This window comes from Erpetoichthys calabaricus, chromosome 1 (genome assembly GCF_900747795.2).
Source record: "Erpetoichthys calabaricus chromosome 1, fErpCal1.3, whole genome shotgun sequence".
Taxonomy (NCBI): domain Eukaryota; kingdom Metazoa; phylum Chordata; class Cladistia; order Polypteriformes; family Polypteridae; genus Erpetoichthys; species Erpetoichthys calabaricus.
The window spans coordinates 336728135-336793159 of NC_041394.2; the positions used below are offsets into that span (position 1 = coordinate 336728135).

General features: G+C 40.7%; 1 protein-coding gene and 1 pseudogene across 1 annotated transcript; both read left to right on the forward strand.

Annotated features, from left to right (window-relative positions):
- Positions 1 to 18344: 18344 nt before the first annotated feature.
- LOC114667032 (zinc finger protein 208-like) lies at positions 18345 to 46080 on the forward strand (annotated as a pseudogene).
- Positions 46081 to 48820: 2740 nt separating this feature from the next.
- LOC127527279 (gastrula zinc finger protein XlCGF26.1-like) lies at positions 48821 to 60188 on the forward strand. Its single transcript, XM_051925426.1, has 3 exons — positions 48821 to 49127; positions 52198 to 52725; positions 57067 to 60188. The coding sequence occupies exons 2-3, from the start codon at positions 52212 to 52214 to the stop codon at positions 58557 to 58559; spliced, it is 2007 nt and encodes a 668-aa protein (XP_051781386.1). The 5' UTR covers positions 48821 to 49127; positions 52198 to 52211; the 3' UTR covers positions 58560 to 60188.
- Positions 60189 to 65025: the final 4837 nt, after the last annotated feature.

Genomic DNA, 65025 nt, shown 5'->3' on the forward strand with positions numbered 1-65025 from the left:
CTATGTGCTATTAAAAAACCTTGTTCTTTAATAGCACTTTACGTGGTTCCTAAGTGGTTGGTATGATTCCAAAGCACTGAAGTGTTCTTTGAAAAACTTCAAAATATGTGGAAAAAAACCCCTGAAATCTTTCATGTATAGTACGTAGGCTACCTAGCAGATCACTAACAAATTACAGAAACCTGGACTTAGTCTGTGTTATTGTATACAGCGAGAATCATTTAAAATCAGGACTTATTCATATTTCACACATATATTACCATTTGTTCATGGTTATTTGCTGTATGTAGCCTATTATGGATCTAAATAAATAATATTTCTTTTTGGAACTTTCATGTGGTTGGGCCTTTTGGGAACCAAAAATGGTTTCCCTTCATTGCTCTGAAGAACCACTCTGGCACCTTAATTTTTAAGTATGCTGTCCTGGATAAAGCGGGTTTATAGGATGGATGGAAAAATTCGCCCTGCCCAAGGCAACTTTTACTTGAACGTCGCCAAACAGATAGAGAAATACTATTTAATTACAGGTATGCCCAAAACTGTCTCTTTCATGAGGCAAATTTATAACAGAGAATCCTATAACTTTGAAATCAACTTTCGCAACCAAAGTTATGCTATACATTTTCTAAATTCTTACAGTGATTATTTTGCCATAATTTAAATAGTATATAAACAAACTAAAATACAAAGCTGTCATTAAAATAATGGTATTTGTGTTCTTTTTCGCGATGATGACTGACTTATAAGCCGATTTAGGGGTCCTAGAGTTGTGTGCTGAACTGGAGCCAGACCCGGTTCTGTTACAGATTTAGAACAACTGGGTTTAGAAAATGGATGGATGAATGGACAAAGATCAGAATGTGACTGATACGTCATTAAAACGTGTATTGAAATGAGATTTTATGTCCGTTACATTGGACTGTCGCCTGGAACCGCTAAAAATGCCAACTCCAAAAAGTCTTCATAGGATTTAGAGATGGTCGAAACTTTATAGCTCTAAGCCAATTTCCACGCCTAGTTTGTGTTGTATAAATCCCGACTTCTGTCTATGAATTGATTACGCACGTTGCCGAGCGTAAGCAAGTTTTATACACGCAGCACCTGTGTACAGCGGGAAGAGAAAATGAGACAGGCTTGTCCCTTGTGGTGTTTGAGAGACAGCTTCCGGTGCAGATGCAACCTCTTTAATGTTAAATGCAGTTACAATCTTAATTCAGTATATATTTGCAATGTTGTGTAATTCACATTATTCATAATTGATCGTTGATATCACCTGCTATTGTCCTCCGCGAAGCGCTCTGACTGCTGTCTTGCGCTGTCCCACCCTGCAAATGCGAAATCGAATCTACACCGGGCACGCGCACGCTCTTCCACGCATGCGTAGACCACCTTCCAGTTTAGTACGTTGCTGTTACTCACGGATGTCAACAATGTGCCGGAATAACGAAAGGGGTGGTGGACAGTGCTACGCTGGTTAGCTCCTGAGGCCTGGTTAGAGAATGAGATTGCCGAAGATAAAAGGTACGTGCCTACGTAACATATGAATGAAAGAAAGACAGTGGGTAAAATGAATGACAACGTAACAGCACGTTCCGGAAATTATTATTGTTACGTTGTAGCCGGCGAGTGCTGCGCGTCTCACAGTTATACCCTGGCTTGCTCACATGTCAGTGAAGTGATCCCTATTTATGCTTTAAAGAGCTTGGATACCTATGTGTCCCCCTTTTCGCTCCGTGTATATTGCTTTAGTTTCCGTCGGCTGATCGTGGGCTTTGAGTTCGGTATCTGCACAATGTTGTGTATTCAGCCAGTACAAACAGCACGTTTTCTCGCATCGGGTAGATCGACATGATTAGCGGCAAGCATGTAATTCTCAAAAATGCGTAGCCAAGCAGTGAAAGTAACTGTAGGCTCATCCGGCTGTTGCAGTGATAGTAAAGACATCCTCGCCGCCAATATGTTGTGTATTCAGCCAGTACAAACAGCACGTAGTCTCATTTCGTTAAATCCTTTTTTAATTACCAAACTCCAACTCTCCTCCTCTCCTCCTCCATCACTACTGCCCTCTACTGAACACAGCAGGAACACCACACACAAAGGTTGTAAATACACAAAGCCCATTGATTTCTTAGTTTATTTCTCATTTGAAAGCAAACGGGTTGGTCCAGCTACCCATTTAAGGGCTCAAAGTAGTGTGAGACACGGTGGTCGCTCTTTTTGAGAGTAAACCATCAGCAGCTGTAAGCCGATCCATTTTGTCTGTCGTCTCCCGATTGTCCGCTAAGCATCTCGGTGGGTCATCACGTGCGCCCCGCTTCGTGGTCACCAAGTCTCCGCAGTGTTTCGTGTTTGCAGTGGAGTCCTACTTGAATGGAGATACACGCGGTACTTGATTAAACTTGAATTCCTGTTTTTTAGTGGCCGCAGAGATCCGTGCATGCGAGTATGTTTTACTGTCTTGAATTGTGGGCTCCGCTTAAGGCAAAGCTGCGCCTGCGCGATGGAAGTTTCAAAATCGAACACATTCGGTTCACTTTGACCGTATGAATTACAGCGAATGTTTTAATTCGAAAACTGAGGTTTATTTTTCCAGGTACACACACGCGTACGTGCGAATGTGGTACACCAGTCTTCACCCTGTCAAGTAAGGGGAACAGCCGCCGTGGCATGTGTATATATATATATATATATATATATATATATATGTGTGTGTGTGTGTGTTTTTAATTGTTAGAGAAAAATATAATTAAAAAATAAACACAACTTTAAAAATAAATGAACAAACAATGAAGACTCACTGATGTGCTTGTCTTGCGGTCTTGTGTGTTATCATCCAGTTGACGCTCGGAACCGGCCAACTCTATTTCACTTCAAAAGCAACAGGGGAGCGGTGGTATTCAGATATAAAGAATGATGGCAGTCACTTCTAGTTCGCCCTCTGGTGGTCATTCCGAGTGTCAACTGGATGATAACATGAATGCAAGAGCGCAAGATCACCCCCCCACCATACCCAGAAGGGGGTGGGTTACGGTTGATTTCATCATTTTCACCAATGAGAAACAAGTGTACCAAGTTTCATGCAAATCGCTCCAGCCGTTCGGACGTGATGCTGGAACATACATACATACACACATTGACTTGTGTGTGTGTATATATATATATATATATATATATATATATATATATATATATATATATATATATATACCTGCCTAAATATTGCTTTTGGGACTGAATTGTTGAATACGCCATTCCTGACAGTTCCTCATTAATGAATGCCATTTACATCTGGAGTTTTATCAATTAATGAAAATTTAATGATTCTTTCTATTGAACTTTTCCGTATTTCTAATTCTAATTTTAATAACAAATATGAAATTGATGAATAATTATAATATTAATGTTATAATATCGATCTATGTAACTACTATATGTGTATATGTACATTATATATATTTAGTGTGTGTGTATGTGTATATAATATATACTACGAAAATGAAGCAAAGGAGAAACTATCGAGCCCAAACCCACCCCCCACCCCATTATTTCTTTCTCATTTCTTACTTGTGTCATCTGATTATTGTAAGTATTTAAGGGGGTTTTAAAACATGAAGATGCATTACTTATAAATACAGCAAATCATTCATAAAAGGGTGACTGGTTTTGTTTATTGGACAAGACCAAATGCTACTTGTCACTTTTAGTGCTCACTTGAAAATCCTGATTCTTTAGTGGCACTTTATAGCTCTTTACTTCCTTCTGTGCTTCCTCGTAGAGCCATTGCTTTACAAAGCACCATTTCATTCTAGGAAGCGTTCTCTTTATATGAAGTTGGCTGTCTGTACTTTGAAAAACTTCATAATATGTTGAAAAAACTGAAATTTTAATGTATGATAGGCTACCGAGAGGGTGCTAACAGATAATCAGTATTTATAGAAGAATAAAACAAAGGCATCTCTCGGCCCCTGTTTATCCCTTTTTTAATCTTTGGATGAACAAAGTAAACAGGCTCTCTAAGATGTGTGTCCAAATCAGACGCTGATATTCAAGTGGGGTCATCTCCATTTTATAGTGGTCCCACTGGAAGGGGTGTGGTCAGTTGCCTTCAGGACGAGTCTTTTAAATTTTGAGGAAGAAGAACAAAGAGATAAAACTGTTAGTGGCAGCACCCCATAACACCTCAGTGGAGTGTTACAAGGTGTCCCTCTGATGCACATGCTTGACAAAGTGCATTCAGAATTTACATTACACTTAAACAGCCTCATGGCTGCATTGTCGGCAGATCATAATGATTCTCGATTTGTCTGACACTATCATTTAGGCCCCACAATTTCTTGCTGTCCATCACAGGCCAATGCAGCTAACAATTTTAACTTGAAACTTGAGACAACTCAATGGGCAACTAACAACAGGACAACAATCAAAGCCATTTGGACATCTCCTGATTTGAAGGCTGCTGTCTAAGAAAGCTACTGAGCCCCCACAGGCCTGTTTGTGGTCAGTTCTCATTTACAGGACATTGTAAAGTGCCATTAGAAAACATGCAGTCTAATAACACACATAATTACACGTTATTATCAGTGTTACAAAATGTGACAACGAACTCCTGGATGAAGTATTAGAAAATGCTCCTTCTTTTGAAACAGCAGTGAAGAAGGGGACTGAGTTGCCTCAAAAGCTTGCATAGTGTAATATTTTAAGTAAAACTTTACAAATGGTGTTATTTATTTAGTCTGGTTGCCTTTATGTTGTATTACATAATTATCTAAAACTCTGAAGCAATTCATTCTGAGAAATATACAAAAATAGTGGATTTCAGGAAAGGGGCAAATAACTTTTTCACTACAATGTTTAATTCCCATATGATGTGGATGCAATTCCCACAGGTTGAATTTTAAACTGTAAATCACACGCTTCAGAATGAGTTTGCCATATTAACCTCCACACTGTAAGAAGTCCAGATAAGTTGGTGGACTGTACTTCCAAGGTGGTGAGCAATGCGGTTTTAATGAGCCACTGACAGAGTTGACCCTAATATGTTCAGTGTTTTTACATTAAGTTCTGAATTCTGCTCTTCCTACAGATTAAAAAAAAAAAAAGCTGCCATCTCCTGTTAGAGAAAATGGAGGAGCCCATCCACGAATCAGTGATGATGGAATTTAAACGTGAAGGTGGGGTTCCAGAAGAAGAGTGTTGTGAGGAGGGAAAGAACCCATCCAAACTGCATAGGGGCCTTCTTTCCATGGACGCTAATGAGAAAAGAAGTGTGGACATTAAAAAAGAGGATTGTGAGTGGGAATCTGCATACCTTATGGAGGAGAAGGAGGAGTGTGAAAAGGTCACAGTAGTCATTAAAGATGACCCTGAACCAGTGTGTGACAGTACAAACATGCAGAAACAAGAATCTGTAAAGAGTATAAAGGAAGAAGACCTTAAAAGAGAGTCTGACTGGTGGTCGTTTCGTCAGGATGAAGAGGCTCCTGGATTAGGCTTCACACCCAGTAGTCCCAGCTCCCTGGTACATCATTCTGTCCATGTGAAATCTGAATCTTATGAATCTGACCTGAAAGGGCCTGTAAAAGCACCAGGTTCAAGTCATACTGGAGAAGGTAGGTGCTAAAATAAAAATGGGGTCGGGTTCTATACATTCTGTGATTTTACCTGATGGCCGCTTCCATTCATTTGAAATGAATGCAGAAATGAAGGCTTATTTGGACCTATGGATTTTGTGGTGAAAAGTGTAACACTTAATTGCAAGTTCTGAATTGAACATGACATTCATCCTTCTGTAATTCATCCCTTTAAAATGTTAGGATTTGAGTGCATTTTGCAGCATGATGGCCAAGTAAAAAGGCCAACATGTGTGTGGATGCATGAAGATAGTGGAAGAATGTTTGACCAAAAGTAGATGTTGTGGAAAGACATATCATTGCACATCTGATCCATAATCCTAGTGGGGTGACGGACACTTTAGCGCCTGAGAGTGATTTACGTAAACAGTCGGTGGGGGTCTGGATAACACCTATCATAATATTACCCTACAGAGTGTCCTTCAACCCACTCCTTACCTCTTTTAGACAGTCAGGAACCCATCTTTTGTAAAGACATGGTGATGTACAGCTTCTCCAGTTAACACTACAGGCGATCAGGCTCACAAACTCCTCAGTTTCATATGAATCTCTGCTCGGTGGAGGAATATCATATATTCATATGAAATGCTCAAAATAAAGACTACTTTCACATACAATTTACTCAAAAGATTTTATTCTCTCTCTGTCTACTGTTTTCAAAGAATAGACACTAAAGGATAGTCACCACAGGATCATCTCAGATGGGTTTACCATATCAAGACTTGGTTCTGCTGCAGTGTGTTTTCCCTTGGGAGGAAAATTCATAAAAGATTCTTAGGGATCCACCATGGATTCCCCATTTAATTCCCAACATAGAAACAGAGAAATCTCTCTATTATAAAAAAAAAAAATCCTGGGACAAGACAAGATTTTTTCAGAGAGATACTTTCACGTCCCGCGAGACGAGACTATGTGTCAAGAGATTTAACCACACCCGGGGGGCCAGAAATAAAAGACAAAGAGTAGATGACAAAGTAGAAGGTCTTAAAAAATTTCAAAAATGTTGACGCGGTACACATGCAGAGCAAGTTAGAGATAATGGAAGTACGAAAATTCGTAAGTCTCAAACAAAATGATTGTTCGCGCTAATGCGATCTTTACTAATGGAAATTATTACTCAGTGAAATAATGGAACAGAGAAAAGAGACTGAATATATTGTTCGGATTTAAACTTTAAGTCGGAGACTTGTAGATCATCTAATTCATGTTGCCATCAGGGAAAAGTAGCATTTCTTCCCAATGATGAGGCGTATCTGTGAGAATTAAAAGATTTGTTGTTTGGTGAAAGTGAAATCCACATACGCGAGTGGCAGAAATGCGAGCAGGGGATGAAGCCCCCTAATGAAAAATTAAAATAAATGAAGAGTTTAGCACCTACAATCATAACTCAATAGTCCAAAATATAAATTCCATATGTCATAATATACACTGTTATGTGTTTGTCCACCATTGATCAATTCCTGTTGTTTATTATTAAGCAGAAAGTTACTTATTTTTAGTTCACACCTTTCCCCATGTCTGTGTGGGGTTTCCTCCTGGTGCTCCAGTTTCCTCCCACAGTCCAAAGACATGCAGGTTAGGTGCATTGGTGATCCTAAATTGTCCCTAATGTGTGCTTGGTGTGTGGGTGTGCCCTGCGGTGGGCTGGCACCCTGCCCGGGATTTGTTCCTGCCTTGCGCCCTGTGCTGGCTGGGATTGTCTCCAGCAGAACCCCGTGACCCTGTGTTGGGATATAGCGAGTTGGAAAATGTCTGACTGACTGACCTTATTTTCTTTAATCATGTGACTGCTATGGTCAGGGCTTGTTACGTCTAAACTCGTTTTCCTTGATAAAACATTGTCGTCATTTCTCTTAGCAGTACTTAGTAGTTTCCCTCAAGTAGGCCCTAGCAGTAGGATTGTTCTTTCTGGGTCTTGACTTGGTTGTGACTTTGACTCTTGAGCCCCTTTATTCCTGGTTACCTGCTTTAGTTTGATCTCACGGTTTTGACCTTTGCCTATCTCAGACCAAGTCTTGTTTTGTGATGATCATGTCTTGGTGTTGCAGTGCTCTCCATAATTCTTGAGCACTCCAGCATGTCCTTAACACCATAATGGACTGGGTGCTGCATTTATGGACATGTATGTATGTTGGAGAGTGGACGGTGCAAGTTGGTGGTGGGATTTGTGGAAGAATAATTTTAGGGTAATATAACTTTCATCTTAAAGAAATTGCATAAAGGGTTAATAAATGTCAGAAACATGTGGAGGAAACCAGATAAAGGTCAAGCGAACAACAAAATGTACTGAAAGATGTCTAAGAAATCAGCAGATGTCCCGTGAAATAGCCAGAATGATCAGTTGTTATTTGCACAGTAATTTCAAGGGTGGTGGCTAAACTCAAGGGTATAAAGAAGAACCAGAATCTATATATATAATTCACTAAGCAGGACGACAAGTAGCCAACCATGGAAAGCACGCCGGAAGGGGTGTGGATTCACTAAGCCGCCAACAAGTAAGACACCCATGGCGCACGCAGGAAGGAGTCACGTCCACCAACTCTAAGACCATTGGATACGACGACAACTCGCAGAGCCACGCCCACCAACTCGGACGCGACGCCTCGGAAAACATGCCGTCATTTCTGTTTGTCTGTGCCACAGTCCACATGCAGCTCTGAGCCACGTTGACTTTTCATTAGTCAACCTCAGTGGAACCTTGGTTCACACACAGGCAGCGCAAGAGAGAGACAGAGGCACACACAGGCAGCCCGAGAGAGAGAGCCGCGCAATCCTTTAAAACTGAGGTTAAAACACAATGAAGGAAGCAGTCTTTAAAAACCAATAAGCTCCGTGCCTCTTTTTCATTAGCGTCTCACCTGCTTCACCACCCTGCAACAGTCGAGACGCTTTCTCAGCAGCTGACCTTCTCTGTGCCTGACTCCACTACTGTCAGTCGCCTGATTAAAAATGGTGAACTCCTGCAATGTTACTATCTTGGTTGGCTTTTACATAAAGTTCGGATTTGTTCAAATGTTCCTTTTTTTCCCCCTGTGCTTAAAACTCATTTTTAAAAAAAGTGTTTACAGTAATCCCTCCTCCATCGCGGGGGTTGCGTTCCAGAGCCACCCGCGAAATAAGAAAATCCACGAAGTAGAAACCAAATGCTTATATGGTTATTTTTAGATTGTCATGCTTGGGTCACAGATTTGCGCAGAAACACAGGAGGTTGTAGAGAGACAGGAACATTATTCAAACACTGCAAACAAACATTTGTCTCTTTTTCAAAAGTTTAAACTGTGCTCCATGACAAGACAGAGATGACAGTTCTGTCTCACAATTAAAAGAATGCAAACATATCTTCCTCTTCAAAGGAAACAGAGAGGAAAGCAAACAAATCAATAGGGCTGTTTGGCTTAAGTATGCGAGGCACCGCCGGTACAAAGCTGTTGAAGGCGGCAGCTCACACCCCCTCCGTCAGGAGCAGAGAGAGAGAGAGAGAGTTTGTTTTTCAGTCAAAAATCAATACGTGCCCTTCGAGCTTTTAAGTATGCGAAGCACCGTGCAGCATGTCGCTTCACGAAGCAGCTGCACACAGAAGGTAGCAACGTGAAGATAATCTTTCAGCATTTTTAGACGAGCGTCCATATCGTCTAGGTGTGCGAACAGCCCCCCTGCTCACACCCCCTACGTCAGGATCACAGATAGTCAGCGCAAGAGAGAGAGAGAAAGTAAGCTGGGTAGCTTCTCAGCCATCTGCCAATAGCGTCCCTTGTATGAAATCAACTGGGCAAACCAACTGAGGAAGCATGTACCAGAAATTAAAAGACCCATTGTCCTCAGAAATCCGTGAACCAGCAAAAAATCCGCGATATATATTTAAATATGCTTACATATAAAATCCGCGATAGAGTGAAGCCGCGAAAGGCGAAGCGCGATATAGCGAGGGATCACTGTATACAACTGCTGCAATGTTACAGAGAGAGAGGGCTCGCGTGCTTCTGAGAGACAGAGGGGGTGGGAGCTCGCGTGCTGCTGAGAGAGAGCCTGCCCGTGCATCTGAGCAAAGACAATTTCCTGTTAGATTTGCCTTTGCGATGACAATTGATAAGGCACAGGGCCAAACTTTCAAAAAGATGTGAATGTATCTGCCAAAACCAGTTTTCAGTCACGGACAGTTGTATGTTGCTCTCTCCAGAGTTCCATCTTTTCGTTCACTTACTGGTATGCCTGCAGGAACACATGCAGCGAGCGAGAGAGAGCGAGCGACACACACACACACACACACACGCACGCATACAGGCGCGCGAGAGAGAGAGCGCTGGACGCATAAGAATAATAATAATTCATTACATTGATATACCGGTGTTTTCAGTATTCAAAGCGCTATCCACACAGGGAGAAACCGGGAAGCGAACCCAAAATCTTCCACAGTCTCCTTACTGCAAAACAGCAGCACTACCATTGCGCTACAAGGCAGTTAAAGAATGCACTGGGCTCGATTTTGTTTTCACTTCTGTTTACAGCGATCGGATCGTAGCGTGCATTGTTGCAATGTTACTTTTCTTGGTGGCTTATTACATTACGGATGTTTCACATGTTAATTTTTTTCCCTGTGCTTAAAAGACATTAAAAAAGTGTTTCTCAACTGTGACTCCGGAACAACTCAGTACGCAAGCTATATGAAGCGTCAACAACGAAGACTCGCTACACCTTAATGAACAAGTGCTGAAACTTATCCCTATCGATGAAGTAACTTTCACCAGCGTGGCCTCCATCGTCACAGACGATCCCGCTTTCAGTCACGGACAATTGTATGTTGCTCTCTCCAGAGGTCCATCTTTTCATTCACTCACAGTGGTATCCACAAACCCACCCCATTTGGACAACTGTGTCGTTCAGCAAGTGTTCACCCATCAATACATAATTATGCGGCGTATGTTACGCTGCGGGTTGGCTAGTATAATATAATATAATATAGACTTTTATTTTATACAAGTCATTTGGTGTAAACCAACGAACCAACCAGAGTCAAATGTATGCATTGATTGACACTGTATGTAAATTCAGTAGTTTATAAACTGACCGTCTATTCTTTGTTTCCCTGACCAGGCTGTAATGGACCGCTTTTGAAGAATTAACCCTCTAAGGCATTTGGCCGAGGAGTAATTAAAAGATACCACGAAGAGATTTTCTCCTGTCTGATCACTGATTTGTCCCATTAGAGGATGTTTCTTTAATTAAGATGTTCAATTTCTACCGCAAATTTAGGAGTCATTTTTCTTGTCATCACCTTCGGGGCTGAAGTGAAAAAGAGCAGACCATGTTAGCGACCTAGCCCTCTGACAATGTGCCGTGTGTCTGCCTACGACCAGCTAGCTCTATAGGAGCAGTGGATCAAGTCTCACACGTGCTAATACTAAATGCCAGTCTACACTGGCATGGATAAATATGAAAAAACATTTGTTTTTAAGCTTGTTTTGAATGTCCATCAACCAGAAAATAGTCCTTTTAAAGACTAGGGGGCTCCACCCCCTGCTCGCTTTGCTTGCCTGCCCCCGGGTTTGGTTTACCTGATATCTCTCTATATATAAAAGAAAATCCTGGAATGGAAAAGCAAGTCTACGATATGTGATCTTCTCGGATGACATTTTAAAGCCTCGCGAGACCAAAGACACGCCCTACTTACAATCTATCAAATAGGACAATAGGCACCAAAACATTCAGTCTTGTGAAGGATTTGAGCACACACTGATCCAGGGCTCTCAGCGCATAGAAAGTGTATAAGGTACATTATAAATTAAATGTCGACATCTAAGCAAAGAAGAAAGCAGCGCGGAGAAAAGAGACTCAAATGCGTTGGACAGAAAAAAGAGCAAAAAAGAATAATCAAGGTGCAAATCCAGAAAATAAGGAAAGTAATTATCAGCCCGGAACAAGTGGAATTGGAAAAAAAAGCACGTCCAATCCGGCTCGGAATTAAATGACAGTGAGTAAAAGACAAAGTAGAACTTCATAAAGACGTTTACAAACGTTGGCGCTAAACACATGCAGAGCAGGTTAGAGACTATGAAACCAGGGAAATTACAAAGGCTCAAAAAACAAAAAAAAACACGTTGACACTATACACATGTGGAGAAAGTTAAAGGATATGAAAGTAGGAATATTAGAAAATATAAAAAAGAACGTAAAGATCGCAGTAGCGCAAACAAACAAACTGCCTCATTTAACTATGCCCCAGTCTAACTTTGGTTTTGCACAATAATTACTACACTATTGCACCTTAACACTTAATTCTACTTTATTCACATAATTTTACTTATTTATTATGTTCTACTATACTGTTATCTTTCAATCTATGACTTTTTGTTAATTTAACTGATAATCTTCTAACTTTGCATAGTTTTTGATAAGCGGATCAGGATGCATTTCACTGCGTGTTGTCCTGTATAACTATGCATGTGACAAATAAAGAATCTTGAGAATTTCAAAAACTGAGTTTACCACACATGCATTTATTGGTTAGTTTGTTAGTGTATATATATTTATCTGTCTGCTTATTTAAAAAGCTACATTTACGCCAGAAGTCGAAAATGTTCTGTCTAGCCCTTGTACAAAAACCTAGACAAAAACTGGGGTATCACCTTGGTAACCCCATGTACTTTTGGAACTGTGAGAGGAAAATAACACGACTTTACAGACAGGAGTCCAATGCAGAACTCTACTTACTTTTTTACTTTGTAAAAAAAAAAATAATTATCTGCTGATGATATAGATCGTTTGGTCTGTGCTGAAATTCCAAACAGAGAAACCTGTCCTGACCTCATTAAAAAGATTCAGCATATTGGAACTCGCAAGATTACAAATATTGTTTTTACAGAAGTTCTGAAATAAAAGTGAAACTAATGAAAATAGCAACAATTCAAAGAATAAAAAATCTTAAAAGTGTGTATCCGGAAAAACAAAAACGAGCGAAGCCCCCTAGTACAATTAAAAGAGATTGTTATTTTCATGGGAATTGTTACATATGCATTATTTTCACTTTTACTTTAAAACGTTTACAATACTTGTCCTTTATTTCTGGCCCCGAGCGTAGTTACATGTCTTCTTTGCAAGACGTATAACGCCGCTCTCGTAGTGGGGGGGTGCGTTTGAACGCATGCTAAGGAAGCGGTCGGATCATTTGCTGGCTTTCTGCTGCTGGTGAGCTGAATGTTTAGCTTGTCGTTGTTTTAAGAGCTGGGAGCACATGAAGCGTGTCTGCCAACAGCAATCCAACAACTGCTAGGTTAGATGTCCGTGGACTTGTTTTAAATGATGTCTCACTGCCTTGTCTCGCGTGACGTTGTAAAAACAATACTTGTCCTTTATTTCCGGCCCCGGGCTTGGTTAAATCTCTTTCTCGCAGGACATATAACGCTGCTCACATTGTGAAGTGGGGTCAGCTGAACGCATGCTAAGAAGATGTGGTCGGATCATCTGCTGTCTTTCTGCTGCTGCTGTTGCGCTGCGCTTCGATCATTTTAAAGCCTGTACAGCAGCTGTCCTTTTGCCACTTTGTGTCTCTGCTGTTTGCGTTGCGAAGGGTTGGAGGGTGGGGGCAGGGTGCTGAACACGTGATAAGGAGAGGCAGTCGGATCATCTGCTGGCTTTCTGCTGCTGGTGAGCTGCATGTTTTGCTTGTCGTTTTTAAGAGCTAGTAGCAAGTTAAAGTGTCTGTCGTGGGACTTCAAATTGTCTTCCGAGAAGGTCACGTCTCGTCTTCCTCCCAAAGATTTTTTTTTATAATAGATTAGTATAGAAAGTGTATACATGCATGGTAGTGTGGGTGAGCTTTTCGAAAACTCTGACATCTGACTGAAACGCTATCAGGCAGTGGCTTCAGCTTTGTCCCCTATGACATTATCTTTAAAGTATTTGAATATTTATTTATAAAATTTATTCAAAAAAAGGCAAAACAAGATCAAAAGCATAAAGAGCTTTCAGAAATGTATGGCCCAATGAGGCAAAACAAAGATGCAAATTCAAATTGTTATCCAAAAGACAAACTAAAAACTTGAGAACCAGGAAAACCGAACAGAGTGAGTATTTCCAATGGTCAGAAAATCACAAAGAAGTTAATCCCCAGCAGTTTGTACTCGGTGTGTTGTATTATTACTGCCATCTTCTGTACTGGTGTAGGTGGTACCCTTTTATACAGTCCGAGTCCATTTTGGAAGTTGTAGTGCTTTGTCATATATTTCTTTACTCGTGATACTCAAGGTATTGTTTTTAAATTTGGTGCCTTCATGCCTAAAGTTCTTAGCAGTATTCACCATTTCATAGTTTGTACACCGCTGTGAACCACAAGATGCCTGTCCTAAGAGATCCCATCTGTTATTTTCCCAGGTTTCCTTATAATGACAATGTTCTTGGTATGTTTCCCTGTTAAAATGTTCTCATGAGCTTTATTCTGAATTTGTAATGTATGCTTCCAAAAAATGATGTGGTAGCCCTTTATTTTTTTATGTGTTTTTTCTTTTCCCTATTCTGTCATTGTATGTAAAACACGATACCTCAGGCAGAGGGTCTTCTGTTCTGTTTGCCAGGTTCCAGACATCCATATTCTTTATTCCTTGTTTCTGCCTTGTATGCATTAAACTTCTGGAGGAGCATTCATTGGTTCTCCACTCTCATGCACACAAAAGGCAAAATTAAACCTGTTTGAAACAGAATTTTTTTAGCTATTCCTAAGAAAATTCTCTGTTATAGTCAAACTGCTTAGAAATATATATTCCGATACTTATGTCAATAGAGAAATAGAAGTCAATATGCATTTTTTTAATATAGTTACATTTTTACATTTTTTTTTACAATTTACATTTTGCAAGTAATTGTGCTTTAACTTATGTGCACAATGTAATTAATTCTTCACATATACTGTGCATCCAGAAAGTATTCACAGCGCATCACTTTTTCCACATTTTGTTATGTTACAGCCTTATTCCAAAATGGATTAAATTCATTTTTTTTCCCTCAGAATTATACACACAACACCCCATAATGACAATGTGAAAAAAGTTTACTTGAGGTTTTTGCAAATTTATTAAAAATAAAAAAATTGAGAAAGCACATGTACATAAGTATTCACAGCCTTTGCCATGAAGCTCAAAATTGAGCTCAGGTGCATCCTGTTTCTCCTGATCATCCTTGAGATGTTTCTGCAGCTTAACTGGAGTCCACCTGTGGTAAATTCAGCTGACTGGACATGATTTGGAAAGGCACACACCTGTCTATATAAGGTCCCACAGTTCACAGTTCATGTCAGAGCACAAACCAAGCATGAAGTCAAAGGAATTGTCTGTAGACCTCCGAGACAGGATTGTCTCGAGGCACAAATCTGGGGAAGGTTACAGAAAAATTTCTGCTGCTTTGAAGGTCCCAATGAGCACAGTGGCCTCCATCATCTGTAAGTGGAAGAAGTTCGAAACCACCAGGACTCTTCCTAGAGCTGGCCGGCTATCTAAACTGAGCGATCGGGGGAGAAGGGCCTTAGTCAGGGAGGTGACTAAGAACCCGATGGTCACTCTGTCAGAGCTCTAGAAGTCCTCTGTGGAGAGAGTAGAACCTTCCAGAAGGACAACCATCTCTGCAGCAATCCACCAATCAGGCCTGTATGGTAGAGTGGCCAGATAGAAGCCACTCCTTAGTAAAAGGCACATGGCAGCCCGCCTGGAGTTTACCAAAAGGCACCTGAAGGACTCTCAGACCATGAGAAAGAAAATTCTCTGGTCTGATGAGACAGATATTGAACTTTTTGGTGTGAATGCCAGGTGTCACGTTTGGAGGAAACCTGGCACCATCCCTACAGTGAAGCATGGTGGTGGCGCTGTTGACCTCAGACTGGGGCAACGGTTCATCTTTCAGCAGGACAACGACCCTAAGCACACAGCCAAGATATCAAAGGAGTGGCTTCAGGACAACTCTGTGAATGTCCTTGAGTGGCCCAGCCAGAGCCCAGACTTGAATCCGATTGAACATCTCTGGAGAGATCTTAAAATGGTTGTGCACCGACGCTTCCCATCCAACCTGACGGAGCTTGAGAGGTGCTGCAAAGAGGAATGGGCGAAACTGGCCAAGGATAGGCGTGCCAAGCTTGTGGCATCATATTCATAAAGACTTGAGGCTGTAATTGCTGCCAAAGGTGCATCGGCAAAGTATTGAGCAAAGGCTGTGAATACTTATGTACATGGGATTTCTCAGTTTTTTTATTTTTAATAAATTTGCAAAAACCTCAAGTAAACTTTTTTCACGTTGTCATTATTGGGTGTTGTGTGTAGAATTCTGAGGAAAAAAATGAATTTAATCCATTTTGGAATAAGGCTGTAACATAACAAAATGTGGAAAAAGTGATGCGTTGTGAATACTTTCCGGATGCACTGTACAATTGTATGCCCTTTACTTTGCTAAATGGAACACGTTTTTCACATTGATCTCGCAGTTCTATAAGCCTTTGTGTGTTGTGCCTTTGAGCAACAGTTTAATTGTGCAGTGTGGTGTAGCGATTTAGGCTTCAGACCCTGCTACTGACACTGTGTGACCCTGAGAAAGTCACTTCACCGGCCTTTGCTCCAATTAGCAAAGGAAAAGAAATGGAACCAATGAGATCTCAAATGTTGTAAGTTGCCTTGGTTTGTTGTGGAGAAAACCTCAGAAAAACGAGCAGAGTCTTCCAAAAGACAGTCAGAATTTAAGACTTTATTGCACAGCATAGAAAACAATTGCAGAGCACATAAAGCCTGTCTCAGTTCATGAAGTGAGCCCCAAGTGTTCGGTGAGCCCAAGTGTTCGGTGTTGTGATTTTATCACAAAATGTCCCCCTCTCACATCAGTTTCCCAACATCTACTGTATAGAGGTTCCCATGATGTTGTCCCCACTCTACCCATAACAATCGCCTGATGTTCCAGACCTTCTCATCACAATATTCTTGCCCCTGTAGACATCCCCATAGCAATCTTCTTCCCAGAAGACCTTCTCATAACAACATTTCCTTCCCAGTCCATCTTCTCACAACAACTAATTTAGCTGAAAGGACATTCTTGTCACCTGGCGGTGAGCATCACCTGACTACTCCTCCCTTCTTTCTCACACCGTATTCCTGAGCTGTTAAAGATCGATGGCCTTTCAGTTGATCTCTTCTCAAATATTTAGTTCTTAACAACTAAGTTGGTATCAGATTGACCCACATTTAAAAAAAAATGGACTGCCTAACTAATAAATTGAATTAATGGTTACTTGATGCCCTCGCATCGTGTAAGGCTAAGTCTAAAATAACTGGCGACTGTGCCAGTGAACAGCAGTGCACAGCTTCACTGATCAGGGCCAAGCTGCAAACAACCTTAACACAGTGCTTCATGCTTGAAAGAAGGAAAAAGACAAGCCTTTAACAATTGCTTCTTTAAGCTAACTAATATGTGCTACTGTATCTCTTTATTATTATCACTAAGATGTATAAAGGAACGTTGCCATATAAACTTAAATGCTACTGTAAAACATAAAGATGCATGCTAATATAAAAGCCCATGAACGCAGACAGCAGCGCTGTTATCATGGCACACAGCTGCCCAGTAGTCTGACAGAGGCTTACATGTTCAGGAAAAAGTCCCTAACTTTTAACAAGCAACTTCGAAGCCCCTATATGGCTTAAACAAACTAATATTATAATACATTGTACTTTAATTGTATTGCCTAAGGCAGCGTTTCTCAACCTTTAAGTATTTGCGACCCGAGTTTTCATAACAGTTTTAATCGTGCACCCCTAACATTTTTTTTGAAACCCTAATAAAATGTATTCCTATATTTTTTGCTGCTGATACACCGCTACAAGTTTAAAATTTTCCTATGAATAGCGAAATTACGCCACATATGGCAACATTCACGCCCCCACAGTTTGAGAACCGCTAGCCTAAGGCATTGATGAGCCCTAATGCTTCTAAATACCATTTAATGGCTTATATTTTTTTATGCGCTAGCTTAAGAGCATGCCCTTTACTCACACAGGCAAAGGCCTTGCATGCAGTTTGTTTCATCTTGTATTAGTAGGAAGCTCAGCCTGTCTTCCCAAAACAAAATCTGCCTGCTTGCTTCCTCAGAGAGCATGATGACCTTGCTCACAGCTCGACTCGCAGAAACTCAAAACGAAGAAAGTGAGAGAGACCGGCAAGCAAGACGCCTCTGTATAATAAATGGTATCTTTCTAAACTCCATCAGGCGTAGACTTTTTATACCTATGCACACTAAAACTAATAATAAGGCATATTGATCCCTGATCAAAAATTTTCAAGAGGTTTAAGGCATTAGCCAAATAAATATATAACTCATTTAGTGGCATCTGCCCCATGGTGTATGAAGTTTTCTAATTTTATGAAAAGTGGTAACACAGAAAATGAAAATTAGCAATTGATGTGATGCTCCTCATACAATTTTATTTTAATGTATGCTTTTTGAAGAAAATGTTATTTGTTGAGACATTTGTTATAAATTTCAATTAAGCCACTAATGAGGGATTGGTTGACAACTCATCTACTTTCTTGCATTTCTATATGTTTTAGTCTTTTGTGATGTGGACTGGTAGTGTGTGTGTGTGGGGTGGTGGGTCTGTCCGAAAAAATAAAAAAGTAGTAGCGTACAATTGTTTTGCTTTGGATTTATTTCAATGGTAATGAGCTATTTTAACACGAAATGATTGCCTCTTGGCGGACCACTTTCAATATCTCTTAAATACATAATTTATATTTCTGCAGATTTACAAGACAGAGACAGCTTCCCCTCATCATCATCCAATCAGCCCACTCTTCAGTGTCGGTCACAACAGCCACTGTATGATAAGAATATGAAGACTTCAACTTTTGGAATACAGAGTTTAATAGAGGCCTCTTTGCAGGATAGATTTCTGTCTGTTGTGAAACCCTCAAGCACAGATGCATGCAGGACTCAAGTACAGGTACACAGTGCTAACCAAGAGCAGCTCAAAAGTGTTAACCACAAATCTAAATGCAAAGATAAGTCACATTGTGTAAGACAGAAGCAACATTGTTGTTTTGAATGTGGCAAACTGTTCTCCACCAACTGGCATCTTCAGACCCACACGAGAGTTCACACTGGAGAGAAACCATTTAGTTGTTCTGAATGTGGCAAACAGTTTTCCACCAGTAGCAGTCTTCAACAGCATATGCGAATTCACACAGGAGAGAAGCCATACACCTGTGGTGAATGTGGCAAACAATTCTCCACCAGCAGCACCCTTCAGAAACACACGAGAATTCACACTGGAGAGAAACCATATTGTTGTTCTGAATGTGGCAAGCGATTCTCACAGATAAGCAGCTTTCAGAAGCACACAAGAGTTCACACGGGAGAGAAGCCATATTGCTGTAATGAATGTGGGAAACGATTCTCCAACAGCAGTAACCTTCAGAAACACAAAACGATTCATACTGGAAAAATTAAGTTAAAAGAAAAGCAGTTTGGTTGTTCTGAATGTGGTAAACTATTTTCGGACAACAGCAGTCTTCAGATGCACCGAAGAATTCACACTGGAGAAAAGCGATACTGTTGTTCTGAATGTGGGAAACGATTCTCATTCAGTAGCAGTCTTCACACTCACACAAGAATCCACACTGGAGAGAAGCCATATGGCTGTTGTGAATGTGGTAAACGTTTCTCAGACAACAGCAGCCTTCAAAGCCACAAAAGAATTCACACTGGAGAGAGGCCATATTCGTGCTCTGAATGTGGCAAACGTTTCTCTAGCAGTGGGCATCTTCAGACTCACAAAAGAATTCACACTGGAGAGAGGCCATATCACTGCTCTGAATGTGGCAAACAATTTTTTACCAATTGGCGTCTTCAGATTCATGTAAGAATTCACACTGGAGAGAAACCGTTCTGCTGTTCTGAATGTGACAAAAGATTTTATGATATGAGCCACCTTCGGACCCACATAAAAATTCACACTGTAGAGAAACAATATTGTTGTTCTGAATGTGGAAAATCATTCTCTGACAATAGCCATCTTCAGAAACACACCACAATTCACACAGGAGAGAGGCCATACTGCTGTTCTAAATGTGACAAACGATTCTCAACCAGGAGGAGTCTTCAGAACCACACAAGGATTCACACTAGACAGACTGTGTATTGCTGTTCTGAATGTGACAGACTATTCTCTGACAGTGTTAGCCTTCGGAAACACAAAAGGATTCATGTTGTATAGAATGAGTTGGAAGCGCAGATGGAGTAGGTTGGGAGGAAACGAGAGGAAAGAAAACTAATGGACATGTTTGGGACCCACATCTTCAGAAAGAAGGACCTGTCAGGATCTTTTTACTGTTTTTTGGGCTAGTTTGATGTTTTTATGTTGTCATACATGTGTGTACTTTCTGTGTGACTTCATCAACAGTGCCATCTTCTTTGTTGGTATGATGCTACACATGGTTGGGGCAGGACTACTCTAGGCATTTTAAATAGATGTTAATTTACTCTACTCGTCCAGCTTCACTACAGCCTCACATGTCCTACTAATGTGTGAATAAGCCCATTAATCTGATTCTAAATCACTGCTTCTAATCTTAAAGACTGGGAGTAATTATTTATATGTTACTGTAATATCTGAGTTAGCTTGACTTACTGTCATTTACAATGCATAAGGTTATAGACTCGTAGAAACAACTGCTGGCCATAGGCAGGTTGTTATTTTATATGTGGCCCCAAAAAAAGGAAAAGCGCTATATACAGTAACTAGTGTGTGCTTTGTAACAAAACTTGAGGGGCTAAGTAGATAACTTAGGGTGTGTGGTGGAAATAAAATGCATACACACCCTCAGAGGGTAAGAACCTTGTCCTTATTATGTTCAGAAGCCATTAAGAAGGCTAACAGAATGTCAGGTTATATAGCGCCTTGATGTGTGGAGTACAAGTCACAGGAGGTTCTGCTCAAGCTTTATAACACACTGGTGAGGCCTCATCTGGAGTCATGGGTGTAGTTTTGGTCTCCGGGCCACAAAAAGGACATAGCAGCACTAGAAAAGGTCCAGAGAAGAGCGACTAGGCTCATTCCAGGGCTACAGAGGATGAGTTATGATTATGATTTAAGCAAAAGAAGATTAAGAGGTGACCTGATTAAGGTGTTTAAAATTGTGAAGGGAATTAGTCCAGTGGATCGAGACTCTGACTTTAAAATGGGTTCATCAAGAACACAAACATTAGGAAGTTTTTCTTTACACAGAGAAAGATAGACACTTGGAATAAGCTACCAAGTAGTGTGGTAGACAGTAGGACTTTAGAGACTTTCATAACTCGACGATGTTATTTCAGAATAATTAAGTGGATAGGAGTGGTGAGCTTTTTTGGGCTCAATGGCCTGTTCTCATCTCGATTGATCAAATGTAATCCTTGATCGCATATCATTCTTGTATTTGAGTGTTTTCGTGTAGACTTTAGTTTGTTCCTGCAGAACAGTGGGTATGATTTTTAAACATTTCAAGTGACTCTAAAGTATGATATGCTGTTTGTAGAGGTGTGAGAAAGGGAAAGTAATCTTGTGATAGGCTGTATCACAGGACTTTGGGAGACTAATAACCAACTCGAGCAGTTTGACTTCTGTATAGGCTATAAAAAGAGAGCCACTGAGAAGGCTTTGGGAGCAAACAGATGTGGTAGGGGTATTGAGGCATGGCACGGGTGGAGATGTGGGTGAGGAGGTCTGTCATTCATGTTAATACACGAATGCCAGCACACCAACATCCCGGTGTTACTTCAAACTATACTCGGGAAGGACACCCGTGTTGCCACTGGAGTCGCGGCAGAGTAGCTGGCTGACAAGTGAGACATGTAAGTCAGGTGAGCAGAGCAGCCATAAAATCGAACGTCCCGAAGGAAGAAATAAAAAATAAATAAATAAATAATGAATGCAACTTCAGGAAACTATATGAAGATGGAGGTGCGTGCACATGTGTGTGTGTGTGTGTGCCAGCAGCCATGCATGCACATGCAAACAAGACACCCGAAATATAGAGAGGCTTCTGCCCAGATTGAAGCTGTAAGGGGTGGAAGGTCACAAGTGGCAGGTGTCCAGGTAGTTTGGCTCGGCAGATTAAAACGAGAAGTTCCCAGCAGCGGTCATCTTTCGAGCGATCCTCATTTAGCATTCCTGTATATAGAGCATTCTTGGATTTCTTTCACTGACTTTTCTGTATTTTGTGCTTGTGCCGTTTTCTTTTTCCACTTTTGATTTTGATGTCTGTTTTTTCTGTCCTCTTGATTTTTGTCTTGGGAGAAGGAGGAAGAAGAAGAAGAGGAGTTGTCCAGTCGTGTTTTTTCATTGTTTTTTTTTTCATCACCTTTATTTTTGAGCCATGTAAATACTATATTTTTGTTTATTGTTACTATATAGATATTTTAATCCGTGACACTGCAGAGGACTGCAAGTACTTTGAATTGCATGACTCTGGATTGTTTTGTTTGTTTGTTTTCGTACTGGCACTTCAATAAAGATTTGCTTTCTTTTGAATGTTTTTGTTTCTGTGCCTCCACATACACCACTGATCCATTTGGTTACATTACAGACACCTAAGTATGTGCAGAGGTGCTAGTGCATGGGGTATCACAAATCTCTCATGGCCTGGCACATTTCCAAGATGGGCCTTGTTTTGTCTTGGTAGAGTAGTATATTGCTCAACTTTCCCCTCTTGTATTATTAATATGTAGCCTTTGTCAGAATGCCTAATCTCACAGACTTACCACTGTACTATATAACTCCTCCCCACCTTCCCTTCTACATCTATAACCTCAGGCAATTAAGTGTAGTAAAAGACAAGCAGGAGTTAAGTTACACATAAAACAATGTATTATTGGTAATATTCATAAATAATAACAATATGCAAAGTACATTTGAATATTGGTAACCATACAACCTGATTAAATGGTGATGTGTAGTTTCAGGTGGCACACAGATTTTTAGTTATTTAAAATGTCTCTAGTTAAGGCATCATTGGTGCTCAGCTTTCTTCAGAACAGGCCGCAGGCCTGTTCAACATGGCTGCTGAGCTGTGGTCTCCATTGTGTTGTCCTTTCAATTCATCAGTTTGGTCTTCGTCATATATTAGTAAGAGAGATATGCTTCTTCATCATCAGAGGATAGTAAGAGAGAGAGAATGTGGATGAACAAGCAGATTTATAGATTCTCTGTCCAACCCCTGCAGCCAATAGGGCGTCATGGTACTTAAAAGCTTCTGATACAAGCCAATTCCAAACAGCCATACTTCAGTCCAATGGGGGAATACAACATCTTAACACCTGCCCCCAAACCATATGTTAAGGTAACGCTTAGCAGTTAGGCAACCTGGCTTTCTTGCGGGGGTTGAAAGACTTTAGCAGAGAAACACTCACCAAACTGGTTTAAGGCACTTCCTCCCCCAATTCTGCCGTAAAATTCAAAGAGACTCAGTCGTAAAAGGGTTTGGGTAAACATGAATGCTTCTCACTAATGTAACACTAAATTACATTGCTTTGCCTAACATACAAATAAAGATATACAAAATATTTATCAAGTTATATGCAACATCTTACATCACAACAGGCCTCTATGTGAGATCCATTCATTTAGAGGCCGTATTTTTGTTCTCTATAATATGCTCATGTAAAAAGCTGCCATCGAAACTGTCCAAGTCTGTTGCAAACTCTTTGTATTGTACTTGATTAAAAGATATAAATCCCAGGAATCTATGCAGCCAGTAGATATGGTATCTTCTTAACTGGATGAATAGCCGACCAAGTCGCTGGCTCCACCATTTAGATAGCATGGCTAGCCATTGCTTAACTTGTGCTTTCAGGATATTCTTGGCTAAAATCTAGAGGTTGTCTTTTTAGATGTTGCTGTACACTCTTAAAAGTGCAAAAGTGGTTCTTCAAAGCAATGCCATAGGGGAACAATTTTGGTTCCCAAAAGACTCATCCACAGGAAGGTTCCAAAAAGAACCCTTTATTTATTTAGATCTGTAATAGGATCCTTACAATCAATAACCATGAAAAGATGGTAATGGATTTGTGAAATGACCAATGGGTCCTGATTCTGGATTATCACTGCATACAATAACACAGGCTACGTTCAGGTTTTTTATAATTTGTAAGTATCCTGCTAGGTAGCCTACCGTGTATTCAATATTTCCATTTCATTCTACATATTATGAAGACTTTTCAAAGCACAAAGAACCAGCATCACATGCAGAGAACCCATCTCAGAATGAAAAGGTGCTTTAGCAAGCCAACATTCTGAGAAGAGCCACACAACCCATAAAGTGTCATTCAGTGACTAGGATTCTTTACGAGTGTGTTGGCAATTAGGTCTACTGTAAAGTGTTGCTAGGCAACCATGCTTCATTCAAATGTGAAATTCACCAAATTGGGGGGTGGGGGGCAAATCTCCTTCCAGCCACTTTAGCAACTAATAACTGCTGCTATTGGAAAATACTTCTCCTGCCTTATTGAAAATGCTCTTTTATTTTTAAGATTCAGAACCCTTTGTTGTTTCTTTACTTCCCAACTCTGACCATTATTACCTTTGCAGTGAGCCTGTAGCCGCCGAAGCATAAGGTGAGATCAAGCACGGGTAAAACGCGTGTCAAAAGAAATCTCTCAGTCCAAAAGTTTGTTTTAAAAATATTTAGTGAAAGTTAAAAGCAAATAATCCACACAAGAATAAAAGTAAAAATAGTTACACACGTAGAATAAAAGGCAAATAAAAGGAAAAATGTATCTTCTCTAAACTTAGCTTTTCTTGAGAAACTTTAGTTATTTCTGTACTTAAGAACCACCTCATCTGACTCCTCTCAATGCGGAGGAGCAGCGACTCTACTCCGAGTCTCTCCCGGATAACTGAACTCCACACCCTATCTCTAAGGGAAAGTCCAGCCACCCTGCGGAGAAAACTCATTTTGGCCTCTTGTATCCGCGATCTTGCTCTTTCGGTCACTACCCAAAGCTCGTGGCCATAGGTGAGGGTAGGAACGTAGATCGACTGGTAAATCGACAGCCTCGCCTTTTGGCTCAGCACTCTCTTCTCCATGACAGACCATTGCAGAGCCCACATTACTGCAGATGCCGCACCGATCCATCAATCGACCTCCTGCTCCATTCTTCTTCCCTCACTCATGAAAAAGACCCCGAGATATTTGAACTCCTCCACTTGAGGAGCTACAGCTACAATTTTCTATACATCATTTGTTAAAAACAGTTAAGTACTTTTCTCATTTAAAGAAACAAAAAATCATTGCTGGTTGGGCAATCTGATAGGGTGGCTTTGCCCATGAATGACAGGTCTGTATTTCATATGGTACAGTATATGGAACTAGTATGGTTTTCACACAAAAATATCAATTTCAGATTTTGAATGGAAAAATGCATTTTGATATCCCTAGGAAAAAAAAAATATTTTAAGGTTTGTGTTTGCGGTCATTAGGTTTAAAGATGAAGTTCTGGGTGAATTCTGATGATTCAGCTTTGAGCTTTCCAAGTGTTTGAAGCCAATAAGAGCAGTCAAATCAGCAGTTAGAAGTTCACCCACTTTGACCTAAGCACTTCAGGCTTTTGAAAGAAAGACTTGTGGGAGTCTGAAGTTCAATTCAAAGTTTGAAAATTGAGCTTTTAAAGCCAAATTATATATACTGTGGTCGGGTATAGGAATGATAGGTCACTGAAGAAAATGTGGGGAGCCAACTGGGCCATCACTTTTAATAAATGGGAATGTTCAAAACAAAAGAAAATACTCTAGAGGCATTATAAGTCATCCTGGGGCTTCAAAAAAATGACATAAAGGTTCAGCTCTAGCCAGGGATTACAGCCAGTTTGCCTATGAACCACGTCTGTCAGGTCACTCTTACCAAAATGACGCCTCCTGCAGGCAGCTGGGCTTCTTATGGCCTTGGAACAGGAAGGGGTGGAGTTAGTTGACCTCAGTGGGCGGTGTCTTGGTGCTTTTAGCAGTAGTGTCCCTTCTCTTCCTGGCAAGTTATTACATCCCTTGACAGAGTCCACTTTTTGCCTACAAGAAGAAATGGGAATGTTGAGGTTACTGTTGGCACTACTGTTACAGAACTCCTAAATATCTGACATACTTTACTAATTAGAGGAGTGTCTGTGTCAGTTTAATACTGCACTGCTGTAATTCTTTGCTTTTGGGATATTAAAATTTTTAATCTGCTTATGTAGAGGATAGTCATATTGGGGTTTGTGTTGCTGAAAATACATGTATATAGATTACATATACTACTGTATATATAATTATATACTGCTCAAAAAAATTAAAGGCACACTTTTAAATCCAAGTCTAACATCAAGTCAATGAAACTTCTGGGCTATTGACCTGGTCAGTTAAGTAGCAGAGGGGGGTGTTAATCAGTTTCAGCTGCTTTAGTGTTAATGAAATGAACAACAGGTACACTAGAGGGGCAACAATGAGATAACCCCCAAAACAGGAATAGTGTAACAGGTGGAGGGAAGCCACTGATATTTTCCCTCCTCATCTGTTTTGTCACTAGTTTTGCATTTGGCTACGGTTAGTGTCACTACTGGTAGCATGAGGCGATACCTGGACCTTACAGAGGTGGCACAGGATGGAGGGCACATCAATACCACGTGCCATTGCCAGAAGGTTTGCTGTGTCTCTCAAGAGCATGGAGGAGATTCCAGGAGACAGGTAGTTACTCTAGGAGAGCTGGACAGGGCCCCTCATGGAAGATGCTTAACCCATCAGCAGGACTGGTATCTGCTCCTTTGGGCAAAGAGGAACAGGATGAGCACTGCCAGAGCCTACAAAATGACCTCCAGCAGGCCACTGGTGTGAATGTCTCTCACCAAACAGACTTCATGAGAGTGGCCTGAGGGCCTGACATCCTCTAGTGGACCCTGTGCTCACTGCCCAGCACCATGGAGCTCGATTGGCATTTGCCATAGAATACCAGAATTGGCAGGTCCACCCCTGGCGCCCTGTGCTTTTCATAGATGAGAGCAGGTTCACTCCGACCACATGTGACAGACGTGAAAGGGTCTGGAGAAGCCGTGGAGAATGTTATGCTGCCTGTAACATCATTCAGCATGACTGGTTTGGTGAGGGGTTCAGTGATGGTCTGGGGAGGCATATCCATGGAGTGACGCACAGACCTCTACAGGCTAGACAACGGCACCTTGACTGCCATTAGGTATCGGAATGAAATCCTGGGACCCATTGTCAGACCCTATGCTGGTGCCGTGGCTCCTGGTGCATGACAATGCCTGGCCTCATAGATAGATAGATAGATACTTTATTAATCCCAAGGGGAAATTCACAAAATGAATGTGGCGAGAGTATACAGGCAGTTTCTGGATGATGAAGGAATTGATACCATTGACTGGCCCCCATGCTCACTCGCCTGACCTCAATCCAACAGAACACCTCTGGGTGGGACATTATGTTTTGGTCTATCCGATACCACCAGGTTGCACCTCAGACTGTCCAGGAGCTCAGTGATGTCCTGGTCCAGATCTGGGAGGAGATCCTCCAGGATACCATTGTTGTCTCATTAGGATGTTGTCAGGCATGCATACAAGCACATGGGGGGCATACAAACTACCGTGTATGATTTGGAGTTGCTGCTATGAAATTTCAGCAAAATGGACTTGCCTGCCTGCCTGCCTGCCACATCTTTTCTTCCCTTTAATTTTCGGGATGTCTCAGCCCTCTGAAGGTTAATGATTTTCATTTCCATCAAACGATGTGGCATCCTTTCATTCCTAACACATCACCATATCAGTCGAGCTAGCCAGCAGGATTATAAAAAGATATAAAAAGTCAATAGTTTTCTGATTTTTAACCATATTTTTTACATAATTAATATTAAAAGAGAAAAGTGGAAAGCTATGGAGCGCCTGAGGAGACATGTTGCAATTTTTTATTTTTTTTTTATTTTACTATTTACTATTCTGTGAGTACTGCTTACCTCGGGGACTCCATAGAAAGTAAAAATATTGTTACTTAAACAGTAAATAATATCATTCAAAACAGGGAAGAGTCGTCTGACGTTTCTCACTACCAATGTAAACACTCAGCGTAAGCTTCAATAAACTGGAAACAGATATTCTTTATAATGGAGGCAGCACAAGAAAGAGTTGATTTTCAAAAGGACAGAACGAATAGGAAGTTAATTTAATTCACTTGACTCATGGTGCCGGAATGAGGAATAAAGTGGAAAATTAACTGATGCAAGTTTCAAGGAGCTCCTCCGTTAAACAATACGTTTTTCTAACTAAGTTTGCAATTAGTTCAACATCCTGGTTTTAATTTAACAATTCATTAAACTGTGTAAAAAGTTGAGTTACACAGCTTAATCGTTACTAACAAATTTTTGTTCATTATTTGTTTTTTATAAGGGTGACAGGACAAATCTTAATAAAGAATTACCAACTTGGTTCATATTGAATCATTGGGAGCTCCACTCTGGACCCTTGCGTTATTGTCTGATGTTCTCACAGCTCTTATTAGTCCTACAGACGTCCTTCACACTACCAGCAGATTGAGAACCACTTTAAACAGCATTATGAGCAGCACCATGAACATAATACAAAACTTCAATGCATCTCTATTACAGAGTTATATTGTAACGGTGAACACACGATGTGGCACCAAACCAGTTGTCCTTTGCTGCTGAAACCCTGACACAACACTGGACTTCTGCATGAGCTAATGTGGGATGCAGGGTCCCCCACAATCAATCAACCTGCATGAAAACTTTTCATTTTTTGTTTCTCAAAAAATATTCCTACCTTTAGCCTGGCAGACTTAGTCCAGTAGCCCTATGATAATTCACCTCTCCTTGTTGCACACACACATTCATCCCCAGAGTCTACGGGTCTCCAGTGGGCTACAGGTGGTGATGGAGGAAGGCTGTTGGCCAGCAGGAGAGCTGAATGTGTGCTGTCAGCACAGAAAGTGTTACTACACACTCATGTGACGACACATCACAAGCATCAGCATAATCCTGATTTGGGTCATGACCCATATATTTACTTATTTGGCTGATGCCTTTATCGAAGACGACCTACAACATTACGGATACAATTGGTTCCAATCCTTATTGCTTTTCCAATTGGTGACAAAAATGACTTGCTCAGGGTCAGTAGTGGGATTTGAACCCACAACCTCAGAGTCAGTCAGTCAGTCAGTCATTTTCCAACCCACTATATCCTAACACTGGGTCACAGGGGTCTGCTGGAGCCAATCCCAGCCAACACAGGGCGCAAGGCAGGAACAAATACCGGGCAGGGTGGCAGCCCACTGCAGGGCATACACACACTAGGGACAATTTAGGATTGCCAATTGTACCAAACCTGCATGTCTTTGGACTGTGGGAGGAAACCCACGCAGACATTGGGAGAATATGCAAACTCCATGCATTGAGGACCCGGGAAGCGAACTCAGCAACTTCAGAGTTTGAAATCCAAAGCCTTAACCACTACATCACACTGTCTGCCTACTTCAAGAACCACGGCTATAAGCTGCAAGGCCAATTATTGCCTATAATATACAATCACTAAACCTCATGAAAAGATAAAAAAAAAAAATCCAAGCACTTAATGTTAAATCACTTACACAGCTGTGGACCACTCAATAATGCATTATGGACCGGACCACAAGCTGGGAACCACTGTGTTCGAGTGGTGCTGGTAGGCTAAAGTCTGTCCTTTTCTTTTGCTGCTACAGTACTTAACCTTTATAGATATTCAGATTAGAAGAGACCCAATGGCATCTATAATGAGCGTGTTGATAATTGGCATTTTGGGGGTTAATGTCACTGACATACTAAATGTAGATCTTAAATGATTGACCCTTGTGTCTGTAGATAACATTTTAATGCTGCCACAATCCTTAGGTCTGAGGGTATTCCAAGTAGAAAAGGGTCTATGCAGAGCCCCATTTGGATTATTGCCATGTTTTGGTTAGTGTTTCTAACAGCACAATGACAATGACTGCCCAGAGGGGACTGGGTGGTCTCGTGGCCTGGAACCCCTACAGATTTTATTTTTTTCTCCAGCCTTCTGGAGTTTTTTTTTTGTGTTTTTTCTGTCCACCCTGACCATCGGACCTTACTCCTTTTCTATGTTAACTAATGTTGTCTTATTTTAATTTTGTCTTTTATTTTTCTTTTCTTCATTATGTAAAGCACTTTGAGCTACTTTTTGTATGAAAATGTCCTATATAAATAAATGTTGTTGTTGTATCTGTCCTGATTAGAGAAGCGTCTGTCGATGACACTCAACCCCAATAAAAGGGCCTGTCTGTGCTCTTATGCCTACAGGAAGAATGAGCATAGAAAGGTTAGTTTTGTTAAAGTAGCGATGTAAATCTTAAATGTCTGACCAATGTTCATAGTAGATCTTCTGTCAATTACAACCCACCCTGGTTTTATGCCACTGCAGTTCTTGGCTTTTGAGCTATGGAAATCGCCCACTATGTAAAGAATAGCAATATTTAAGCTGTTCTGAAACATCTCAAACGCAACAAAAATCTGATTTAAGTTTTATACGATAGAGTGCACCATCCACATAATCCAGTCCAGTCCAAGTAGAAGAGCGGAGTCGTTTAAATATTCATCTTGTATTCTAACCGCAGAAGCATTACGAGTTTACAAGAGAGAGCTTTTAATTTGATACAGCCCGTTGCGCTTACGACCGGAAGTTGTACTTTGCGGCTGCTAACTGTTGCTGGCTTTTACCCACAGTGACCACAGCAGACATGAGTAAAGACACAAGGTACGTACTTACAGGACATGAGAGACCGGTGGGAAAACGGGAAAGAAAAAAAAAAAGAAGAAGACGACAGCGGGGACAGTAACACCGGGGCTCACGACGGTTAGCCACCGATCGGCCCAGCCTGCTGGTGTGTTCACGGCTCGCTGCGCGACCCCGTGTTGACTTTGCACAGATCGCACACGTCGTGAACGTTGATTTCACCTTGCCGAGATGTCGTCTGCAGGCTCCACACGATGAGCTCGTGGTGATTGCGTTGGCGCCCCTCTTCAGAAACGGAAAGGTCAATTTAAGCCAACATCCTTGTCGTTTAACCCGCTGTGTGGATGCGGAGTTCTAACCGCGCTCCAACCTGGCTTTTTTTTTTTAAATCTTGTTCAACGCCTGCGCCATCCAGCTTCACGTGAACGTCGAATCCTGATGTCGTTCGCCCGCTTCCTGCTTGTCCACCTTAAGTGCCCCAGTGGATTCATATGAACACAGCGCTTATTGATCTGCGTGCCCACACATCACGTCACGGTCGCTTTGATGTCCCAATGTCATTTAAAAGCACCCAGGCAGTCCGCCGCTGCTCGTCCGTTTGTGTTCTGCAGTTAGTCGGCGTCTGTCCGGGCAGGGGCGGCCTCAGACATGTGCAAACTGTGCACCTGCATAGGGCCGCCAAATTCCAGGGGCTGCCACGCCAATATATATTGAATATAAAACAAACAAAAAATAACGACACAGCTGAAGGCACTGTGGCCAAAAAGCATTGTGTTTCTTGTTAATTAGTACGCTGTATTTACTAATGTCACTAGAGTCGGAGCAGTAAGCTATATGTAGTATTATAACGTTCTGCCATAATGAGAATATCATGGGCCACCACTTGGTTTTCAAGTTACGGACACGCGCATATAGAAGCGAAGCCAGTGCAAGTGGGCGAGTCGTCTTACAAGTTAATAAGATACCATATTGACACTGGCGGGCAAAGGGACCACCGATTCTTTCTCTGCCCAGGGCCGCCACGAGCCGCCCCTGTCCCGTGAGACCACGAACGAGTATCCCGCTTAAAACGGCACGTGACTTCGTGGGCTCCTCCAGTTACTGCGACGTGTTTGAAGAATCTACGCCGATTCACATTTAGTGAAGAACGTGTTCGGGGTGCTAAGCAAACCTAATACACGTGCTACACGGGTTCAAACCAAGTTTATGGCGGACTGTTGGTTTTAACTGTCCTAATTATTAGCCATTTACTGCTGCCAGAATGTTTCGTTGATTGATTAACTTTTTTTTTAAAAAATGCACACCCTACAATTGTATGTTTTGTCCTTATCCAGCATATCACTTCAGGCCAGAACACATATAGATATTTGCAATATTAGTAATAATTAGTAAGATGTTCTGCGGTGGGTTGGCACCCTGCCCAGGATTGGTTCCCTGCCTTGTGCCCTGTGTTGGCTGGGATTGGCTCCAGCAGACCCCCGTGACCCTGTATTCGGATTCAGCGGGTTGGATAATGGATGGATGGATAGTAAGATGTTTCACAGCCAGTGCAGCAAAAGCTCAAATTCAGGGGTATTGAACTCAGATTCAGAATTGGATTAGGTTTTTCACTGCAGCTCTTGCTGTTAAAGATACATTAATAGTATTGTTTGGTTTGTTTTTATAAAAAAAACATTGCAATGTTTTCAGACCTGCATCAGCTCAATGCTCATTGTTAACAGAAAAAAAATAAGTTGTTTAGATTTCCAAATCTTAAAAATGAAGACTACAAAGTGTGGCCTGTTGGCTACTAATTAAGGTGGTGGCAGCTGGAATAAAATCCTACAGAACCTGTGGACCTCCAGGAAACAATTTTGTGATCCCTCGTGTATGGCATTAGGATTTTCCACATGTAGAAAGTCAACAGCATCATTTTATTACTTTAAGCACATTTTCTTAAGGAGGTGCAGTGCTCCACAAACAGTAAAAGAAACCTTAAAGTTTAAAAAATAGTCCAAATGGTAGAATTGTGAAAGGAGGGGAGTAAAGATTAAGTTTCAATTAAAGTCCTAATTTGTTAATCTCCAATTGTTTTATTTCCAGAACAGTCAATATCTGATTTAATAAAGTTAGCTGTGATCAGGTGGACAAGGAGGAGAGAAAACCTCAAAGTGCAGCTCAGGAGGATGCTGATGTTATGAGTTTAGGAATAAGGTGCAAATGAAAATGGTGATTCCAATAAGCGCTGGGCTCAGTTCAGATTCATATAGTGCACTTATAAATGAATTGAATACTTTAGCACTTATAAATAAGTTAAATACTTCAAAACAATTACAGGCCTACAAAGAGTAACCGGGGTCCTCTGGCTGTTAATGGGAACACGATGCTAGAACTTAGATTACAGACAATTATAACACAAAGGGCAAGAGCAAACAATGGTAAGAATTCAAGAAATCTTACAAATAAATGTCTAAGCATGGAAGTGTGTGTGTCTATGCGGCCCGAGGCTACAGCATGAAGCTCAAAGAAAGCGACTGTCACCAAAGTGAAACCATCGAGAAAAGAGAAACTCACTTAGCCGCTGATAGACCAGCAAGGTGAGCACATTGGCAAAACAAAACCTCAGAGGAGAGAAAAACTCACTTAGCTGCTGGTAGACAAAAAGCAAGGCGAGGACATTGGCAAAACAAAACTGACGAGGAGAGAAAACCTCGCTTAGCCGCTGATAGACATGCAAGGCGAGCATGTTGGCAAAACAAAACTGCTGAGAAAAGAGAACCTTGCTTAGCCTCTAATGCACAACCGATGCGATTGATTGATTGAAGTGCCAGAGTCCATGGTTTCTAAGAGCCTGGGCTTTTTACAGCATGGACTTACACAGCTAGTACAGTAATAAAGCAAAAAGACCAGAATTGAATTCAGTACAATAATTTAGAGTCATAAAACCTACAAAAAAAAAAAAAAAAAGTTGAGAGCAGACTATCAAACTCGCCTAAACTAAGCTAAAACAAACTGAGTGATAAAGAGAACAAACTCCATGCCACAACAATTAGCTCAACACTTCAACTGGGGCTCAAGGTGTCTGCCCCATTAGCTACACCCCTGCATAACTGGGAGGCCCGGCCACCTTCAGATCACCCTAAAGAGAAGAAGTGACAAGGCAAACTAAAACACAATTAAGAAACACAAAAAAAATTACAAGTGGGGTATAGTGGTGGTGCTGTTACCTCGCACTAAGGAGACCAGGACTCACATCCAGGGTCCTTCCTGCATGGAGTTGCCATGTTCTATCAATGTCTGTGTGGGTTTCCTCTGCTGATTATTATTTCCTTACTAGCTGTGTAAGCCTGTGCTGTAAAAAGCCTGGGCTCCTAGAAACCATGGATTCTGGCACTTCAATCAATCAATCAATCACATCGGTTGTGTATTAGCGGCTGTTTTGTCTTGGTACTACTTTCCCCTTTTTGTATTATTAATATGTAGCCTTTGTCAGAATTCCACAAATCTCACAGACTTACCACTGTTTATAAGGTATTATAGTAAATAACTTCTCCCCACCTTCCCTTCTACAGTGGTGTGAAAAACTATTTGCCCCCTTCCTGATTTCTTATTCTTTTGCATGTTTGTCACACAAAATGTTTCTGATCATCAAACACATTTAACCATTAGTCAAATATAACACAAGTAAACACAAAATGCAGTTTGTAAATGGTGGTTTTTATTATTTAGGGAGAAAAAAAAATCCAAACCTACATGGCCCTGTGTGAAAAAGTAATTGTCCCCTGAACCTAATAACTGGTTGGGCCACCCTTAGCAGCAATAACTGCAATCAAGCGTTTGCGATAACTTGCAATGAGTCTTTTACAGCGCTCTGGAGGAATTTTGGCCCACTCATCTTTGCAAAATTGTTGTAATTCAGCTTTATTTGAGGGTTTTTCTAGCATGAACCGCCTTTTTAAGGTCATGCCATAGCATCTCAATTGGATTCAGGTCAGGACTTTGACTAGGCCACTCCAAAGTCTTCATTTTGTTTTTCTTCAGCCATTCAGAGGTGGATTTGCTGGTGTGTTTTGGGTCATTGTCCTGTTGCAGCACCCAAGATCGCTTCAGCTTGAGTTGACGAACAGATGGCCGGACATTCTCCTTCAGGATTTTTTGGTAGACGGTAGAATTCATGGTTCCATCTATCACAGCAAGCCTTCCAGGTCCTGAAGCAGCAAAACAACCCCAGACTATCACACTACCACCACCATATTTTACTGTTGGTATGATGTTCTTTTTCTGAAATGCTGTGTTCCTTTTACGCCAGATGTAACGGGACATTTGCCTTCCAAAAAGTTCAACTTTTGTCTCATCAGTCCACAAGGTATTTTCCCAAAAGTCTTGGCAATCATTGAGATGTTTCTTAGCAAAATTGAGACGAGCCCTAATGTTCTTTTTGCTTAACAGTGGTTTGCGTCTTGGACATCTGCCATGCAGGCCGTTTTTGCCCAGTCTCTTTCTTATGGTGGAGTCATGAACACTGACCTTAATTGAGGCAAGTGAGGCCTGCAGTTCTTTAGACGTTGTCCTGGGGTCTTTTGTGACCTCTATGATGAGTCGTCTCTGCGCTCTTGGGGTAATTTTGGTCGGCCGGCCACTCCTGGGAAGGTTCACCACTGTTCCATGTTTTTGCCATTTGTGGATAATGGCTCTCACTGTGGTTCGCTGGAGTCCCAAAGCTTTAGAAATGGCTTTATAACCTTTACCAGACTGATAGATCTCAATTACTTCTGTTCTCATTTGTTCCTGAATTTCTTTGGATCTTGGCATGATGTCTAGCTTTTGAGGTGCTTTTGGTCTACTTCTCTGTGTCAGGCAGCTCCTATTTAAGTGATTTCTTGATTGAAACAGGTGTGGCAGTAATCAGGCCTGGGGGTGGCTACGGAAATTGAACTCAGGTGTGATACACCACAGTTAGGTTATTTTTTAACAAGGGGCAATTACTTTTTCACACAGGGCCATGTAGGTTTGGATTTTCTTTCTCCCTAAATAATAAACACCATCATTTAAAAACTGCATTTTGTGTTTACTTGTGTTATATTTGACTAATGGTTAAATGTGTTTGATGATCAGAAACATTTTGTGTGACAAACATGCAAAAGAATAAGAAATCAGGAAGGGGGCAAATAGTTTTTCACACCAATGTACATCTATAACCTCAGGCAATTAGGTGTAGTAAAAGACAAGCAGGAGTTAAGTTACAATTTAAACAATGTATTATTGATAATATTCATAAATAATACAATACAATACAATAAAGTTTATTTTTGTATAGCCCAAAATCACACAAGAAGTGCCGCAATGGGCTTTAACAGGCCCTGCCTCTTGACAGCCCCCCAGCCTTGACTCTCTAAGAAGACAAGGAAAAACTCCCCAAAAAAAAAAACTAGTAGGGAAAAATGGAAGAAACCTTGGGAAAGGCAGTTCAAAGAGAGACCCCTTTCCAGGTAGATTGGGCGTGCAGTGGGAGTCAAAAGAAGGGGGTCAATACAATACAATACAGTACAGTACACAGAACAATTTCTCAATATAGTAAGAAATAAAAAAAATATATATATATAAATTTTAGAAGTACAGAGTAGAATTTAACAGTAGATGATATATCCCATAATAAGATTTGTATTTGTATAGAGTCCTGGAGACCTCATCCTTCAAGCTGCCTCCCCCATTTGGCCATTCCACAGCTGAAACAGTGCTGGGCCAGCCAATCCGATGAAAGGACCCCTCTCTCCCACGATTCCTGCGATCCTCCATCTGGGATGACTTTTCCTTAGGCAGGCAAAACAACTTGGCAGGTGTGCCATGGCACCAAGTGCCACATTTGAGTACCGAGAAGAAAAACAGAGTAAGTGAGGGTTAGTATACAATTATAACGGTCATGTTACTTATGTTTAAGTGCTAATGACTAACAACAGAGATGCAGTCTGTACAGTTAATCAGCAGCTCTAGTCAGGATATGCTAAACTGAAGTAGTGAGTCTTCAGCCGGGATTTAAAAGCTGTGACCGAAGGGGCATCTCTTATAGTAGCAGGCAGACCATTCCACAGTTTAGGGGCCCTGTAACTAAAAGCTCGACCCCCCACTGTTATTTTATTAATCCTTGGAATCATAAGCAGACCGGCATCTTGAGATCTTAATGTGTGCTCTGGTTTGTAAGTCATGATAAGTTCAGACAAGTAAGCCGGACCTCGACCATTTAATGATTTATATGTTAAAAGAAGGATTTTGAAATCTGCCCTAAACTTAACCGGGAGCCAGTGTAAGGATTTAAGAAGTGGAGTTATGTGTTCGTATTTTCTTGTTCTTGTAATAATTCTCGCAGCCGCATTTTGGATTAACTGGAGGCTGTATAAAGAACAGTTTGAACATCCAGTGAACACCGCATTGCAGTAGTCAATCCTACTAGAGATAAATGCATGAATTAGTTTCTCAGAATCCTGTTTATTTAAAAAGCGCCTTAATTTCCTAACATTTTTAAGATGGAAGAAACATGTTTTGGACAACTTTGTAATATGCGCTTTAAATGACATGCTAGAGTCAAAGATAACTCCTAGATTGCGGGCTGATTCAGTAAAATTGACTGGGATTCCCATTGAGTTAAATGATGACAAAATATTGTTATGATCAGCGTCATTCCCTCCAACAATTAACATCTCTGTTTTATCTGTGTTTAAAGACAAGTAGTTCTTATTCATCCACTCCTTTAATTCACTAACACAACTAATAAAGACAACATTGGAGAAACTTCATTTGATTTAAATGAAAGGTATAACTGGGTGTCATCTGCATACAAGTGAAAATTAACATTATGTTTCCTAATGAGAGATCCCATTGGAAGCATGTACAGTGAAAACAGTAAAGGTCCCAGTACTGAGCCCTGCGGGACACCATATTGAACTTCTGTGTGTAATGATGGAGTACTGTCAGCACATTTCTGTACATATTGGAATCGATTTGATAAGTAAGAACTAAACCAAGCGAGCACGGTGCCTGTAAGCCCAACATCATTTTCTAGCCTGTGCAGTAAGATAGAATGGTCGATGGTGTCAAATGCTGCACTTAAGTCCAACAACATAATTACAGTTGAGTTTCCTTCATCAGAGGATATCAGAATGTCATTTACAACCCGTGTTAGTGCCGTTTCTGTACTATGACCAGTGCGGAAACCAGACTGGAATTTCTCAAATAAATTGTAATGCGTAAGGTGTGTCTGAAGCTGACTGGCGACTATTTTTTCTAGTATTTTAGAGAGAAATGGTAAATTTGAAATAGGCCTATAATTATTTAGTATATGTGGGTCAAGGTCTGACTTTTTAAGTAATGGTTTAATGACTGACACTTTTAGTGCATCTGGTACTGTGCCATGCAATAATGAACTATTGATAATGTTTAGGATAGGCGCTGCAAGAACATCCATTGCACTTTTTACTAGTTTTGTTGGCACTGGATCTAGGGAACAAGTAGTGGGCTTCATTTTAGAAATTAAACTTAAGACTTCTGCTCAGTTACAGGATTAAATTTACTAAAGTGCTGAGTGCAATGTGAGACAGGGTCTGCTAAGCTAGTATTTGGTTTGTACTGTGATGCAGAGATCTGGGATCTTATATTTTTAATTTTCTCATTGAAGAAGTTAATAAAGTCTGTACTGCTAATGTCTGTTGGTATTTTGCACTGTTGATCTGAATTTCCATTTGTTAATTTAGCCACTGTTCTAAACAGTGCCCGAGGATTTTTATTATTGCTATCTATTAATGTAGAATAATATTCTGACCGAGCTTTAAAGAGGGCTTTTTTATATTTATTAACACTCTCTGTCCATGCAATTTGAAAGACATGCAGCTTTGTTGTTCTCCATCTGCGCTCCAGTTTTCGACACCCTAATTTAAGAGCTCGAGTGTTTTCATTAAACCAGGGAGAGTTTCTATGTGCTTTGATCACTTTTGTTTTAAGGGGAGCCACTGTGTCCAGAGCATCTCTCAAGGTCACATTATAATGTGATGTTAGCTCATCTAAATTTTTTTCTGTGTTTACATTTGATGTTAACTGATCTAAATGGTTTTCCACAATTACACTCGACTTACTCAAAGTATCTATAAATTTTGAAGCAGAATTACAATCTAGATGCCGCACTGTCTTTGTTTTAAATAATAACAATATGCAAAGTACATTTGAATATTGGCAACCATACAACCTGATTAAATGCTGATGTATAGTTTCAGGCGGCACACAGACTTGTTAGTTACTTAAAATGTCTCTAGTTAAGGCATCATTGGTGGTCAGCTTTCTTCAGAACAGGCCTCATGCCTGTGTCAATATGGCTGCTGAGCTGTGCTCTTCATTGTGTTGTCCTTTCAGTTCATCGTGTGTGAGCTGCTCCTTCATCCGTTTTGTAAGAAAGAGAGAGAGTGAGGGAGTGAGCAAATTTATAGATGTTCTGTCCAACCCTTAGAGCCAATAAGACATTGTGGTACTTAAAGGTTTCTGATACAAGCCAGTTCCAAACAGCCATACTTCAGACCAATGGGGGAATAGAACATCTTAACACCTGCCATCCCCCAAAACCATATGTTAAGGTAAAGGTTGGCAGTTAGGCAGCCTGGCTTTCCTATGGAGGTTGAGAGACTTCAGAGAAACAATTATCAAACTTGTTTGAGGCACTTCCCCCCAACCCTGTCGTAAAATTCACTTTCCTGACTTAGTCCTGGGGGAGGGCTTGTAAACATGAATGCTTCTCACTAATGTAACACTAATATTACATTGCTTTGCCTAAATTACAAATAAAGACATACAAAATATTTATCAACTTGTATGCAAAATCGCACATCACAACAGCGGCTAAGCGAGGTTCTCTTTTCTCGTCGGTTTAATTTTGCTGATGTGCTCGCCTCCATTGTCCATCAGCGGCTAAGCAAGTTTCTCTCTCCTCACAGGTTTTGTTTTGATGATGTGCTCACCTTGCTTGTGTATTAGCAGCTAAGCGAGATTCTATTTCTCTCTGCAGTTTCACTTTGGTGACAGATTCGCATCCTTTGAGCTTCACACTGTAACCTCGCACTTTCAGGCTGGACAGACAGACACAAACACTTTTATGCATAGATATTTATACTGTATATAATATATTTTGAAAATAGGCAATAATTTAGATTTATTGTCAGCTGCTGTGGTGCAAGCTGTGACTTTCTGATCGGAGTCGCAAAGGCATGTATACAGAACTGTAATGATGACCCATTACAAATGGCGTAAATAATAAAAAACATACATGTACAATATATACATGTACATGTATTATGATCTGTGATTTGTGTGACAAAGAATCGAGAGTTTGTGTCTTTCCTTATAAAACAATGAAGTGAAGAGAAAGAAATTGCAGTGATTACGGACCCTCAGACACTGACGCCAGCGAGGCAGGTGAGGTTTTTGAACAAACGCAACAGAAACGCAAAAACACATAGAGGAAACGTGAAACCAAAAAAGTTAGATACGACATGTTATTTGAGGCACAGATAGTCAGGAATAAGAAATGTTTCCTTTGCTAATATTTCATATCACCACGACCTTTAGCAGAAAAAGTGGATGGGAAGATGAGTTGAGCGAATATTTAATATGTTTAATGTGGAAAAAATATTCAAGGTTTGGGACTTTGTGTAAAAAACATGCATGTCCATATCTATATGGTGCTGATCTTCAATCTTTATGGTATTTTGAAAATATATTGAGAAAAATCAAATCACGCATTTTGGTTAAAATAATCCCAATATCAGTGTCAGTCCGTATTGGGCAGCCCCATTGGAGAGCAACAAAAGCCCATCATTGTAGTGACGTGGACAGCAGGACTTACCTTGACTTGGAGAAAACCTTTAGTTTGGCACATTGTGAGAGGTGAGTTCAAGAAACTCCAAACTACCTGCGGAGGTCAAGACCACAGTTTAAAGGCGAGTGTGGAATTCATTTAGGGAGAGAAAAGAGGGCTTAATGAACTTTCACTGATTTAGACTAGAGAATAAAAATATTAATTATAATGTCACTTGAACGTTATGCCACTAATTCTGAGAAATATTTGGTGGTCCAAGTGAACATCTCCATGCTGCTCAGAAGCAATTCAAGAGGTGAATACAATGTTGTTCTATGGTGGCCACATTATGTGCTGTATGAGCCGACGGAGGCCATGCTTAAGAAGACAATGAAGTTCTTACTTGCATGTCTGATTGACATACAACACATTTGTGCTCTCTAGAATCGTGATAAGTAAGAATGAGTTAACGTTAATGGGTTATTTTTTAAAGACAATGTACACCTAACTCCTGTGTCAGTATCACTTGGTCAGTGAAATCTTACAGATCAGAATCCCTGAGCCAAACTCCAGACTAGTTCTGTTAATGAAATACAGAGGCACCCGTTAAAATATCTCACTTGTGAGGTTACATCTGGAAAACTGTGTGGTGTTGTTGTTCACATTGGACGAGGTCAAAGGGGGGAGAAGGCAAGCTCTTTCAAGACCACTGAGCTGTGGCTTATGGGAGTCGACTCAAATTTGTTTGGTGCTTTTTGATGCCATTCTGAATTCTACTCTGTTGTCTTCTACAGGTAAGAAGGACGCTGCCACTTCAAGTTGTACAATATGGAGCAGGTGTGGCCAGTTAAGCAAGTATGTCTAGATATAGCACATAAAGGTGAAGACGGGGTCTCAGGTGAAGTGTGTGATGAGGAGGAAAAGAATAACCTCATACTGCACAAGAGCCTCGTCTCTGTGCCTACCATGGAGAAAAGACGTGTGAACATCAAGGAAGAGGACTGTGAGTGGGAGTCTGCTTACTTACAGCAGGAGCACCTCAGCATTAAGGAGAAGGAGGAGGTGGACTGTGACATTAAAGAAGACTCTGAACCAGCTTCTGACATCACCAACATTCAGAGAAATGAAACTATCAGTGGCATAAAGAAAGAAAACCTTAAATCAGAGTCTGACTCTCTGTGTTTCTATCCCAATGAAAAGGCTCCTGGATTCGGCTTGGCACCCAGTAGTCTGTGCTCCCTGAAACATCATCTGAAGGCTGAATCTTTGGAATCTGACATGAACAAGACTGCAAACGCATTGGGGGCTATCCATCATGAAGAAGGTAGGTGCTAAAAAAAATTCAGGCTAAGGTCAGGATAGATGGGATTTACTAATGAAAGTCCTGATCCTTTATCACTGACCTCAGAAATGCAGGCCTGTTTTAATCTGTGGGTTTGTGCTGAAAGGTGAAATGGATGCACTTAAGTACACATTTTGAATCAATGATGCTATTTATCCCAGAGGAACTCATTTCTTTTAAAATACTAATATTTTGTGTATAGACATCATTTTGCCACATAAAAATGACAGAATATTTTGCGAGTGTTAGAAGGGCACTGTGGAAGCCATTGCCACAAGTAAATGATAGGCAAAGAAGTATCTTTACCATTCTTACCCATAATCCTCCTTGTGCTGGTTGACAGACACATTTTGTGAGTGACATTAGCAAGTAGCCAATAGTGTGAGAATGAATGACTGAGCTGTCAAAAACCTCCCCCTGTCAGACACTTGTTGTTTTTGGTCCTTTCAAACAAGCAGAACTCTATCTTTTCTACTGATGGCACATACATGAATAGAATCACTACATGAATGTCTTTCTCGATGAGAAAAGCTTTGTTTAAACTTAGACCTCCATTACCAAACCAAGGAGGAGCTGGAAATAAATCAAGTAGGCTTGCGTTTACTGTTTTTATTAGTCAGAAATGGAGATGTTAACTTTACACAAGTGATCTCATAGGTCTGGAAACAGGTTGGGAAACTAGAAATTGGCAACTCACTCTGCTGGTCTGAAAGCAGTCAGTTACCTTCTGCAGTGACTTCTCTCTGACTTCAGTGTCCGAAGAGAAGAACTCTTTCTCTTTTGTTTCTTTCTTTTGCAGTCTCTTTGGGGTTATCAGCGCCCTATTGGGTTCGTTTACTAATACCAGTTTCCTTTATTCACATTTTACACCTTACAAGAGGCACAGTAACTTTATTCCAACCCAACGTATGAGTGAAAATATTAAAAGAGACTTCTTAGATAGGTAGATATGAAAGGCACTATGTCATAGATAGATTTGTTTTGTCCTTGTGGGAAATTTGGCTTTTTACAGAAGCTCTTTAAATAAAAAAACATAAATAGATAAGATAAATAAAAAAATATTCTCGCAGGCTTTGGTTTGTGCACACACCAGAATGACTAAAGAGCAACAAAATTAAAAAGAAAGAAAACTTCTAACTTGGCAGTCCCAGTGAGGTGTTCATTATGCAGGTGTATTGCAGTTACTATAATGGAGCCCCCATAGCATTTTCTGACACACTTCTGCTGAATAATTCATTGACTAAAAGTCTTCAGTGTTAGTGTCTCAGAGAGAGAATGGGCAGTGTTGTTCTATCTTCATGTTGCCTTTTCCTACTTGTGAACCAGTTGGTCTCTTGACTCCTGCATGCTGCACTTCAGCTTCTCCATCCACTTCTTGTAGACTACCTGGTGGTCATCCTCTCACAGGTTTCTTTATCACCATCACCTCCTGCCACTGGATCCTCACCCACTAGAAAACTGTGGAATGAACAGGCTGTCTCTAGAGAGTTGTCAATCAACAACAACAACATTTATTTATATAGCACATTTTCATACAAAATGTAGCTCAAAGTGCTTTACATAATGAAGAAAAGAAAAATAAAAGACAAAATAAGAAATTAAAATAAGGCAACATTAGTTAACATAGAAAAGGAGTAAGGTCCGATGGCCATGGTGGACAGAAAAAAAAAAAAACTCCAGAAAGCTGGAGAAAAAAATAAAATCTGCAGGGGTTCCAGGCCACGAGACCGCCCAGTCCCCTCTGGGCATTCTACCTAACATAAATGAAATAGTCCTCTTTGTAGTTAGGGTTCTCACGGAGTCACTTGATGCTGATGGTCATACAGACTTCTGGCTTTTAATCCATCCATCATTTTTGGAACATCATGGTACTTAGAGTAGATGGTGGTGGCGCAAGCATTGTACCAGGTAGATACAAATCATCTTTAGTTGCTATCCCCATGCAGCAACACTGCAGGTATTGTCATAGAAAAAGAAAACTTTCCTCCATCTTCAAAGATGGCAGTCATTGAGCCCAGATGAGAATGCAAAGCAATTCCTTCTTTGCACAGAGTTACGCACAAATGTCTCAGTTAATGGAGTGAGCTGACAACTCAACAATTCATCACCTTTTATATTTTCCTTTAATTACCAGCATATCGTCTGACTCTTAATATGTAGAATTTTATCACCTCCTACAAACGACTAAAGCCCCCAATAATTTCTAATCTCTTTTTGCATGACATTTGTGGATCAGCCATTGTATTGCACCACTGGATCAATGTTTAGGTTAATGACCTTGCTTAGGGGCCAAACAGGTTAGGATCCTTTCTGGTAGTATGCTTTAAAGGGAATAAAATATTCTACATTAAATGAGTTTCATGTCAGATCATTTTTGATATTTCCTGATCATACACTTTGTATTTCCACAGATTTCTTAAAGAGTGGCAACTGCTTATCTTCATTGGATCAGACATCTCTGCAGTGCAGACCACAAAAGACACAACATGATAAAAATGTGAAGAAATCAACATGTAGATCAGAGAGTTTGATACCAGCCTTTTTGCAGGATAGCTCTCTGCCTGGTGAAAGAATTGACACTCAATTACAGGAACTCCGTACAAATTCTTCAACTTCATTTGTCTGTGAAGAGCAGAAGGAACAATTGAAAAGTAAATCTAACTGCAAGAGGACGCAGAATAGACAGAAATTGTACAGATGTTCTGAATGTGGCAAACAATTCTCACAAATGAGTAGTTTACAGATACACACACGAATTCACACTGGAGAGAGGCCATATTCTTGTTCTGAATGTGACAAGCGATTCTCCACCAATTGGCATCTTCAGATCCACACAAGAGTTCACACTGGAGAGAAGCCATACTGTTGTTCTTCCTGTGGAAAACAATTTTCCGATAGGAGCCATCTTCGGATCCATACAAGAATCCACACTGGAGAAAGCCATATTGCTGTTCAGACTGTGGCAAACGATTCTTTGATAGGAGCCATCTTCGGACCCATATAAAAATTCACAATGGAGAGAAAGAGTATTGCTGTTCTGAATGTGGCAAACGATTCTTACACAGCAGCAGTCTTCAGACCCACATGCGAATTCATACTGGAGAGAAGCCATATCAGTGTTCTGAATGTGAGAAAAGATTCTCCACCAGTGAGCTGCTTAGGACCCACACAAGAATTCATACTGGAGAGAAGCCATATTCTTGTTCTGAATGTGGGAAACAGTTCTCTGATAGGAGTAGCCTTCGGAGACATGCACAGATTCACACCGGAAGCAAAACTTATTGCTGTTCTGAATGTGGCAAAAAATTTTTGCACCTGAGCAATCTGCAGAAGCATACAAGAATTCACACTGGAGAGAAGCCATATTTCTGTTCTGAATGTGGCAAACAGTTTTCTGACAGTGCACATTTTCAGAGACACACAAGAAGTCATAATGAAGAGAAGCCGTATCTTTGTTCTGAATGTGGTAAGCGATTCTCACACAGCAGCAGTCTCCAGACCCACATAAGAATTCACACAGGTGAAAAACCATTTTGTTGTTCTGAATGTGGCAAAAGCTTCTCCATTAATGGGCGTCTTCAGGTCCACATAAGGATTCATACAGGTGAGAAGCCTTATTGTTGTTCTGAATGTGGGAAACAATTTTCTGATAAAAGCAGCCTTCGGAGACATATGAAAATTCACACCGGAAAGAAGTCTCATTGCTGTTCTGAGTGTGGCAAAGGATTCTTGCACAAGAGCCATCTTCAGAGTCACATAAGAATTCATACTGGAGAGAAGCCGTATTCTTGTTCTGAATGTGGCAAACAATTCTCAACAAGCAGCAGTCTGCAGAAACACACAAGAATTCACACTGGGCAGAAACCATATCACTGTTCCAAATGCAACAAGCAATTCTCAGACAAAAGCAGTCTTCAGGTACATACAAGAATTCACACAGGGGAGAAACCATTTCATTGTTCTGAATGTGGAAAACATTTTTTCAACAATCGCAATTTACAAGTACACTCAAGAATTCACAGTGGAGTGAGGCCATATTGCTGTTCAGAATGTGACAAGCGATTCTTGCACAAGAGCCATCTTCAGAGCCACATGAGGATGCATACAGGAGAGAAGCCATACCCTTGTTCTGAATGTGGTAAGCGGTTCTCCAGCAGCAGCAGTCTTCACTGCCATATAAGAATTCACACATGAGAGAAGCCTTATTCTTGTTCTGAATGTGGCAAAGGATTCTCTGATAAAAGTAGTCTTCGAATCCATTCAAAAATTCATCCTGGGAAGCAGGAAAATAAATGAAGAGATGGCACAAGTGGTTCCTTTTAGGATTTAATTACAACTAATAGTTTTACACATGAGGACATGAAGCTAACAATGGTAAACAAGAACATGCAATTGATATTAAAGGGATATAAATGGACACATCGAGATCAAGAAGAAGATTATTAACATAATGAGAGCAGAGTCAGACATACTGTAGCCAAATAACAATGGGCATAAAATGTCAATGATTTTCTGATTTGTAGGCATATTTTTTACATAATTAATAATAAAAGAGAAAAGTGGAAAGCAATTGAGCCTCTGATGGTGTAAAATTTTTTTTGGGAAACTGTCTTGTGCTCACCACTTACTATTTTGAGTACTGCTCACCTCAGGGGCTCCGTAGAAAGCAAACATATTGTTACTAAAACAGTAAATATCATTCAAAACAGGGAAGAGTCATCTGACATTTCTCACTACCAATGTAAATGCTTAACATAAGCTTCAATAAAGTGGAAACAGATATTCTTTATAATAGATGCAGTTCAAGAATGTGTTGCTTTTGAAAAGCACAGTATGAATGGGAAATTAATTTATTCACTTGACTCATGGTGCTGATATGAGGCATAAATTGGTAAATTACCTGATGCAGGTGGTCTTAAATAACTATTTTTTTAAATAGCATTTTTCTGAAATTGCTCCACCTTTAACAATACTTTTTTCTAAATATATCTGCAAGTAGTTCAACATCCCAGTTTTAATTTAACATTTCAATAACTTACACAGCTTAATCATTACTAATACATTTTTGTTCCTTATTTGTTTTTTATACTGGTGACAGGATAAATCGTGATAAACAATTACCAGCTTGGTTCATACTGAGTCATTGGGAGCTCCACTCCGGAGCCTTGTGTTATTTTCTGATGTTCTCACAGCTCTCAGTAGTCCAACAGACACGTCCATCGTACTACCAGCAGATTGAGAACGTCTTTAAAACAGAGTTATGAGCAGCACCATAAACATAATACAAAACTTCAATACGTCTCTGTTACAGAGTTATGTTGTAATGGTGAACACACGGTGTGGCACCAAACCAGTTGTCCATTGCTGCTGAAACCCTGACACCAACACTGGACTTCTGCATGGGCTAAAGTAGGCTGCAGGTCCCCCAAAATTCACCAAGATGTATGAAAACTATTATTTTTTTGTCTCTCTATTATAATAAAAAAATCCTGGGACGAGATGAGACTTATTAGCCTAGGATGAGATGTGACTTTTTCAGAGAGATACTTTCACATCCCATGAGACGAGACTTTGAGTCAAGAGATTTAACCATGCCTGGGGCCGGAAATAAAAGACAAAGAGAAGATGACTGAGTAGAACATCGTAAAGAATTAAAAAATGTTGGCACGATACACATGCAGAGCAGGTTAGAGATAATGGAAATACGAAAATTCTAAAGTCTCAAAAAAATGAGAGTAAAGATCGCATTAGCGCAAACAAATGGAAATTATTACTCTGTGAAATAACGGAACAGCGGCAAAAGATTGAATATATTGTTTGGATTTAAACTTTAAGTTGGAGACTTGGAGATTGTCTAATTCGTGTTGCCATCAGGGAAAAGTAGTGTTTCTTCCCAATGAAGAGGCATATCCGTGAGAATTAAAAGATTTGTTGTTTGGTGAAAGTGAAATCCACATATGTGAGTGGCAGAGACGCAAAGAGGCTGGTGAGTAGCACAGGCCATATGGCTGGCGAGTGAAGCAAGCAAGGGGCAAAGCCCCTAGTTTTCTTAAAAATATTCCATCTTTAAGAGTGACAGGTTTAGTCACTCTTAGATACTTCACCTCTCCTTGTTGCACACACACTTTCATCCCCAGAGTCCATGGGTCTCCAGTGAGCTGCAGGTGGTGATGGAAGGAGGCTGTTGGCCAGCAGGAGAGCTGAATGTGGGCTGTCAGCACAGAAAGTGTTACTACACACTCATGTAATGACACATCATAGGCATCAGCACAATCCTAATTTGAGTCGTGACCCATAGTTTAAGAAATGCAGCTATACTCATAAGGCCATTTGTTGCCTGTCATATACAATCACTAAACCTCATGAAAGGTCAAAGCAAAATCAAAGCACTTAATGCCAAATCAATGACACAGCCGTTGACCACTCGACAATGCATTGTGGGCTGGACCACAAGTTGGGCACCTCTGTGTTTGAGTGGTGCTGGTAAGCTAAAGTCTGTCCTTTCTCTTTTGCTGCTACGGTACTTAACCTTTATAGATATTATAAAGTAGAAGAGACCCTATGACATTTATAATGAGAGTGTTGATAAGTGGCATTTTGAGGTTAGTGTCACTGACACACTAAGGGTAAATCTTGTATGACAGACCCTTGTGTCTGTAGATAACATTCTGTCTGATTTTAATGCTGCCACATATCCTTAGGTTGAGGGTAGAAAAGGGCCTATGCAAAGCCACATTTAGATTATTAGCACATTTGGGTTAGTGTTTCTAACACAGCAATGAAAACTTTACATGGCTGACATCTGCCCTGATTAGAGAAGTGTCTGTAGATGACACTCAACTCCAATAAAGGGCCTGTTTGTGCTTTTATGCCTACAGGAAGAATGAGTATATAAAGGTTAGTTTTATTAAAGTAACGATGTAAATCTGAAATGTCTCACCCATGTTCCTAGTAGAAGAACTTCTGCAAATTACATTCTACTGTACCTCAGTTTTATGCTACCACAACTCTTCGCTTTTGAGATAATGGAAATCACCAGACTCACCCACTATGTAAAGAACAGCCATGATGAAGCTGCTCTGAAACATCTCAGAAAAAGCAAAATAACTCTGATTTGTCTGAGTTTTGTACAATAATAGTGCATCACCTCTTTAGGCCATTCCATTGCAACTAGCTTGTTTGGTAGTAAAATAAGAGTTGTGTCTCTTAAAATGCTAAATTAAAAAATCGGCTGTCCGAACTTTTATTTTGATACATTGCAGTGCAGATCCACCCGGAAGTTGCGCGCTGCTGCTGCTAATTGCTGCCGGCTTCTTCACTCTGTTATGCACAGCAGACGAGCGTAAAGACAGCAGGTCACGGGAAAATATAGGTATTTCTTCATCACACTCCATTCCAGTTTGAGTAGGTAATGCGCCTTAAGCTGGTTTGCTAACCGTCATTAAATAAAATTAGAAGAAGAAGAAGATAAAGATGAAGAAGAAGAAATACACGAGGTACGTACTTGCGGGACATGAAACAGATGGGCAAATGGGAACAAAGGAAAACTTTGAGTGAGGGACTTGGGTGCTTGTTGTGAATTTCCCTTCCGGGGAGGAGACTTTCGGAGAACTTTTCTCGATAACATGAGAGATAGCGTCTCGCTGGGTTAGACGTGGGAGAGAGAGCTGGCGAGGGACACGAACGTGTTGTGATCGGCACCGAAGAGAGTTTACCTCTGAGGCTGTCAGAATAGGCCCGTACGTAATGTAATGGAGGAAGGAGTGAAAACAGAGCGAGACACGTGGATGCGGGCACTTCTAGCAACAAAGAGGCAGGGAAGAGAAAGAGGATTTTGTACTTAATTGTAAGACGATGGCAGAAGGGAGAAATTTGAGAGATTGTAGTCCGTTTAAATTGGCGTCGTGGAATAAAAGTATGATGGGGGAAGTTAAAGAAGCTAAAACATTCTTGAACGCTCGTTTAATATATTTTTTTTGTGAACTTTTTGTAGTTTAGGAAAAATGTTGTTTGAGGTTGAAAGAGGTTTGGCGATCAGCAGATGTAAATATTAAAGAAATAATAAGAGCATGCAAGGAGCGTCTTAACGAATGGGCACGCTGGGCAGTTGCCCGGGGGCCCCACGCTAATCTATGTATGTTGTGACTTGATGAGCTGTTGTGTAGGTAGGGGCCCCACTGCACTGCTTTGCCCGGGGGCCTGTAATGCTGTTAAGACGGCCCTGCATATAAGGAAACAAAACCTAGTAAGTGGATAGCGTATGAACATTAAAAGAGAAAGGATGTTAATTCCAACAAAGTCCATTGTGTGGTCTTTTTTAAGGGTAATTTACCCAGTAAAGTAAAATTGGGGTACAGGATGTTTCCAGTTAGAGTTAATATACCGCAAGCAATTAGATGTTTTAAGTGTCAAAGATTTGGGCTTACAGCAGGAAGAAGTCATGGATACAAATTTAATCAGTCAAAAATATGACACTCTAATATTTATACAGGCAATATAAGGAGAACATCCAAATATATACAGATGGGCCTAAGAACCTGGAGAAAATTAGCATCGGCATTTTATGTGAAAAATTTGAAGAAAGAAGTTAACATCAGGGATTCTCTGTTTTTGTCAGCTGAAGTGATAGCAATTTATTTGGCTCTTGACTGGATAACTGAAATAAAATTTCAGAAAGTACCTATTGTAACCGATTCTTTATTATCCTTGTTTGCTTTAGAGTCTGGGAAATTAGCCAATAGAGGTGACTTGATACTGGAAGTACAACATAAATTGACTGAATTAAATTTAAATAAGGTATTAGTCAAATCAATGTGGATTCCAGGAAATTAAGGGATACTGGGAATTGAAATTGCTGACCATTTGGCACAAAGGGTGCCAAATAAAGCTAAAGTAGATTTAGAATTACTTTTAGGAAAAAGTAAAACTGCATATTTAAAAACTAAATTTAAATGATTGACAAGTAATATGGAAGTACAGTAATAAGGGAAGACACTCGTATCAATTCATACCATCAGTTAAGGACACGATTAACGGCCAGTCAACATATATATATAATTTCCGGCCCCGGGCATGGTTAAATCTCTTGGCACAAAATCTCGTCTCCCGTGACATGAATTCTTGATATTTTTTAATTTATAATTTAAAAACGGAATAAGAATCTGAAAAGCTAACAATATCACATTAAAGTTCGATATACTCTGAAAAGAATGATAGCAAACATATATGTAGGTTTTAAAATAAGCCTGATTTAAAGCGTGACAAAAAAACGGGACATAAAATCATTGCACTTTTAGGCTTTGGATTTTATATATAGAGAGTATATATATATATATATATAGAGAGTATATATATATATATATATATATATATATATATTGTGGGAAGCAGCCCAGACACAGACAGACGAACATCGTGTTTGCACCCAACACACATATATTATACAATATATACAGTATTTAGATTTGCACAAACCCAGTGCCTCCAGCACCAATCCCCCAAATTCCAGGCCTCTCTCTCCAGTGCCTGCCTTCTTCAGGCTGCCTCCACTCCTCTCCAACAAGACTCTTGTCCACCTCCGCCTGACTCCAGTCTCTGTCTGAAGGGAGGTGGCCCCTTTTATGCACGCCCGGATGGGCTCCAGGTGCTTCCCGACACTCCCCTGTGTGGCGGAAGTGCCGGCTGCGCACCCAGAAGCCCTCCAGGTGTCCCCATTCAGGTGTGGCGGAAGTGCTGAGGTCCAGGGCTCTCCAGGCACCAGGGTGCCCCCTGGCGGTGACCATGGGCCCCTACAGGGTTGGGCTTCCAAGCTCCGCAACCAGGGCGGTCGCCCCCTCATGGTCCGGAGGAGGCGCATGCCCTCCTTTGGTCCTCTCGGGCATCCCGGCTGGGTACCACCCCCAGTGGCATGCCACAATATATATATATATATATATATATATATATATATATATATATATATATATATATATATTGTAACAATAAAGATCACTAGATATTGCAAAGGTTTGGTGGAGCCACCCGTATAATTGTTCCCGGCTGCAAAAGGTCTTAATCATCAGGTCCATGTTCACACTATTCAGTCCAAAACAGAACTATCTCAATATTAACAAGATGGCGGCTTTAAAGGCCATTACAGGATGTGATGTCATCAGGACCGGAACCGGAAGTGATGTCGTTGGCTGCCCCAGAGCCGGGCGGGATTTCCCTATAATGGTCTGTAAGAGATTGAGAGGGAGAATTAGTGCACTTCGCCACCCCCTGGTCTGGCATGGAATTACATGTATTTGAGCCCTTTAGTTGCCTCCTAAACACGCATGTGTGACAATATCTATATCTATATATACAGTATCTATATCTATCACTTGGTCAGTGAAATCTTACAGGTAAGAATCCCTGAGCCAAACTCCAGACTAGCTGTGTTAATGAAATAGCAGAGGTACCCGTTATAATATCTCACTTGTGAGGTCACATCTGGAAAACTGCGCAGTGCTGTTGTTCACAGTGGACGAGGTCTAGGGGGGAGAAGGTGTGCTCTTTCAAGACCACTGGGCTATGGCTTATGGGAGTCAACTCAAATGTGTTTGGTTCTTTTTTCAATTCTGAATTCTACTCTGTTTTCTATACAGGTAAGAAGGACACTGCCATTTCATGTTGTACAATATGGAGCAGGTGTGGTCAGCTGTGCAGGTATGTCTAGATATGGCATTTAAAGGTGAAGAGGGGGTCTCAGGTCAAGTGTGTGATGAGGAGGAAAAGAATAACCTCACACTGCACAAGAGCCTCGTCTCTGTGCCTACCATGGAGAAAAGACGTGTGAACATTAAGGAAGAGGACTGTGAGTGGGAGTCTGCTTACTTACAGCAGGACCACTTTGGCATTAAGGAGGAGGAGAACTGTGAAAGAGTAGTCTGTGACATTAAAGAAGACACTGAACCAGCTTCTGACATCACCAATATTCAGAGAAATGAAACTATCAGTGGCATAAAGAAAGAAAACCTTAAATCAGAGTCGGACTCTCTGTGTTTCTATCCCGATGAAAAGGCTCGTGGATTAGGCTTGACACCCAGTAGTCTGTGCTCCCTGCAACATCATCTGAAGGCTGAATCTTTGGAATCTGAATTGAAGACTACAAACGCATTGAGGGATATCCATCATGAAGATGGTAGGTGCTAAAAAAAAATCAGCCTAAGGTCAGGATAGATGGGATTTACATATGGGATTTATTTATGGAAAGTCCTGATCCTTTATCACTGACCTCAGAAATGCAGGCCTGTTTCAATCTATGGGTTTGTGCTGAAAGGTTAAATGGACGCACTTAAGTACACATTTTGAATTAAACAAGCTATTTATACCAGCAAAATTAATTTTGTTGAAAATGCTAACATTGTTTATTGCCACATAATAATGTCAGTTTGCAGGTGTTAGAAGGGCACAGATGAGGCCGTCATCGCAAGGAAATGATAGGCAAAGAGGTTATCGTTGTTACCCCTAATCCTCCTTGTTTTTGGATGACACACATTTTGTGAGTGACATTAGCAAGTAGCTGATAGTGTCAAAGTTAAGGACTCAGCTGTCAAAAACTCCCCTCATCAGCCACTCGTTCTGATTTGACCTTTCAAACAAGCAGAACTCCATCTTTTTTATTGATGGCACACACGTGAAAAGAATCGCTGCACGAATGTCATTCTACTCTTCCCCACACTTTGCAGAGTCTCAGGAAACCTGCAACAGCTGTCTTATTAGACCAAAAGAAAGTGACGGTTGGTTGAGAGATTTCTGGTTCTGGGCAGTCTTGGTGAGAGTGTAGACGAGACATCGTAACACATAGCTGAATTCTGAGTTGCTGCTCCACCAAACTTCTGCGTGGGTAATTGTTTGCGGATATTGGAGCATTCGAGCTTCATAGTGCCTTTCAAAGTTTTCTTTGAGATGAATAAATGTGTGAAACACCGTCAGTTTATGCTGAAAGAAAAATTAGCAATCCTGGAAAAAGTTGACTCCAGAATGAAGAAAAATGATGTGGCGAAAGCATTCAGAATCGCGCCTTCATTTTCATATCTAAAGTCTCATTTTCATTCTGGATTTTCATACCTGTATTTTTATTTAAAAAACAAAAGAGTTACATCCAATGTCTGAATTTTCAAATACAATATTTTTTTCAGTTTACGATGAGCTGTTTTTTTTATACAGGCGTTAGTTATCAAGCTTGGGTCACAGAGTTGCACGATAGACAGGAAGGTGAGTCCAGTGTTTCAAGGAAATAAAGGTAACCTTATTACTGCATAGAGAAGGCAGGTCCAGTCTCAAGGCTTCATTCAAAATTGGAGCTGTTAGTAGTCACGGCACAGGCGATCGTCCTGCTTTAGCTCCTATCTTCAGATTAGAAGAACACCAGCGGCTCGGAATCAGTGCAGTGGCAAACGCAGTCTGGAGAAGACGGATCAGAAGAGTGTGAGGAAGAACAGATCAAAGGCTGGTGTTAAATGTTGTAAACATTGTGCGACAAGCCCGTTACGTGGTAGCCCTGCTCCTGCTGATTACAGCCAATTACTTTGCCCTCGGTTTGCTGCTTACCAGACGCAGCCATGGAGCTGTTCTTGTGCCGCTGCTGGTAAACATTGTGAATCACCAAAGGCTGCGGTCACAATGCTATACTTCTTTTTCCCAAATTTGCTATAAGGAAATTTCCATTCTTTTTAGCAAAATATTTTTATGCTGCCATGAATTTCGTTACGATGGGTTCCACCTGTACGAATTTTCAATTTTTTTGAATAATGTGTCATATTTCAAAATCCAGTAGTAATAACCTTGCATGCTGTAACAAGCACACAGTTGGAAGAGCAACACACAGACCACACATGATGTGCAGGTCTAAGCCCTCACACAACTGGTTGTGTTTATTTATTAGTTTATTGCTAAACTCTGATGCACCCCTACAAACAATTACAACACTATACACCAGGATAAGTTGTGCCATACTTAGTGTGCCCCCTTTAAATGCACACTTCAGTCATACATCTGCTAACCTGTTTGCCTATCTTCGTATTGCCTTTTCCCATGTGTGAACCAGCTTGGCTCTTCACTCCTGCATGCTGTACTTTATCTCCTCCATCCACTTCTTGTCATCATACCTGGACTGTCTTCCTCTCACAGGCTTCTTTTTCACTGTCACCTCCTGCCACTGGATGCTCAGCCCCCTAGAAAGCTGTGGAACAAATAGGTTGTCTCTAGAGCAGGCATGTCAAACTCACTACTGTTGGTGGGCCGCTTCGACTGCCATACGTGCGTCAGCGGGCCGCACTGTAACAAATACTATTATACAAAGTTACTGTAGCTTTCTTTCCAATACTGAAAACTTTAAAAAATATAACACTTAAAGTTTAAAGAAAAGCAATTTATTTCCATACAGTCTCCACACAACAGTGTAGAATTAGAGTCTTAGCCTCTTAGCCAGGTCCTTATTATATTATATTCATTATATTATATTCATTGCTTATATAGGAGCCTTACAGTGTGAGATTTATTTCTTTTGTCCCGACACTTGGCATCTCTTGTTAGTAACCAGTTCATCAATATCAGGCTTGAAATCTTGTGCAGCTGCAACTGTTATGAGGGATGAAAGGTGCTCGACGGTAAGTCTTGAGCAATGTGGGGTTTTGGTAGCTTTCATTAACGAAAACAATTGCTTACAAAGGTAAGTGCTTCCGAACATAGACAGTACTCTTGATGCCAACTTACGGATCTGCACATACGAGAGTGGCAGGTAAGCATACAAGCCTGGCACACCAACTTCGTTGTATTTTGCCTTCAGAATAGAATCTGACTGCACTTCAGTCAATTCCATTTGGATATTCTCAGGCGCATTCGCAACGTTGTAAGAGAACAGCGCAATGCCCTGTTTGTGTGAACTGACCTCACGAAAATGCTCACTGAATTCATTGCTCAGTAATTCAAGTTGGAAAACAAAACCTTCAAAATTCAAATTTTACTTTACTAAGTTTACTTCAAAGTTTACATTGTAAAATAAGCCGATATGCAAAAAGCCACCTGACCTACAATAATTTTACAAACTAAAAATCACAAAAATATGTTAATAAACAACTCACCAACTTCTCGCGTCCACTTCAGATCTTCAGCTGTAGTCTGCACTAACCGTTACAATATTAGCACAAAATTACATGAAACTAGCGCAAAAAAAACGTGAAAATATGCAGGCTATTACTACTCGTGATGATCAGTTCTGCCCAGTGGCCAGTCTCAGCAGCCCAGTCAGTAGTGTAGCCTTAGCAGGGGCGGCTCTAGGCTCGTGGCGGCCCTGGGCAGAGAAAGAATCGGTGGCCCCTTCGCCTGGCAATGTCAATACGGTATCTTATGCACAGCGGATGGCCACATCCATTGCGGACACTGCATAGCCGCCTCGTGCTCATGACACGCTTCTATATACGCGTGTCCGTAACTTGAAAACCAAGTGGCGGCCCATGATATTCTCATTATGGCAGAACGTTATAATACTACATATAGCTTAATGCTCCGACTCAAGCGACATTAGTAAATGCAGCGTACTAATTATAAAGAAAGACAGTGTTTTTTTGGCCACATTGCCGTGAGCTGTGTCGTTATTTTCTCTTTCTGTTTTATATTCAATATATATTGGCGTGGCGGCCCCTGGGATTTGGCGGCACTGTACAGGTGCACCGTTTACACATGCCTAAGGCCGCTCCTGCTGCCCGCTGCTGCAGCCTAGCACTTCAGTTGCGATGTCGCGGCTCATTAACATTGGACAAGGCTCGTGGCTATACTAGCAGATGACGTTTCTGGTACCGTAATGCCATGGGAAAACACGTTTTTGTCAGAAGGCAGAAGTAAGAAAAGTCAATAAGTAACACTGAAGATGTAGAATGATTCAATCACAAATGATAGCAATCATTTTCTACAAGTTCAGTGCTGACTAGGATCTGTCATGCGGGCCACACAGATTTCTGTTGTAGGCCGCGTGTTTGACATGCCTGCTGTAGAGAGTTGTGAAACAGGTAGCTACAAATCAACTTTACTTGCTATCCCCATGCAGTAACACTGCAGGTATTGTCGTAGAAAAAAACTTTCCTCCATCTTCAAAGATGGCAGTTGTGGAGCCCAGATGAGAATGCAAAGCAATTCTTTCTTTGCACAGAGTTACACACAAATGTCTCAGTCCATGGAGTGAACTGACAACTCAACAATTCCTCACCTTTTGTACTTTCCTTTAATTACCATCATTTCATTAGGCTCTTAATATGCAGAACTGTATCACCTCCTCCAATGAACTAAAGCCACCACTAATTTCAAATCTTTTTGCATGACCTTTGTGGTTCAGCCATTGTATTGCACCCCTGGAGGTATGCTCAGGTTGGTTAGGATCCCTTCTGGCAGTATGTTTTAAAAGGAATAAAATATTTTATATTAAACTAATTTCATGTCAGATCTTTTTCGACATTTCCTAATCTTACACTTTGTATTTCTACAGATTTCATAAAGAGTGGTAGCTGCTTATTGTCATTGGATCAGACATCTCTAAAGTGCATACCACAACAGACACCACATGGAAAAAATGTGAAGAAGTCAACAAGTGGATCAGAGAGTTTGATATCAACCTCTTTGCAGGATAGCTCTCTGCTTGGTGATGGAATTGACACTCAATTACAGGGACTCCATACAAATTCTTCAACTTCATTTGTCTGTGAAAAGCAGAAGGAACAATTTAAAAGTGAATCAAAATGCAAGAAGAGTCAGAATAGACACAAACTATATAGCTGTTCTGAATGTGGCAAACAATTCTCACAAATGAGTAGTTTACAGAAACACATGCAAATTCACACTGGAGAGAGGCCATATTCTTGTCCTGAATGTGAGAAGCGATTCTCCACCAATTGGCATCTTCAGATCCACACAAGAGTTCACACTGGAGAAAAGCCATACTGTTGTTCCTTCTGTAGAAAACAATTTTCCAATAGAAGCCATCTTCGAAGACATATAAGAATCCACACTGGAGAAAAGCCATATTGCTGTTCAGACTGTGGCAAACAATTCTCTGATAGGGGTCATCTTCGGACCCATATAAATGTTCACAATGGAGAGAAACAGTATTGCTGTTCTGAATGTGGCAAACAATATTTCCACAGCAGCAGTCTTCAGACCCACATGCGAATTCATATTGGAGAGAAGTCGTATCAGTGTTCTGAATGTGGGAAAGGATTCTACACCAGTGAGCTTCTTAGGTCCCACACAAGAATTCACAGTGGAGAGAAGCCATATTGTTGTTCTGAATGTGGGAAACAGTTCTCCGATAGGAGCAGTCTTCGGAGACATGAACAGATTCACACTAGAAGCAAAACTTATTGCTGTTCCAAATGTGGCAAAACATACTTGCACATGAGCAGTCTTCGGAAGCATGCAAGAATTCACACTGGAGAGAAGCCATATTTCTGTTCTGAATGTGGCAAACAGTTTTCGGACAGTGCATATTTTCAGAGACACACAAGAAGTCATAATCAAGAGAAGCCATATCTCTGTTCTGAGTGTGGTAAGCGATTCTCGCACAAGAGCATTCTCCAGGGCCACATAAGAATTCACACAGGTGAAAAGCCATTTTGTTGTTCTGAATGTGGCAAAGGATTCTCCATCAATGGGCATCTTGAAGTCCACTTAAGGATTCATACAGGTGAGAAGCCTTATTGTTGTTCTGAATGTGGGAAACGATTTTCTGATAAAAGCAGCCTTCGGAGACATATGAAAATTCACACAGGAAAGAAGTTTCATTGCTGTTCTGAGTGTGGCAAAAGATTCTTGCACAAGAGTCATCTTCAGAGCCACACAAGAATTCATTCTAGAGAGAGGCCGTTTTCTTGTTCTGAATGTGGCAAACAATTCTTAACAAGCAGCAGTCTGCAGAAACACACAAGAATTCACACTGGGGAGAAACCATATCACTGTTCCGAAATGCAACAAACAATTGTCTGACAGGAGCAGTCTTCAGATACATACAAGAATGTACACTGGGGAGAAACCATTTCATTGATAACAATTTTTCAACAACTGTACACTCAAGAATTCACAGTGGAGAGAGGCCATATTGCTATTCAGTATGTGACAAAGGGATTCTCTGATAAAAAATAGTCTTTGAAAACCATTTAATAATTTGTACTGAGAAGCAGGAAAATTAAATGAAAAGATGGCACAAGTTGTTCCTTTTAGGATTTAATTACAACTAATAGTTATACACATGAGAACATGAAGCTAACAATGGTAAACAAGAACATGCAATTGATATTAAAGGGATATAAATGGACAGATTGAGAACAATGTATTTATTAAAAACATATAAATAGACAATGGTTTCAGATAGTATTCAGACCCCTTAACTTTCTGCGCACTTTATTATGTTTCACATTTAATTTTGAATTATTAAATTTGCTTTTTATGCCCATTGATCTCTACTCCGTTACCATAATGACAAAGATAAAGGTTTTCAGATTTGTTAAGAGTCAAAAACTGATTTAATTCATTCATATATATTTTCAGACCCTTAACAAAGTACTTTGTAGGAGCCCCTTTAACAGCAATTACAACTTTGAATCTCCTTGGGTAAGTCTCTGTAAGCTTTGCCCATCTGGATTAGGGCAGTTTATTACTTTTTTTTCATTCTGGCAGATTCTTTCAAACTCCATTAGATTGTAAGAGATGGGGTTGCAAGCTGGCATCTTCAGGTCTCTCCTCACAAGTTCTGGGCTTTGACTGAGCCACTTAATGACAGCCAGTGACTTGAGCCAAATCAATTCCAGTGTTTTTCACGGCCGTTTGCTTTGGGTCATTGTTGTGCTGAAAGGTCTGAGATTGTGTGCACTCTGGGGCAGCTTTCTTCTAAAGACCTCTCTGTGTTTGGTCACATTCACCCTTCCCTCAAATCTGAACAGTCTGCCTGCCACTGAGAAGCACCCCTATAACTTGATGCTGCCACCACCAGAGTAGAGATGGTATTAGGCAGGTGAGGAGCAGTCGAGTGTGTGGAGTTCTGCCCAGACAGTTCAACATTTGTTTAATCAGACCAAAGAATCTCTTTCTTCATAATGTTGTTTGACAAACTTCGAGCTTGCTGTTATGGGTGCCTTATTAATGGAGTGCTGCTGAGACGGTCATCATTCTGGCAGGTTCTCCGATCTTCCACAGGACTTCTGAAGCTCTTTTAGAATGAACACTGGGTTCTTCGTCACCTCCCTGACCAAGGCCCTTCTTGCTCGGTTACTCAGTTTGTCAAGGTGGCCAACTCTAAGAACATTTATGGTGGGTCTAAATTACTTCCATTGTAAATTATTGAGGACATTGGGAACATAATCTTTAGAAATGTTTTTATTCCATTGCCCTAATTGTGTCATCACCACAATTTGATCACAGACGTTTAAAAGAGAGGTCCTTTTCAATCAATCAATTCAGTTTGCGACAAGCGGACTCTTGTCAAATTCTACATGAGCACAATTTGAAGTGAAGGAGCAGAAGCTCTGAGTACTTATACAAGTGAGAGGTTCCAGTTTTTGATTTTTAGTAAATTTTCAAATCTTTCTGAAAACCTACTTTCATTTTGGGTTATTGAGTGTAGATTGGGGGGGGGGGGGGTGGGACATGAATCCATTTAAAATTAATTCAGAATCGCTTTGTTTGCTAGCATGTGAAACAACCAGAATTGACTTTGTTTAGGTGTAAATCATGGGATACAAGACATTACCAACTTCACCCAACCATTAGCCTGACACTGTGCAAACCAATACTTCCTCAACACTGTTCTCGAGGACACCCATCAGTGGAAATGAAGAACTGAGCCAGGAAACACTTCAGCATACAGAGGATCATGGGAGTTCAATAAAATACCAGGTGGTGTAGCTGAGGGAAACATCTGGACACACTGACGAGGTGTCGTGATAGCTGACCTGTTAGTCCACCATGTGCACCTGGTGACTGTAATGGCCTCATCTCGCTTGTCACACTTCTTGTGGTAAACACTTGGAGGAGCTCATTTACGGTTGAGGGCCTAAACTGTGGTGAGCGGTGGAGGCTCTTTGAGGCAAATGACAACTGTTGAACTGTTAAGATGAACAGCAATTCTGTGTGGCGTTGGCTATGTTAGAGTTTTAAAAATGCTGCAAGTATTAATAGAATAAATGTGTCTGCTATGCGAATACATCTAAATATCAAATATTGTAGAGAGTGTGCATACATTTGGTAGTAGTATGTTTTCCAAAATTTCATCAATAAAGAATTTTGATTTCACAAAAAAAAAAAGTGAGTCTTTATTAGATAACATAAACATTATTAATCCTAGCAGTCTGGAACAAGATGATCGGGAGCAGCTGAAAGAAGAAGACGAGTGATAGGGTGGGCATAACCCCTGTTAACCTGTAATGACTGGTCTGTGCTTCATATTGTCTTTGGATTTTCAATGTTTAAATGCATTTTGATATCCCTAGAAAAAAAAAAATCAATATTCAAAGGCTTAAAGATGAAGTTTTGGATGAATTCTGTTGATTCAGCTTTGAGTTTTTAAACTTCAAAGTTTTTGAATCCGATAAGAGCAGCCAAGCCAGCAGTTGAAGTTCCAAAACTTTGGCCTATGCACTTAAACCTTTTCAAATAAAGACTTGTGGGAGGCTGAAGTTCAATTCAAAGCTTGAGCATTGAGCTTTTATAGCCAAATTATATATACTGTGGCCAGGGGCAGGAATGGCAGGTCACTGAAGAATATTAGGGGTGCCAACCGGGTCATCCTGCTTAAAAAAAGGGGAATATTCAAAACAAAAGTCACCACTCCTAAGTAGTTATAACTCACCTTTGGGCTTGAAAACAACACAACTCTAGCCATAGATTATGGCCAGTTCACCAGGGGACTCTGTCTGGCAGGTCACTCTTACTAAAATGACACCTCCTGCAGGCAGCCGGGCTTCTTAAGACCTGAGAACTGGAAGGGGTGGAGTTAGGTGACCTCAGTGGGCGGTGTCTTGGTGCTGTAGGGAGAGGAGGAGGAGAAAACAATGTGAGCAGTAGCGCCCCCTCGTGTCATGGCGGGTTATTAAATACCTGCCTGCTAGGAGATCCTCCAAAGAGCATGTGTGACAATAGATGCATATATACAGTATATATATCTGTGTTACCAGAATTATTTTACATAATTTCTGACTAGAGTAATCTTTGCCTTTTTACCTACAAGAAAGGCCATGCTGAGATTACTATTGGTAACTACTGTCATGTAAAACTAAATTTGTGGCTGCTGTACTACTCAAGAGTGTCAGCACACTACTGTACAGTTCATCCCAGTTTTATGCTGCCATAATTCTTAGCTTTTCAGATTTTTAAAAATTCTAAACTGCCTGTGTCAACTTTAATGCCTAAGTAGAGAATAGTCTGCTGCTGATAAAACAGAAAAAACAAATCCTGTAATCACTCTACCAGTTAGATCCGTGGCTCCCAACCTTTTTACATTCAAGGACCACTTTTCTCAACTACTGTATATATAAGTTGTGGACCACCAGTTTATATATAATATTACAATGCCTTAAAGTCTTAATTGTTTTCTTCAATAAAATAAGGGTCCTTAATTTTTTTTAAATCTGAGGACCCAAAGAGGAAAATGAGTGCCTTGCTATGAATCAAGAAGAGGATTATTAACATAATGAGAGCAGAGCCAGACATATGTAACAGATAGCCCGGCCACAGACAGACATGACACCAATGTCCAAAACACACGGGTTTATTTAACACCATTTATAAATTATGGCTCCACCAGTTCACTCACGACTCCTCAGTCTTAACTCTCTTCGGCTGCCTCCACTCCTCTGTTACAAGCTCCATCTTCCTCCATTTAACTCCAGGTCCTCGAAGGGAGTGAAGCGGCTCCTTTTATCATGTCTCAGATGTGCTCCAGGTGCTCGGTGATGGTTTTCCGGCAGTACTTTCTGGTGTGGCGGAAGTGCTGCCCTTGCACCCAGAAGCACTCTGGGCGTACACAGTTCCTGGTGTGGTGGAAGTGGTGTCCTCCAGGGCTCAGGAACCATTCAGGCAGCCCCTTGGTTAGGCCATGGACCCCCACAGAGTTGAGCTTCCCAGCTCCGTATCCGTGGCCCTTGATGGAAATCAGGGGGCTGCCCTCTTGCACCCAGGGAAGATATTGCCCCTTTCCCGGTCCTTCCCTGATCCAGGCTTCCCAGTGGGGCAAGGTTCCTGATCGTCTGCCACACATACTGTAGACAAATAACAATTGGCATTAAATATATATATATATATATACTAGCGACTGGGAGCCCGATGGAATCGGGCTACAAATTCTACGTTTGTGAAATCAATACTTTCTCTGCAAAGAATTATTTGTTTTTTTTAAGTCCCTGAAATGATTTTGTTATCATGGCACTGATTTGTGCCTAAAATGAACGTGTTCGGCCAATATAATGAAGAGCTTCCTGTTTAAACGGGGCTGCTTTGGGTGTAAATATGTCAACAGGTTCTTAAACCTGTCAAGGTATCTGTAAGGGTTCATTCGAACTCGACCTTTATGGCAGCAATTGTATTCTCACAGGTTAAGTTGAATGAGTTGCAATGTTTGCACAGGTTGTCAAATGTGCCAGAGTGGTGCTCCGGAACTTCGTCCTCAGTAATATCTGTGTGATTGCAAATGGCAATGCCGTGCTGCTGAGCATTTTCGCGCCGCAAGGCATGGGCTGCTCCATGTCTTTCAACCTGTGCTGCACTTGTGGCTGCTCGAGCTTCTTTGGTCACTTGTGCACGGCTGGCACGATTTCTTTCAACGTTAGTAGCATTCTGTAGCGCACGTTCTTCACCTGTCTTTTGTGTCCGATTTGCACAATTTCTTTCAGCGTTAGTAGCATTTGTAGCTACTCATCTGTTTGTTGTGCACATTGTGTACGTCTGGTCACATTAGCAAGTCTACGTTCCTCGTCAGTCATGTGACTTCGTTTCCTGCGCATCCTTCCCGCGGTCGCAGCTGTTGTGGCTGCGTTGCGATCGTCACTCATTTTAGATCTGAGATCGGCTAAAATTTAAACAATGACCTTTGTTAATACCTAGCTGTCATTACTCATGCTTCTAACTTGTATTGAGTCAAAGTATTGAAGCGAACACCATACATACGGGGTATTGACGCGAACACCATACATACGGATACTATCAAATTTATATATAAGGATATTTCTTCTGCTTATTAAGCATTTTTTACATAGTTATTGCTGAAAGAGAAAAATGCAAAGAAAACGTATTGTTATTAATACAGTAATTATCATTCAATACCAGAAAAAGATTTTCTGAGGAATCTCCCTACCTGTGTAAATGCTTAGCGTAAGCTTCAATGAAGGGGAGAAAAATACATTCTTTATAACGGCTGTGGCTCAAGAATGTGCTGATTTTCTAAAGGACAGAATGAATAATAAATTAATTTACTCACTTGGCTAATGACACCACAATAAGGAATAAAGCGTTAAAAATTATTAATCAATGTTGTTTATTTTAAATAACTGTTTTTAAGATAACATTTTTCAAATGAGCTCCACCATTAGTAATACACTCTTCTGAGTACGTTTGCAGGTACTTCAACATCCTGGTTGTAATTTAATAATTCAATAAACTGTACAAAGAGTTGAGTTACACATCTACATTACTACTTATGAATTTCTATTCATTATTTGTATTTTATATGAGTGATAAACCTTGATAAATAATTTGGCGACAAGCCTCAGGTCTCAAATGTTTCATCTTTCCATCTTGCATTATACTGAGTTCAGGAGCCTTTGTGTTATTCTCTGGTGTTCTCACAGCTCCCAGTAGTCCAACAAACACGTCCTTCACACTGCAAGTAGACTGAGAACCAGTGAGCAGTGGCGGAGCTAGGAGGGGGCGGTCTGCCCCAGGTGGGACCTTTTTTAGGGGTAGCACATTTTTAACCAAAAGGCTCAGTACAATTCTTCTGTAAGCAGCACGGTTCGGTAAAAACATCACTCATGAATGAAAAAAGTAAATTTCTCTGATTTTTATCCACAAATGGTTCAAAAATAATTTTCAGACTGCCCTTCTGTGACAGCATCAGACACAGCAGTTGAAATTTATGAGGCAATAACAAAAATAAACATAAAAATTACACCGATAATAATTTCTAGGAAGATAAACGTCTAATTTACAATTCATAATTTCATTTCGGGCGGCACGGTGGCGCAGTGGTAACGCTGCTGCCTCGCAGTTAGGAGACCCGGGTTCGCTTCCCAGGTCCACCCTGCGTGGAGTTTGCATGTTCTCCCCGTGTCTGCGTGGGTTTCCTCCGGGCGCTCCGGTTTCCTCCCACAGTCCAAGGACATGCAGGTTAGGTGGATTGGCAATCCTAAATTGGCCTTAGTGTGTGCTTGGTGTGTGGGTGTGTTTATGTGTGTCCTGCGGTGGG

What these genes read in the sequence shown, in the direction of transcription:
- LOC127527279 (XM_051925426.1), top strand. Translation starts at nt 52,212, where the DNA reads ATGTTGTACAATATGGAGCAGGTGTGGTCAGCTGTGCAGGTATGTCTA. An exon ending in GGATATCCATCATGAAGATG is followed by an intron (nt 52,726 to 57,066) that starts GTAGGTGCTAAA and finishes GTATTTCTACAG; the next exon opens with ATTTCATAAAGAGTGGTAGC.